The sequence below is a fragment of the Lepidochelys olivacea genome, assembly GCF_965140295.1.
Source record: "Lepidochelys olivacea isolate rLepOli2 genome assembly, chromosome: 5".
NCBI lineage: Eukaryota > Metazoa > Chordata > Testudines > Cheloniidae > Lepidochelys > Lepidochelys olivacea.
Genome location: NC_140415.1, coordinates 116,054,926 through 116,127,014, shown reverse-complemented (window position 1 = coordinate 116,127,014; position 72,089 = coordinate 116,054,926). Strand labels below are relative to the sequence as shown.

The window sequence follows — 72,089 nt, the reverse complement described above, 5'->3', positions numbered from 1 at the left end:
TTACCTTCACTTCTGAGTGGGTACTGTGGTACAATCTCATGTAGTACCCCATACAGCTAAAAGTCACCATGGCGACAGTGCACCATTGTGGCCCTCTGTTCAGGCAATCTACATAATCCAGAAACTAGGAATCCCTAATAACTGAGATGCAGCTACATCTTGCCTCATAAGGTCTAGCATCTTGTTCCAGCTAATCCCTCTGCCATGCACTGCCCCTACATACCACAAATTCATATGTTTGTTGTATTTTTTGCACTGCTTGCTTTTGCTAGAACAGTCAGTGGAATATTATTTGAGGTTTGCTAGGACTGTTTTTAAAAGGGTCAGGTGACTTAAAGGTTTCTAGTGCCTGATATTTTCTTCTAGCCCCTTTTTCACAGCACTTTCAGGGGTGACAGTGATAAACGTGAATCTCTGGTTTCTGTAGATTTGATGAATTATTGTAGTATGTTGAATTTGGTTTGTCTTTGGTTTTTCCATGGAAAAACCAAAGTTACAATTTTGATTGAGCACAGTATGCTGCCACCTCTTGAGTCAATGAATCTTATGCCAGTCCTTAGAATAGCATTCCTTATTATGGGTGCATTTCCTAGAATCTTGCATGGTATCTGGCCTTTAGCTGCTGTCCGTAATCTGTAGAAAACAAAAACTCTCTGGTGGCAGTTAAAAATACCAACTATGCCCAAGATTATTTCTGTCACTGAGTGCCAGCATTTTTTTGATCAGAACAGTCACCACCATATATGGAGAAAGGAGTCATCCTTCACACACAGCATCTGGATCTTTGTTGTGATTTTTTTTTCCAGGTCCATTTTAAGCATCCTGATCTGAATAATGAAAAACTGAAGGTGTGGGTCAAATATGAGTTGGGTGTAACGTTTGTAAGACACTTTTACATTGAAAAGCATGCTACAAGGGTTAAGTTGGGCCTGTGAGCACCTCTGCGTAGGCACAAATGTATATGCAGCAAACTAACTGTACACTCATACAGCCGAATATGAAGTAACTCCACTTACACTGAGAGCAGAAATCACTTGGAAATAATCCCCTAGACTATAACAGATCCAGGCAGACATCTAGGTAAGTACCATATATTCTTGTATTCTAAAATCTTTGTTATAAATTCAAGCTATATTATCTAAGGGTCATTCCCATTAAATTCAGTTTAAAAATAAAATCAAACAACCTATTTGAAATCAAATTAAACCCAGAGAAAACAATAGAAAACCACAGAGGAGACTAGGGAGGTTAAGATAAAGGAATATATACTTTCTCAGGATGGGCTAATTTGGGGCATGTCAAACTTCACTATGTCCCCATAATTGTTTTTGAAAGTGTATTTGTGCAGAATGCAAATAAGGTGCCTAAGATGAAACATCTAATATAATTTAAAAGATGCAAGCTGGTGTTTCAAAATTAAAATCTCTTTAAACTGCATTGAAGATGAATATGAAATGCCATCCGATTAAGTTCCAGTGAGTGTGCGCACGCAAGTGCGCATATGTATTTGGCAACTAGTTTCGTGACTATTTAAATGGCCAGGCACATGATGTGATGGGGAAGTTCATTACTGTCAAGCTTCGATGCAGTGGAAGGTCTTTCAGCCTCAGTGAGGGTGCACCCACAGCCGTGACACTCCTTTCCAAACCAGGCAGTCGTGAATTCGGAGAACTGGCTAAGGTACCGAAGAAGCCCCTTCTTTACTTCAAAGGTGCTAAGAGAAGGCAGCTGACTTTCTAACGAGGACTGATTAGGCAATGAGGGCAGCTGAGCTGGGCCTCATTCTGAGTTCAAGGGGGGGGTTAAAAAAAAAGACAGGCTTGTGCTTAGAAAAAGGTTACAGAGAAGTTTCTGCAGGCAGTGAGAGGCTTGGCAGAATTGTGGGTTTAGCATCCCAGATAACAAGCTTTGCGTAATCTTCTTTGCCCTGTTCAAATTGTTTGGCCTCCCCAAAATATTACGGTAGTTTAAATGGCTTACGATTAGTATCTTTTTATGTATTTAGTTTTTGTTGAACAGCACCAATAAATGCATGGTTCTCTTAAGGAGTTCTTGTCTCCCCTTGTCTTCCCCCCCCCCCCCAAAAAAAAAAAGATTCTTTGCGTGGTTGTTGGGGCTTAAATCCTGGCTGTGCTGTACAAGCTAATCCATGGGTATAGCTTGCAAGCTAGCACAGATGCTTTCCAGACAGTGCAAGCCTAAGAAGAGAAGGCACTTTTGGGGGGGGAAATTTAAAATGGAAGGAACAAGTGGGGAGAGGAGTAGCAGATAAATGGGGCAGCACAAGTCTGAATAGGGTAACCCCAAAATTAGAGGGAAGGCAGAGAGAGGAAGGAATAAAGTGAGTGGGTTGGAGAGTTTTGTCTCCCAATTTGGAGCATCCCAATTTGTTCCAAATCAGCTGGGCTCAATTGACTATTGCCATTTAAAAGAAATTTTTCCTAATTTTCCTTCCTCCTTCTGCCAAGATTTTGTCCCCAATCATGCAAAAAGCAACCTGTGGCCAGACCCCTCAGTTTGAAAAAAGCCCCATTGACTTGAATTGGGCTTCACATGGTTGTGGTGTTCTGCCGGCATGACTGAGCTTGGTCTTTATTACTCCACTATACTCAAGTTACCACCTGTTTTTATATGTGCAGAAATATAAATAAACCTTTATTTTCTATACTGTATTTAATCTGTGTGAAAGTCCAATTTGAAAGATGTCTCAAGGATTTTGTATTCCTTTTTCTTCCTAGTTGGTAAACCTGCACCCATTTTAAATGGCAGTATCTTGCATAATGGTGTATTTTCAGACAGTAATCCCTGAGCTTTCTAGAGTCTACAGTTTTAACAGCACTTTAAGTAGCTCAGTTATGGACAAATTCAGATTTCTTGGATGAAAATGATCAGCTTGTCTAACAGTAAATGTATATAACATAGTGTGACATCATGACACCCCAATATTCACCACTGTCATGTAATTAGGATATGTTTTATACAAAGTATCATTCTAAAAGTCTTGCTCTGCTAGACATTAATATCTCATTGGATGGTATGTGCTATCATCGTATGTGAAATTATGAAGTTTTGGTTCTGATGTATGTGTTACTGAAACTTGTTGTGAGGTTGAAAACACCCACAAAGCAGCATTTTAGGTACAATGGTACAAAGGCCAAAGGATGTTAATGTCTTATTGAAGAAATGCACACAAGCACAAGAATTACCCTAGGGACTGTGTACAATAGAAACCTCTCAGAGGTAGCACTACACCCTGGGAACTGTTTGACCCAGCTCACAGCAAAAGAGCTTTCCAGCAAGTGGGAGGAAGATATAAAAGGGGAACAATGACATCGTGAGGGTACCTCACTCTCCCTGCAACAACACCTGGAAACACCTGAGGGGAAAGGACTGAACTGTGGGAAGTGATGGTCCCAGACTAGTAGGATCTTTAGCCTGTGTATGAAAACCTGTGAAGTCAAGGCAACTTGTGCCTTAAGAATCTACCAGACTGTTTATCACTCAGGGTGAGAATCTGCTAATTTATATGCTACCTATCTAGTGTGTTAAGCTCAGTTTGCAGTTTTTGTTTATTTACTAAGTTAATTTGCTTTGATTGCCATCACTTATAGATTTTAACTGATTATCTTCTGTAGTTAATAAACTGGTTTTTGTTTTCTCTAAAACCAGTTTGTGGAATTCATAGCTGGGGGGCAAAAAGCTGTGCATATCTTTCACCACGCTGTGGGGGACAGATTTCATGAGCTTACGTTGAATAGTTCTCTGTGCAACACAAGACCATACAATCTGGGGTTTATACTCCAGAGGTAGTGTACACTTGATGCTGGACAACTCTCTAGCTGAAGAAGCCTTCCCATGCAGTGCTGATTTCAGTTTGTCTTTCTGCATCTGGGTGTGTCCCTACCCGTGTGTGATGGAGAAGGCTTGATGGCCTGGCTCAGCAAGACAGTGTAAGGGAGCCTCGGTTGGTGGAACAGGTGGGCCCAGTGGTACCCCAGTACATCAGGTGGCACCCCAGAGTTGGGGGTAACCTGTCTCTCTCTCACACAATTGTTACACTCTAGTAACATTCAAGACTTGTGCACAGCTTGCATATAAATACTACAAGTATGTAGGGACAAAATTAGAAAAGCCAAGGCACAAAATGAGATTAAATTAGCTAAGGACAAAAAAGGAAACAAGAAAACATTCTGCAAATACATTAGAAGCATGAGGAAGACCAAGGATAGAGTAGGCCTGTTACTCAATGGCGGCGGGGGGGGGGGTCAGGGGGGAGAAAATAACAGAAATGGCAGAGGTGCTTAATGACTTTCGTTTCGCTTTTCACCAAGAAGGCTGGTGGTGATTGGACATGTAACATAGTGAATGCCAGTGAAAATGAGGTAGGATCCGAGTCTAAAATAGGGAAAGAACAAGTCAAAAAATTACTTAGACAAGTTAGCTGTCTTCAAATCACCAGGGCCTGATGAAATGCATCCTAGAATACTCAAGAAGTTGACTGAGGAGATATCTGAGCCATTAGCAAGTCTCCTTGAAAAGTCTTGGAAGATGGGAGACTGGAAAAGGGCAAATATAGTGCCCATCTATAAAAAGGGAAATAAGGACAACGCAGGGAATTAGACCAGTCAGCTTAATGTCTATACCTGGAAAAATAATGGAGCAAATAATTAAGGAATCAATTTGCAAAAACCTAGAAGATAATGAGGTGATAAGTAACAGTCAGCATGGATTTGTCAAGATCAAATTGTGTCAAACCAACCTGATAGCTTTCTTTGACAGGGTAACAAGCCTTGTGGATGAGGGGGCGGGTGAAGTGGTAGATGTAGTATATCTTGACTTTAGTAAGGCTTTTGATACTGTCTCACATTACCTTCTCATAAACAAACTAGGGAAACATAACCTAGCTGGAGCTACTATAAGGTGGGTGCATAATTGGTTGGAAAATCATTCACGGAGAGTAGTTATCAGTGGCTCACAGTCATGCTGGAGCAGCATAATGAGGGGTCCCACAGGGATTGGTTCTGAGTCCGGTTCTGTTCAATATCTTAATCAATTAATTAGATAATGGCATAGAGAGTACACTTATAAAGGTTGTGGACAATACCAAGCTGGGAGGGGTTGTAAGTGCTTTGGAGGATAGGATTAAAATTCAGAATGATCTGAAGAAATGCCTGAAGTAAATAGAATGAAATTCAATAAGGACAAATCCAAAGTTCTCCACTTAGGAAGGAATAATCAGTTGCACACATACAAAATGGGAAATGACTGTCTAGGAAGGAGTACTGTGGAAAGGGATTTGGGGGCCATAGTGGATCACAAGCTAAATATGAGTCAACAGTGTAACACTATTGCAAAAAAAGCAAACATCATTCTGGGATGTGTCTTGCTTACAACACTCCTGCTAATACAAGTTGTAATTCTTCCGCTCTACTCTGCACTGATTAGGCCTCAACTGGAGTATTGTGTCCAGTTCTGGACGCAACATTGCAGGAAAGATGTGGAGAAAGTCCAGAGAAGAGCAACAAAAATTATTAAAGGTCTAGAAAACATGACCTATGAGCAAAGGTTGGGGGGAAAATGGGTTTGTTTAGTGTGGAGAAGAGAAGACTGAGAGGGGAACATAACAGTTTTCAAGTACATAAAAGGTTGTTACAAGGAGGAGGGAGAAAAATTGTTAACATCTGAGGATAGGACAAGAAGCAATGGGCTTAAATTGCAGCAAGGGCGGTTTAGGTTAGACATTAGGGAAAAACTTCCTAAACTGTCAGGGTGGTTAAGTACTGGAATAAATTGCCTAGGGAGGTTGTGGAATCTCCATCATTGGAGATTTTTAAGATTAGGTTGGACAAACACCTGTCAGGGATGGTCTAGATAATACTTAGTCCTGCTGTGAGTGCAGGGGACTGGACTAGATGATCTCTCTAGGTCCCTTCCAGTTCTATGATTTTCCCAGTTGCTATGAGATGGAACACTTAGGGCTTGGTCTTGCACATTTGAGGTCAATAGGAGTTTGGCTATTGATTTCAGTAGAAGCAGGAACAGCCCCTTAGTACTGTTCAAAGATAAAATTCCCAGTTTTTCAGTTGAAACTGTACATGGATCCTAGTGATAGCATTTAAGTTGCACAAAAATCTGAGTTCCACTGTACTGAGTTTACAGTTCCTTGATAGTTTCCTGGCCCATGACTTGGTCTTCATTTCAGTATCTTCCAAGAGATTGAGCAAATGAGTCATTATAGTTAATATAGGCATATAAAATTGATCAGAGAGGGGCCAAGGAAGCAGTCATAGGAACTGGATTAGGTTAGAGGCTGGATCAAGGTTAGTTTGGGTTCTGATTCAATGGCACCATAATATTATCGGATATCTTGAGTGAGATTTCATCCAAAAATCATGCATCTTATGAGATCAGCTGACCACATGAATTTTTTTACCTTCTTGAATGTAAAGAATCTGTCTTCTGAGATCAGATGTTCTCATGAGAGTTCAGACCTATCCGAACCAGACCTGAAAAATAGGTCCCTTCTACTTCTTTTTTCTTCCAGTCTATCCCTTTACACTTCCACCCTCCCTATTCTTTCTAGTCATTCTGAAATTGAAAGGAGTTGGAGTCAAGGTTCTGCTTTTGTCTTATCTCCAGGACTGATTTTCACTTCATCTGTAATTGGACCCAATGCTCAACTACTGTAAAGGGCAGTTTGCTTGGTGATTACTTCTACTTCCTTGCAAACTGTTACATGTGCTGTCCTACTGAGGGCTGATTAAGTGGCTTGCTGTGTTTGAAACAGGGTGGGGAAACCTTATTTATTTTAAATGCTGACAATGAGTGGCAATTTATAGAACAATAAGCAAGACAGTCTCAGCACTGGAGAGCTTGCAAGCTAAAGCTATGAAGCAAAACTAAAAAGTTATTTTCACTGAGAAGAAAGGAGAGCCAAACCCTCCTGTGCCAAAGAGCCTGGCATCTTAAAGCTGAAGCCCGCACCACAAATAAGCCTCCTATCCTGATCTGAAGAGGTTCTGAGCATCCACAGGTCCCAATGAAGTCAATAGGTGCAGCAGGAGTACAGCATCTTTTCAAAGCAGGCCACTAGCTTAAATGAGGGTGAAAGCAGCAGAGGCTATAAAGTGCTTTCCAGTTATTTATCTGACAGATGGTGCCATTGAAATGGTAGAATTAGGGTACTACAAAGGAAATACATTTCAACTAAATAATTGCAGCTGTCTTTGACAGCACTGTGTTTTTAATTCCCCTCTCCCCCTAAACTATTCAGGAGCAAGACCTAGAGGACTAATACTGTCCAATATGTTTTTATGGACAAAAGTGATTAATGTCTGTCACTCTCCAACACTGTAACTAGCAGAGGTCTGTAGCCCTATTACCATGGCAATAGGTAATTGCCTAAGACTGAGAGAGTTTCCCATGTAAACAGTTCCCCCTGAATAGCGCAAACATTCTGCTCTCCTTTGTTTTGATGGGTAAACTAATAGGGACAAAATGAACTTTACATCTTCTGCAGGTCTGAGGAAATCCCCAGAATTTGAGTTGTCACTTGCATAAAACTATAATTACTGTAGTTTTATTCTGCAGAGGTATCCGCATACAGAGCTGGATCTTTATTGAGGATGGTTGTTAACATGCTCTGAGTGTAGAATTTATATTGTCTTCAGTAATAGCACCAAGTCATAATATGAACAGTGGATGTAATTTATGTCCCCATTTAGCAGCTAGGTGTATTCTGCTAAAATTATATCAACAGCATTCTACTCTCATTCCTATATGACAGCTATACATTAATAACGCTGTACCAGACACATGATTTTGCCCCTTTCTCTTTGAAATGCTGTAAATAAAGTGAGGTTTGCAGGTTTAGGTGAATAAAGAGTTATAGTATTAAATGACAGGAAAATCAAAAGATATCTACTATAGCAATCAATTCACTTCTACACAAGGCTCTCCCTACATTGCAGGGGGAAAACTGCTGCATGTAAGAGATATATACTAGTAAAAGAAGTTTAAAGCTGCATTCTTAATGCATAAACATGACAGTTAGTACAGTCTTCTCTGAACAATACATTGTTTAGAAAGATGTGAAATACATAAGGTACACAAAGGAGTCCAACTTCCTGAGATGCAGATAAGGGATTGGGAGAACAAACATTTGCAAATTCTGAAATAGTTGATGTCTGTATAGTTCACATCAGTAATATTGTTTAGAACCTAAAAATATTTTTGTGTGTGTGTTGGGACAGATCCATAAAGATCAATACAAATTATAATGTACATAAGGTATAAAATACAAAATAGTATACCTATACACACTGAGTCACATGCAAACATGCATGTATCATCCACCTTTGGTTGCCTCGCTGTGCTCTGCCCACTAATCAATTTCCGCCAATATTTCAAACCTCTGAGCAACGACAAACAGAGTCTATATAAAGCCTTAAACATGTTTCTCACTTTCCTGCAGATGTAAAATATTTCCCCTTAACTTACACTACCCCAAGGCTCCTGACCGGTGCTATTCCATCTCCAACTAAACAGGTTTAAGTTCTAATATCTTGCAACACAAATAGGCTGAAAATGGCAGGGCTGCACTCCAGAGGCTCCAAGCCAAGGCGTGAAGTACAGAAGAGAGGAGGTGAGTAACCAAAGATTGAGCGCTACCTCGCCTATGTGCTGGGCTGTTGGAGCTGGCTGGTTGGACAGGGGAAAGTAAGATGAATGCTTTAAATGGCCTCAATAAATTATTTCTTCCCAGAACAGGATGGGAGCACAGGTATCTCCCAGACTAGTGTAGATTGGCTGGATATCTCCCAACCTTCACAGCAGGTAAGTGTGATAATCCTGACATCCCATGGCTATGTCACTTCACATACACTCACTCTAACATACACAAGTAGTAGAAATGGGCGGGGGGGGGGAGGACTATCTGAAACAGCTGAGGGCCTAGAGGCTACATGCTGACGTTTGACTACTCCCACCCCCATGTTCCTGTGTTTGCTCCTTCCACCTGGGGATGAGAAAGCAGAAGCATTGTTGATCGGTCTCCACTCTCCCTCTCCCTCTCCCCACACCTTTCCCAGTCTGTCTTACTGGGACCAGGAAAATTTCCTCAGCAGTCCTCTTACCCTCTGGAGCTGTCTGTCCTCTTCCCTTTAGCTTTTTTTCCCCTCCCCCCGCAGTGACCTATGTTTTAGCAAGGCTCCTTTGTCTGCTGGCTTGAGCATGACCAGGGAGAGGGAAGAGGCCTCTGAAGGAAAGCTCGTCTCCGTGTTCTACTCACACAATGGCTGCTTCACTGAGAGAGCGTGGAGGAAGGAAGGGAGCCTAGCTGCAGGGAGGTGAGGAGAAAGGGGCAAGAGGCAGCCTGCAATTAAAAACTGACTATCATAGGTCAGAACAAGACCAAGAAGCAGGGACTCTTCCTGCTAGCACATCCCACTGGAGTTCGATCCTCACTGTGGGACGAAACACCCTTCTTCCTCTCTTAAAAAATTTCAGACTGAGTTTCACTAGTATTTACTCACAGACCCTTTTAACCTTGGACCAGGATCTGGTCCAAGAGGTGAATATAGCTGGACCCCTTGGTAATAATGACTATAATATAATTAAATTTAACATTCCTGTGGCAGGGAAAACACTACAGCAGCCAAACACTGCAGCATTTAATTTCAGAATGGGGGACCACACATAAATGAGGAAGTTAGTTAAACAGAAATTAAAAGGTACAGCACCAAAAGTGAAATCCCTGCAAGCTGCATGGAAACTTTTAAGACACCAAAATAGAGGCTCAACTTAAATGTATACCCCAAACTAAAAAAAAAAAACAAAAACATAGAGAACAAAAAACGTGCCACCATGTTTTAGCTAAACAAAAAGGTAAAAGAAGCAGTGAGAGACAAAAAAGCATCCTTTAAAAAAGTGGAAGTTAAATCCTAGTGAAGAAAATAGAAAGGAGCATAAACACTGCCAAATTAAATGTAAAAATGTAATAAGAAAAGCCAAAAAGGAGTTTGAGGAACAGCTAGCCAAAGACTCAAAAAGTAATAGCAAATTGTTTTTTAAGTACATCAGAAGCAGGAAGCCTGCTAAACAACCAGTGGGACCCCTGGAAAATTGAGATAGAAAAGGAGTACTTAAAGACAACAAAGTCATTTCAGAGAAACTAAATGAATTCTTTGCTTCAGTCTTCATGTCTGAGGATGTTAGGGAGATTCCCAAACCTGAGCCATCTTTTGTAGGTGACAAATCTGAGGAATTGTCACAGATTGAAGTGACAGTAGAGGAGGTTTTGGAATTAATTGAGAAACTTAACAGTAACAAGTCACCAGGATCAGATGGTATTCACCCAAGAGTTCTGAAAGAACTCAAATGTGAAATTGCGGAACTATTAACTATGGTTTGTAACCTGTCCTTTAAATCAGCTACTGTACCCAATGACTGGAAGATAGCTAATGTAACGCCAATATTTAAGAAGGACTCTAGAGGTGTTCCTGGCAGTTACAGACTGGTAAGTCTAAAGTTAGTACCGGGCAAATTAGTTGAAACAGTAGTAAAGAATAGAATTGTCAGGCATATAGAAGAACATAAATTGTTGGCCAAAAGTCAACATGGCTTCTGTAAAGGGAGAGCATGTCTTACTAATCTATTAGAGTTCTTTGCGGGGGTCAACAAACATGTGGACAAGGGGGATCCAGTGGACATAGTGTACTTAGATTTCCAGAAAGCCATTGACAAAGTCCCTCACCAAAGGCTCTTACGTAAATTAAGTTGTCATGGGATAAGAGGGAAGATCCTTTCATGGACTGAGAACTGGTTAAAAGACAAGGAACAAAGGGTAGGAATAAATGGTAAATTTTCAGAATGGAGAGGGGTAACTAGTGGTGTTCCCCAAGGGTCAGGCCTAGGACCAATCCTGTTCAACTCATTCCTAAATGATCTGGAGAAAGGGGTAAACGGCAAGGTGGCAAAAGTTTGCAGACAATACTAAACTGCTCAAGATAGTTAAGACCAAAGTAGACTGTGAAGAACTTCAAAAAGATCTCACAAAACTAAGTGATTGGGCAACAAAATGGCAAATGAAATTTAATGTGGATAAATGTAAAGTAATGCACACTGGGAAAAAATAACCCCAACTACACATACAATAAGATGGGGGCTAATTTAGCTGCAACTAATCAGGAGAAAAATCTTGGAGTCATCATGGATAGTTCTCTGAAGACGTCCATGCAGTGTGCAGCAGCAGTCAAAAAAGCAAATGGGATGTTAGGAATCATTTTAAAAAGGGATAGAGAATAAGACAGAGAATATCTGATTGCCCTTATATAAATCCATGGTACGCCCACATCTTGAATACTGCATACAGCTGTGGTCCCCTCATCTCAAAAAAGATATACTGGCATTGGAAAAGGTTCAGAAAAGGGCAACTAAAATGATTAGGGGTTTGGAATAAGTCCTGTTTGAGGACAGATTAAAGAGGCTAGGACTTTTCAGCTTGGAAAAGAGAAGACTAAGGGGGGATATGATAGAGGTCTATAAAATCATGAGTGGTGTGGAGAAAGTGAATAAGGAAAAGTTATTTACTTGTTCCCATAATATAAGAATTAGGGGCCACCAAATGAAATTAATGAGTAGCAGGTTTAAAACAAATAAAAGGAAATTCTTCTTCACTCAGCACACAGTCAACCTGTGGAACTCCTTGCCTGAGGAGGTTGTGAAGGCTAGGACTATAACAGGGTTTAAAAGAGAACTGGATTAATTCATGGAGGTTAAGTCCATTAATAGCCAGGATGGGTAAGGAATGGTGTCCCTAGCCACTATTTGTCAGAGGGTGGAGATGGATGGCAGGAGAGAGAGATCACTAGATCATTACCTGTTAGGTTCACTCTCTCTGGGGCACCTGGCATTGGCCACTGTCGGTAGACAGAATACTTTGATGGACCTTTGATCTGACCCAGTATCGCCATTCTTGTGTTGTAAAGGGAAATCATGCCTCACTAATCTACTAGAATGCTTTGAGAGGGTCAGCAAACACGTGGAAAAGGGTGACCCAGTGGATTTAGTGTACTTGGATTTTCAGAAAGCCTTTGAAAAGGTACCTCACCAATGGCTCTTAAGCAAAGTAAGCTGTCATGGGATAAGTGGGCAGGTCCTCTAATGGATCATGTACTGGTTAAATGACGGGAAACAAAGGGTAGGAATAAATGGTCAGTTTTCAGAATGGGTGAGAGGTAAATAGTGGTGTCCCCCAGGGGTCTGTAGTGGGAACAGTCCTAGTCAACATAGAATTATAGAACTGGAAGGGACCGCGAGAAATCATGTAGTCCAGTCCCTTGCACTCGTGGCAGGACATATTCATAAATGATCTGGAAAAAGGGCTAAACAGTGAGATGGCAAAATTTGCAGAAGAGAAAAAACTACTCAAGATTGCTAAGTGTCAGGCATGCTGCAAAGAGCTAGATCTCTCAAAACTGGGTAACTGGACAACAAAATTGCATTTATCAACATTGAATTTCCTCTGCCAAGTAATGCAGTTGGAAAACATAATCCCAACTATACATGTAAAATAATGGGATCTAAATTAGCTGTTACAACTCAAGGAAGAGATCTTGGAATCATTGTGGATAGTTCCTTGAAAACATCCATTCAATGTGCAGCAACAATTCAAAAAGTGAACAGAATATTGGGAATCATTAAGAAAGAGATAGATAATAAGACAGAAAATATCATATTGCCTCTATATAAACCCACGGTATGCCTGCATCTTGAATACTGCATGCAGATGTAGTTGCCCCATCTCAAAAAAGATATGCTGGAGTTGGAAAAGGTTCAGAAAAGGGCAACAAAAATTATTAAGGGTATGGAACCATTTCCATATGAGGAGAGAGTAATAAAACTGGGACTCTTCATCTTGGAAAAGAGATGACTAAGTGGGGATATGATAGAGGCAGTAGGTTAAAAACAAAGAAAAGGAAGTATTTTTTCACACAACTCACAGTCGACTTGTGGAACTCTTTGCCAGAGGATGTTGTGAAGGCCAAAATTATAACAGGGTTCAAAAAAGAACTAAATAAGTTCCTGAAGGATAGGTCCATCAATGGCTATTAGCCAGGATGGGCAGGAATGGTGCCCCTAGCCTCTGTTTGCCAGAAGCTGGGAATGGGTGACAGGGGATGGATCACTTGGTGAATACCTGTTCTGTTCATTCCCTCTGGGGCACCTGGCATTGGCCACCGTCGGAAGACAGGACACTGGCCTAGATGGGCCTTCGGTCTGACCCAGTCTGGCCATTCTTATATTCTTTACTACTCACAAAAAAAAACGCACGTCCGGGAGCTGCCCCTGTCCCTTCGCCCCTCCCCCCCCCCCAAAAAAAAGAAAAGAAAACCCAAACAAACAAAAAACCTCCTGAGATGTGGAGTCTGCACAAAGTTTGAATTACAAAGGAAAATGTGGGCTGCAGCACTGGAAATCAGAACATTTCTCTTGATTGTACTGTCATGGCTTCAGTGTCTAATTGTTGTTTATCATGTATGTTCGCCATGAAAATTTGTATATTATTGCCCCTTTTTGACCCGTGCAGCTACTCAGTGTTTTGGGGCTCTGAGGATGTTCCTGTGAGAAGAAGAAATTGACAGTCTGGTATTTTTTTGTGTGTGCAGTTTTGTTTATCTACCAAGAATGTACAAAGGTCTGTGCTTCTGAACAGAGAAGGAATCAACTAATGGGAAACAGCACCAAGAACACTCTTTTTCAGTCTGCATCCTGATCCAAAGTCCTCTCCTCATCTGTCTTCCAGGGACACAGCTACCTTCAGCTGCTTCCTCTCTCTGTCTCTCCCTTTTCCACTTTTCTTATGTCCTGCTTTCCCATACGCACATACACCTGCCCAAAACAATGCTCAGCCAAAACCACCCGGGCAGATTCACATGCTTCATTTGGACTAGGTTTTTTTTTTTTTTAATTCAACCATTTAAAAAAAAAAAAGAAAAGAAAAAAGTTCTGCCCAGCTCATACTGACTGACGCATGTTCCCGACATAGAAGAACAAATAATAATATCTAATACGTAGGTCTGACATAGTGCTTTTCATCTGAAGAGCTCAAAGCACTTTCCAAATGATGATGGTATTATTATTCCATTTTTACAGATGGGTAAACTGAGGCACAGTGCAGTGACTTGCCCAAGGTCACACTGCAGGCCAGTGGTGGAGGTGGGAATAGAACCCACTATTTCCAATTTTTGTTACTTTAAACTCCCTTTTTAAACTTAGATCTTTTCCACTTGAAGTTAACACATCAGGCATAGAAAAAGAAGTAAAGAACAATGTAATATTCTTCTTATTTATTTTTTTATACAGCACCACATAGATGAATGGCATTTTATAGATAAGTGAAAGTACAGATTCCTTCTTCAGGAAGCTTACAGTCTAGACACAACGCCAAATCCTGCTTGCCTTACTCATGCCATTAGTTGTAATGACCTTAGTGCATCTAAAGCCCTCAAGATTTGCCTCTTAATGTTTTACAATCAGAAATGAGAGACGGCAATCTTCACTTACAACCAGCCCACCCTATCTACCTGGGTCTGACACACATTTTTACTCAATCACTTATGCAGAGCAAAACTGACTAGATTATCACAATGCTCTCTTCTGATTTTAGAATCTATGAAAAGATAAATGTTTCCCTTTGTTAGAACTATAATATAATATTGTATTAATGTAGTATTATACACGTCCTTTCGCTGGCTTTAGTTTAACCATCCAGGCATGCAAATCCTCTGGAAGTTAACTATCTTTTTTTTTTTCTTATTTATTGTGTGGGTGTCTATGGTTTCTAAATCACGTTTCTTGAAAATCAAACATCATTTATTATTAGCCCCAAAAGTTTTGATTTCATGTTTAATAAAGGCTGTATTGTAATAGACCAATGGACCCTATTTCTACAGTTTTAATTGGGGATCAAGAACAGCTAGACTTCTGTATCCCCTTATGGTTAGTTATTTTTCTCACACCCATGTCCTCATAACAGGAACATTGAAAGTCTTTCCTTATTAAAGCAGGACTTTTCAGACTTGCTGCTTTAAATTCTGTCTGATCCTGAATCAAATAGTCACAGCTCAAACTTCTGTAGCGCTCTTTATTATCAACGGTGAATTGTGTGTTCTAAATTGAAACACTGTTATCTGTGGCAGATGATTTGGGGGGCGGGGGGAACAAACGGCAAGTCCCTAGCAACTTCTTCCCTTTCTATGCTTTACTTTAAGTACCATAAAGGCTACTTTCCGTTTTCAAAAGTAAACTGGTGATTCATTATAAGCACATTAGGAAGCCAGGGTACCAGAGATTTTATTATTTGATAACCTAACCTTGCATCCTACCTATCAGCATGAGTCACCATTTTCTTTTGCTCCTCTCCTACTTTTTCGTAACTCCAGTGCAGGTATCTGGATATTATTATTGTATAAGCAGTCCTCTTCTGTGGGCTGCTATTTTTCTTTGTTGTTCTTTTTTCTTGAAGACAATTCTTTTGAGTTTCTAGTTCTAAGTCCAAGAATTAATGAAGGGACGAATTCACAAGTACACATAAAGTAAGCACAATCTGTCCTAAGTGGTCCTCTTCTCTAGGTCAGCCTTTTCCTCTCTTTTAGGCTCTGATTCTGGAAAGCATCCCTATTCGGGAAAGTATGTAGGCATACATTTAAGTGTTTTTCTGCACAGGGCTGGATTTTAGCATGTGCTTAAGTGCTTTTGTGAATCAGGACATTTGTGAGATCAACTTTACTCAGTTGTTTGAGGTTTTTTCTCCAGTCCTTCTATTTGTTTTGCTCTGACACGTTCCTTTCTTTGCAGTTATTTGCTTGAAGACATAATCAAAATATTAATAAATTAATCTCCTCCGCCCTCCCCATCTCTGGTTTACATTTGTTTCTTTTGTTCTTGCTCTTTCTACATATCTCACACAGCCATGTTGGTTTTGCTACCTTTTTTCTAGAGCAGTGCCTGATATAAAATTTCAGTGTGATATTTGCAATGTCTAGTGTGTTTGCAAATTCAATAAAATCCTAAAACTAAAACATGATCCAGAATTCATCATGTTCAGGTTTTATCATTGTTTTTTCTTCGGAACAGGGTACTTGTATATAGTATTAGAATATTCTCTGACATAGTGCTAACAAATTGAATATTGACAGAGCATGACAATATTCCACACAGGCCTTTCCTTTCTTTTCTTTTTCCTCCCTCCTTCTTTCAAGTGGCTCTTCTACAATGGCTTAGAAATCTCACAGAAATTAATGCTTATTACATGAAATCAAAAGAGACAGGCCAATATACAAAAGCCCTCCCTGGGTAGTGTAAATCGAACAAGCTCATCTCAGTAATAGGAGATAAGGAGAGAGTGAGGCAAAGGTGTGATTGTTTGTTTATATTCTTGTTCCCCCCAAAAGAGGCAGACACAAGTTGTCGTGATATTGACACATTTTATTTTCAGAAAAGACAAGAGTCATGCATGCATACCAGATTTGGAATCCAGTGAGTAACTTCCAAAACTGGCTTATAGAACCCACACTGACCCTACCAATCAAATTAAGACCAGCCTTCCTGTGATTCTGCTCTCACTCGCATACAGTACCTTTCATTACTGACTCTTTGTGGTCACATCAAAAGCAGAAGGAACAAGAAAAAAAGTTTAAAATCTAGAAGTCATGAAAATATAATTGTGGTTGATCTAATGTTCTAAAACTTGTCTTGTGGTTAGAGAAGAGGACTGACAGGAAGGCAGACTGGTTTATATTCTCAGCTTTGCCACAAACTCATTGAGTGAACGTGGGGAACTCACTTAAATTCACAGCCTTAAGATTTGGTATAGCAACACACATCTACCTCACCAGGCTGCTATGGTACTTCATTAGTTAATGTTTGTAAAATTCTTTTGATCCTAACATAAGGCTAGTCCTTTTCCCCCAGTTGCTGTTGCCTGCATTCCCCTTGCTCTCATGGCCTAACATCAGGTATCCTGGCCACAGCAGCCACTCCTCTGAAGTTTCTCTGGGACTCTCATATGCCCATACTAGGGCTTTGGCTGGTTAATGTATGCAAGAAGAGCAAGGAAAATACATTTTTATAAGTCTCTGAGAGTTCACATAGATCTACCTTAAATTAATTAAAAGACCTGAAAGGTAGCATTGGTCACCAATAATAAGGGGCTGGACCCTGTGTGAGACCATTGTGAAATAACCTATTGACCCAAAGTAAACCAGATTAAATATTAATATTTTACTATTCATAAAAATTGAATTGGAAACAAAATGGACTGGCTGCTAGAGCTCAGAAATGCTTTCTCCTTAAAGCGAGATCAAAGGGAACTATTTTTATGCTACCAATCCCTTGGTTAATATAAAAATATGTAACCTTTAAGAATTACAGTTCATATCTGTACTTAAGGTCTTTGAGCTAAGAATTCAGGTCTAAAGGTTATACTGTGGTGTCTCTGCGTCTCCATAAAGCCTGAGAAATAATTGAAGAGTCTGTGAATATTTGTTGTATTTTTGCTTGCTGTTATACATATGTTGGATATTTTGAAAGAACTCACTGAAATGTTTAGGCTGAAACTTTAGAATATGGTTTTCAAGCCTGAAAGGTGTTTCCTGCATACAGATGATACAATTTGATGGATGTAAGGAGTATTTCAAACAGCATCCATCGTAACTGCATGTATATCAGCTATCCCACAAAGGATTCAGCTACTGCCAAACTGAAAGTTACCCTCTGGCCCATGGAAAGATCCAGAATATGTTTTTTGTATATGTATCATTATTTATATTTGGGGCTGAGACTCAGTTTCATGATAGCATTCCTGAGAACACTATAGAAATTTGTACAAAAAACTGGGTAGTTCTGATAAGCATACAGAATTTCAGATGCTGAAATTCCAAATACCTGAAACAAACCTGCTCCATCCATTCCCAGTTATTTCTTTTCATTCCTCCCAGTTACCTATTCTAGCTTGACTCCTTCCTGGTGCTGCCCTAGAACACCCGAAGTGTCACCCTACTAGTTATCTAGTATCCTCTTTTTCACTGGCAAGCTTCTCTGCCTTTAACAAATATTGTGAAATTCCTTTTTCTCTACTGGACCCCAGGTGTCCACTCTCAGGTCTGGCATGCAGTAGTGTGGTGTGAGGTGGTAAGTCAGGCTCCACAGTTTGCCAGCTCTCATCAGAATTTAAGATGGTGTGCTTGGGGCCAGTAGAAGTGTAGCCAAGCTAAACAATAGATCTGTAAAGATGGGGGAGTCATCTGAAGCCTGGTGAAGTGGCAGAAGGTTAGAGCAGAAGAGAGAGAGATGGAACAGGGCGGGTAAGTACAAGAAAGTGAGCTAGGTGACTGTTAGGAGAACATGCAGGTGGAGGGAAGCTAAGAGGGGGTCATATAGGGAAACTTTGGTTTTGGGAAATCCAGCTGCAGGAAATAATTTGATTGAAAGCCAGAGGCAGGTGTAAGCAGAATAGAGGATCATGGGAACTCAGGAAGCTAGTGGAAGCTCTTGGGAGGCTTCAGAGAAGGAACCAGATGCCCTGGGTCCGATTTTAAAAAAGGTCTATTCACTTTATTTATTGGCAGTCAAGGAATCCAGTTCCTAAAATCATTCTTTCATTTAAGGGAGCTCCTCCGCTCTTCACATCCTTCAGCATCCCAACAATCAGACAGCTCAGTTGAGACCTACTGCTTGAAATTCTGTTTGTTTATAGCCCAATTCCGGCTGCATATACAGTGACTGACATTAAGAAATCAACATATACTATCAGTTGCCACAGTTTTCCCTATACTGTACTTAAAATAGGAAGTATGTACACCAACTGTGCTAGGAACGTAGGAATTGCTGCACCGGATCAGATGTGAGGTCCATCTAGTCCAGTATTTGGTCCCTGACACCGGCCAGTTCTACGTGCTTCAGAGGAAGGAAGAACATAGCACTAGACAGATATGGGGTAATTTCCCCCCTACATTTGGTCTTGCGTAGTCTCTTATAGTTAGAGATTGGTATAAACCCTGAAGCATGAGGTTTAACATCACATTTTTTATCACACAATTTTTTATCATTGATTATGACAACTCTTGATATTCTTGTTATCCATAGAACTGTCCAGTCCCTTTTTGAATCATGCTAAGTTTGTGGCCTCAACAACTTCCTGTGGCAATGAGTTCCACAATTCAATCACATGGTGTGTGGAAAAAGTATTTCCTGTTGTCAATTCTGAATGTCCCACCTTTTAATACTATTGAATGTCCCTTTGTTCTTTGAGCCAGGAAGAACAGAAGTTTCTGATTTACCTTCTTTACATCATTCATTATTTTATGCACTTGACCTCTTGTTAGACTCCCTTCTGACATACACAATTCCAGTCTTTTCAGTCTCTCTTCATATGATTTTCCAGGCCATTCTTCCTGCCCTTCTTTGAACTCTCTCTAGTACTGCAGTATCCTTTTTGAGATGGAGTGACCAGTACTGCACACGGTATTCATGCCACACCATGATTTTATAATATTTCCATACTATTCATCATCCCTTTCCTTATGCAATCTAACATCTCTGAATTTTTGATTGCAGCTCCACATTGAACAGAGGTCGTCACTGATCTGTCTCTAGGTCTCCTTCTTGAGTTGATAGTTAATTGAGTTGATAGTTAACTATGTTAGGTGTAAAAATAGCTTATTTTTTTCTTTCAATGTGCATTACTTTGCATGTATCACAATAAATTTCATTTGTCCACATTTTCCCCATTCATCTATCTTATTTACATCTCTCTGAAGTTCCTGGTAAGGGTCTCTGGTCTTGACTAGCCTGAATAACTGTCTCATCTGCAAATTTTTCTGTCTCATTGTTTACCCTCCAGACCAGTAATAAATATATTAAACACAGGACCTATTATAGCATCTTGAGACACCCCTCCGTTAATCTTTAGATATTATGAAAATTGACCTTTTAATTCTACTTTTTGCTTTCTGTCTCTTAGACAGTTTTTGACCCATGATAATTCTTGGACTCTCACCCTGTAACTATTTAATTTCTTTAGAAGCCTTTTGAAAGACTAAATAAATTATGTCAACTGGCTCTCCTGTACCCACTACTTTATCGACATGTTGAAAGAATTGTAAGAGATTAGTGACACACAAGTTTCCTTTGCAGAATCTGTGCTGGTTAGTCTCTATCACATCATGATCTTCCAGGTGTATTTTTATTCTGTTTTTAATGACCATTTCAATCAATTTGCCAGATACAGTGCCCACTGGAGAATTCTTCTAGTTAGAATTCTTCCGTAGACCTAGCTATTGCCTCTTGGAGAGGTGAATTACATACATAGATGGAAACCCCTCTTCTGTCAGTGTAGGAAGCATCTACACTAGAGCAACAGAACTTTAGAGTAGATCTACCCTTAGTGGCTCAGCTACTGACACTTCTTGAACTAGCTCCTATGTGTTACTTTAGACTATGTTGAGAATAGTCCCTCTTCTTGTGTGCTCTAGAATTAGCTGCTTCAAGAAGCAATACTTAAATTATCAAGAAACTGTTTCCCTAATCTCTGTCCCTTTGTGCCATTTGACCAGTTTATATACAAATAGCTGAAGTCCACCATTATCACCATTTTGTTAGATTTTTTTTGCCTCTTCACTTGTTCTCTTTCTGTCTCTCTTGACTCTCTTGGTTTCCTTTTCTTGACCTTGAGACATGTAGTACAGCCCTACTAATATAGTTACATTCTTACAGTTTGGGATTTGTATTCATATAGATTCAGCTGTGTGGTCCTCTTCAATCAGAATTTTTATCTCACTAGAGTCTACAGAATCTTGCTACTCTCCGACCTCTTTGGCCTATTCTGTCTTTCCTGTATAATTTGTAACCATGTATTACAGTATCCCATTGTTTTATGTCATTACACCAAGTTTCTGTAATGTTTATTATTTCAAGGTCTTTGGGTATTATGTAAGGGGAAAATAGATCCCCCCCCCCAATTTCAGAACAAATATTTTGGAAATTGTTAATATCTGCCCAGCTGTTCGTGACTGAGACCTACTACATTGTACAATGGATATTTCAGGTGAATGAGACTACTGAACCACTTGAATTAAATCAGCCATTCAGATAGGTGGATGTTTCGATAGTCACTCTCTCTAATTTGAACACTTTATGAAACTCATCAAGATGTTTATGGAGTTTTTTTTCATAGGCGGACCTTTTTTTTTTGGCATCCGTATATAGCTTGGGCAATATTCAGCCTTGGACATCCATTTGAGGGATAGTGTTGATAAAGTTTTCAGTGAATATTTGTGATAAAACAAGTCATTTTATTATCCACAGGCAGTTTGGTTTTTTACTACTTTCTCATCTTTAGCAGAAATCAATTTGGCTCTATTTCACATCAATAGACCATCTAGTCGAACCCCTGAGGTGGGTATATAAAGGGTATCTGATTTTTTCATTAATGCAAAGCTATTAAAGTCATAAATAGGGTTTAACAGCATTTAAAATCCTTTGCAGAAGAAATTCTCTGTGAGCTGCTACAGCAGTACGCACAATAAAAGGGCAATTTCCCATTAAATTTGGCATTTAAAGATGAGAGGTTATCAGAGGACTGTAGCATTGAAAAAATTATGGTCAAAAGATATGACAATCCCACAATAATTATCAGATCTAATGAAGTACTCCTAATGAAGGGTGCAGGTCCAGGCTTATAATACTAATTTCAGTTCTACTGGTAGATGTAAGGTATGTATTTCTAGTCTTTGTAAATAGATGTCTGATAATTCACAACAGATTAGAATTATTTAAATTGCTGGAGGGAAATCCTAGAATGTACCAGCTGCAGAAATCGAACATATTTGAAAAGAAATTTGTTAAATTAAAAGCACTCCAAACCCAGACATTTTAGGCTTTTCCCACAATAATTGCTCAGGCAAAACTTTCATTGACTTTGCAGGGTGTTTTGATATGAGCAAAGAATGCAGAGTCGGAGCTTTTAAAATTATCCTGTGATTTGAAATATTTTTAGATTATACGACTTCCTGTCCTTCCACAATGTTAAAGATGTCTAAGCATCATGCATATGTAATAAAGATACATAGGAGCAGATCAAGTGAGCTATGCTGATTTACATCAGCTGAGGATCTGGTCCATAGTGGATAGACAGAATATAGAAAATAGATCATTACTGCTGGATTTAAATGCCATTCATGAATCTTAGTACTAATTTTGAATACTTGAATTTAAGCCAATATTTATTATTATAGTCTTTAAATTCCTGATTTTACAAAATTAATTAATTTGGACTGTATACTTTTATTTCAGGGCTTTAAGGTTATTGGATACAGGCACAAGTGTTAACTTAATTGTACATAACCATATTATAAACCAGGAACAAAAATATCCATGGAAAAAATCTAAGTAGTAATCTGAGAGTTACACATTCTGATGAAATGGAAAGAGCCCCAAATCTATACGTTCAAACAATATAGCACTGCTTTAGCTCCAGAATTCAGAATCTTATGACATTTGAGACTAAAGTTCTTTTTAGAAATGGATGCGACAAGGAAAAAGGACAGAAATTCCACATGAAAAACTTTTATTTTAATTTCATCTTATATCAAGGGCTAGACCCAATACCCATTGCAGTTAATAGAAAGCTTTCTATTTGGATCAGGCTCCTAAAGCTTTTAAAAAGTCTTAAAGGTTTAGAAGGTCTCCTCCAGCCCCATCCCAACGTTTCTTGGTTTTCAGAGCATTAGATTCTTTTGTTATTCATCTAGGGTTTTTTCCCCCCTGTACAATAGAATATGCATTTCTATGGCATGACATCACAAAACACTTTGGATTTGAAGATGTCTATGAAGTAGACCATGTAATGTCCTAGACTTCAATAAAATAATTAACTTCATTGAACATATGATGTACAGACTTAAAGTCTATTACACTATCATGATGGATGTGGGGTTGATTAGTTCCATTTATACAAATTGACAAGTCAGGAGAAGAATAATTGGTGTTAATCCTAAATACCTAAATTACTTGCACCAGCCTGCTGATATATTAGAAACTGACCACATCTTCTTAATTGTTTTCATTCTGAGTTATGGGGTGGGAGAGGGGAGTGAGAGTGTAGGGAATGGAAGATGGCTAAAGGAAGCTGGCTCAGAATTTGCATTTTCACAGTTCTTACTCTTGAGTATACAGCTTTCTCCTGTAGAGGTTTTCAAATTGTAATCTGTAGACCAATTGTGCTCCGTGGAATATTGCTGATGGTCCACAGAGAATTGGCTTGCCACATGTTCTCCTCTTTTTCCAGCTCCCTTATCACAATCAAAGAAACTAAAACCTTATATCCTTTCCTAATATTAATTTTCCATGTATACAATTAGTTCTCATTTCCATAGGGATGTTATATAATCACAAATGAGAGAGAGAGAGAGAGAGGAGGTGGTGGTCTCCTCAATCGCGAATGAAAGGGGAGGTGGTGTGGACAACTGTAAATGGTGGGGAAATGACCTTGAAAATATGTTTCTGTTAAGATGTGGTGTATGCCATGAAAAATGTTGACAATGCTTTTTCTCTGTAGGTGAAAAAATAACACAGCAAACAAGAAAGCTCCAGTTACAGGCACCAAAGGCACAATCCTGTGAGTTTTGCCATTAACTTTGGTGGGTAGCCCAGAAATAGGTCTAAGTTTTGTAGGCACATTTATGCTCCATAACTTACCTAACATTGTTCAATTTATTCTTTTGATGTTCTGATATAAAAATACATCTACCTGCTACATTCTGTCTTTAACACTGTAAGCTTTTCTGGGCTGGGACTGCCTTTTATCTTAGTACAGCTCCCAGCAGAGCGGGGCCCTGATCCACTTTGGGTTCTCCAGAAATTGCTATAATAGTTGTGATAAAATGAAGGAAAACTTAATGAGGTGAGAAATGAGGGGACTGAGTTTTATAAAGAGAAAGTTGCTTGTCCTACATTGTTGCCCTTCATGTAACCCTACAAAGGAGAGAGAGCTACTCTACTCTGTTGTCACCCATGTAGCACTCATGCATGTTATTGAATTAGGGGTAGATTTGCAAATGCGCAAAGGGTAGTCACTACTCAGGCACTCAACTCCCGCTGGGAGTCAATGGGAGTTAAATGCTTAACTCCAACATGCATATCCAACATAGAACAGCTGTTCAGCAAAGGAGCCCCTTGAGTTTCTGCTGCCCCAGAAATCTAATCTCTTCTCAGCCTCCATGTGTTGTATGTAGATATTGTTGCAAAATTAGTGTAGACTCAGAACAATGCAACTTTGAATGAACACGCATTTTGGGTGCAATCGACAATTCATGTCAGCTTGTTGGAATTAGAAATGTATCTATCTGAAATACTGATTATGGCCACTCTGCATGAGAACGGGCAAATCTGTCCACTTTCCTTCTGTTTGCTACTCTGCCCCATTGTTGCTATTTGATGAAATGGTTAATGTGCAGTAGGAGAACATTTTAAATTGACTGTAATGCAACTCCTTCCAATCATCTTTAGAAACTCTCCTTTTTTAGAAAATTATCTACCCCACAGCTGGCCCTTCCCCTCTGTCACCCCAGTATTTTCTGCTCTAAAGCTAGTTTCTCCATTCTGATCTATGGTATTCTGAGGCAGAATATCACTGCAACAGGAATCCTAATTAAAGCTGGGAAGTCATGCTTTCTTTATTTATATCTTAATTCTTCTTATGGCAACACATTGCTAGAATTAAATGGTGCTGTCAAATAGTGAAGCTAGTGTTTGATGGCTTTTAATATTGTTGCCCATATCAAAGGAATAAATACACACAATCAATATTACCGAATCTTAACTCTGTAGTAATTATTTCAATAAAGTGGTATTCATTCTGTCAAGTATCAATAAGGCCTCTTGATAGCAACTAAGAAGTCTGTTTGCTGGTAATAAACCACCTTCAGTGCAGGCTTTGGAAGGAATATTAGCAGCAGCAGCAGCAACTCCGTGTGTAGTTTATAAAACTTTTCAGTGTGTAATGATAATAAAATCACAGATTAAAGAAAACAAGAAGAAGGTGATGCACTTCAGACCAAGAGGCTAAATACAATAAAAATCAGCAAACCAGCCAACAGAAAATACCTGTGGTAACCTCCCAAATCACCCACCCTATCCTCTCAGTACTTCAAACAAGGTGGTTTGATGTAATGCCCAAAACTACAGCTCTTCCAGGGATGACAAGGCAACGTCTAATATTCCCCATTTCTTAACACTCCTGACACTCAAGGAATGATGACAACTCAAACATAATGCTTAAGGCTGGTTGACAAGGAGGATACAAGTAAAGATGTTACCAAGCCTTCTTCCCCATCCCAACACTGTATTGTAAATCTTTAGTTTCAGAGTTGGCTTCTGCTCCCACTTACACCAGGTCAACACCAGTATAATTCCACTGACGTTGACAGAGTTATTCCAGATTTACACTGGTGAAGAGGGAGCAGAATCAGGCTCTCATTATTCACAGCTGACTTGTTCATTGTGCAGAACTGTTGAGAATAGGTATGCTGTGCTTCCTCACACTCAAGCTAATGTACAATAATAATACAGGTGACATAAGCTTTATCAACACGTCTCTCTTTTATATAGGAATCATCAGTTTAAAATGCTTGAATTTCCTCCTGATTTCAAAAAACACTTATGAAGACCAATTAAAAGGGTCAGCAGTGTGATGCTATCAGAATATCTATCATCTTGTCACAGACCTCTCCGCAGAGTGCCAGCAGTGTTCCTTCTTGTATCAAAGAAGCTGTGATTAGTATTTTCTTATGAAGCGCAATCTTGTTTTGCAAAAGTCAATTGATTAATTTGGTTACGCTCAGAAATGGCTCTGATAGGTGAGATCAGCTGCAGGGATACACAATTCCAAATTACATATAAGTGGCAAGGAAACTTTCGTCTCATCCTGGATTGTTAGTTGTAAGTGTATGTTGTTCCCCATCTACCCACCTACCCTCACCCCCAGAAAAAGAGAGCTTGATCTGGATTTTTCTACATTACCTCTAGGTCTGCTAGGATCACTGCTGTTACTATCCATCTCTCTCTCTCTCTCTCCACCTATGAGAGGAGTGTCAAACTTAATTTTGGCCAAATTCTATTTTTCATTGTGGTACATGGCCAAAGTATAAATGTAAGACTGCATACTCTCCTCGATCCACTGAGGAATGCCCTGTGATGCCAATGAGGGATTTGCACAAATATCAAGGACAGAATGTGGCTTGTACATAGTAATTATACTTTTAGTTTATTTATGATTTATTAAGCACCTCATTGTCACATTCAGCTTCATTCAGCTGGAAAACATACTCCTTTATAAGGTCACCACTATTTCCCTTCCTTCCTTCTTTTCTATGTTTCTCTTCAATTTCTCTGACTTCACGTCTTGTTATTTCTTCCCTATGTATCGTCTTTCCTGCAGTAATTTCCAATTGCTTCCATCTCTGACTTTTACTCCTTGCCTACCTGCTAAACTGACAAGCAATGAAATAGTTAATGCTTCCATTTAAAGTGGTGGTGTTTGGCTTCAGAATCACCACTCCAGCTTGATTAATGGAGCTGAGGGTTGTTGGTTCATGTCTCTTAGAGCCATTGTTTCAGACTCTCTGCAGGCTCAAGAAGATAACACTGAATTAGTGAACACTTTCTTCTCACTTGGAAAGTTCGGTTCACAGCCAGAAGATCCAGAAACTTTATTTATGTATTCATTTGAAAGGATGGGATGCATCATTTAGGCTGGGCATATAACACCACTGATCCATGATATTTTGACAGCATCTATTAAGTAGGTATTGAAATTACTGTAAATTCTGTACTGTAAATGCAGTACTCTATTTTTAGACCTTTCACTGTCTTTCACCTAACAGAGCCAGGGTTATGGATTGAGGTCCATATTGAGTGGCTCTGTCCCCAGGTCAGCTCAGCACAGCTACCTTAAAATCCCGAAAAAAATCTCAGAATGATGTCTATGGGTCTGAGTCACAATTGCCCCACAATCACATTACACATTACAAAACCAACGAGGAGTCCAAGTGGGTTCTAGCCCACGAAAGCTTATGCCCAAATAAATGTGCTAGTTCTAAGGTGCCACAAGGACTGCTCGTTGTTTTTAATGATAATACAGGTGGCATCATAAGCTTTATCAACACGTCTCTCTTTTATACAGGAATCATTGGTTTAAAATGCTTGAATTTCCTCCTGATTTCAAAAAATAGTTATGAAGACCAGATTTTCAAAATGGTGTCTATGGGTCTGAGTCACAATTGCCCCACAGTCACATTACACTGACTACCCTGGCACAAAGTTATCATAAAGATACCGAGCGTACCCACGGAATTGTCCTGGCACCTGGGGAGTCCTCTGGTAGGCACAGAGTCACGATGGCTGGCCATCCTCTGCACAGAAGCCTTCAATTCAGGAGACGAAGAGAGACTTGGTGTGGCATAGAATCATAGAATATCAGGGTTGGAAGGGACCTCAGGAGGTCATCTAGTGCAACCCCCTGCTCAAAGCAGGACCAATCCCCAACTAAATCATTCCTACGCCCAGGCTATTTCAAGTTGTTGGAGCAGCCTATAGTGGGTGTTCAATTTTTGGGGGGGAACAAGGGAAAAGATTTTTTTTTGAGGGAAGCAGACACTTGCTGTAAAATTTTTAAATTTGTCAAAAAAAGAAAACTCACAACAAACAATTTTCCATTGAAAAAAAGCTTTTGTGGAAATGCTGAGCCGTCTCCTGTACCACTCTTTTCTCTCCAGAAGCCTATAGTAAGGCCCTGTTCCTGCAAACGTGTGAGAAACTCAGGTCAATGGGATTATATAAACTAGTTAAATTATGCATGTAGCACTTGTTGAACTGGGGCCTAGTTAAGTTTAAATGTAGGATTTTTTATTTAATTTAGCTTCTGTGAGATTTTTTGCAGAGAAATAGGATTAGTTTGTTTTTATATCTGCAGGTTTTAATTCTTGACAGTTAGTGCCGTTGTTTTAAACAATACCTATTATAGGGTGGCGGTGTGACCCTGAGTCACTATTCAGCCCTGTTCCTCATTTGCTCCAGGGGACAAGTAAACTGCACCAGCAATGTACCAAGTGCAGACTCAAAACTGTGCCCATTCCCCTTCCCAGCATGCCCACTCCCTATCCACTTTTGTGGGACAAGGCATAGCAGCTCTGTGGAGGCAACTCTCCTTTCCTCACTGTGACCTGCCCTGCAGGTAGCCTGCACAGTACAGGGTTCCTTATGCTCATGCTTGCCTATGTTGTTGCATATAATCCTGCCCCAAATTGTAACTTTAATACTTTGTACTTATATAGCTATAACACCTTTCATCTAAGATTTCAATGGGTTGTTTTGCAGATAGCTGGGGAATCTGAGGCACAGACAAAGTTAGTTTTGGCATGTGAGAATGATGTTTATGTGAAAATTGGTCCTTTGATTTCTATCTGTATTTTACTAACTCCTTGTATATGTGCCTACAATATGGAGTAGATGCATTTTTAAAAAAGAAATTGACAAATATATGAATAAACAAATAATAAGGGTCAGATTGTGATGCCTTTACCCATACTGAATATTACCTTACCCACAGGTAACCCCATTAAACTCAGTGATGTCAGGTACTATTCAGTGTGAATATTACCCTAAGTGCTTTGATCACACAAAGCCCAAGATCTACACTGCACCCCATTCCACAATAATTTCTTGGGCCTAATCCACTGTGGGGTTAAGTGCTTTCTACTCTGACTAATTTCAACAGAGGTCCATGGGGCTCTTTTTGAGATCAAGCCCTTATTTTGATATAAAGTGCCATCTACCAATTTTCTAAACAGAAACAGTAAAACTGTTAAATTTTAGTGCCTATTTATTGCAATGCAAAATCAGACTGGTAACCTATTTGCATTAAATTATTTTCATGTTCTCAGTCAGCCTCTTCTTTGGAGTTTATTACTGGAAATATTTGCTGTAAATTCATTTTTGCTGACCAGGAGATCTGGCAAAATTACTTTACAGCAATACTGAGATACTTCCAGGCTACAGTGATTTTCAATTTTTAAAAAAATGTAAATAAGCACCTGCCTGTTATGAAAGAAACAGTTCTAAAAAATTATTTACGGTTTTGTTGAGCACCAACCACTTGATCCAAAAATCAGTTAAAATCAATGGGATTCTTTCCATTGACCTTGATGGGGCTTTGGCTCAGGCCCAGACAGTGGCTCAGTGCCATGCAGAGCATACCATAACACCTGGTTTCCATCACAAAGGGTTTACAATCTGATACTTCAATCCTGAACATATATATGCACATGTAATACTATATACATATGAGTAGTCCCAATGAACCCAGTAGGACTACTCAGTCATGGAAAGTTACTTACGTGGATAAATGTTAGAAGGATTGAGGCCTAAGGCCCAGATCCTACTTGTATTTACATCTGCACTCAGTGGAATTACATTGATTTGGACCCTTCACAATATGGACTTTTATTTCTTCTAGTGGGATTACTGATGTAAATTACAACGAGGAGTCCTTGTGGCACCTTATAGACTAACAAATTTATTTGGGCATAAGCTTTCATGGGCTGAAACCCACTTCATCTGATGCATGGAGTGGAAAATACAGTAGGAAGACATATATAGCAGTACATGAAAAGATGGGAGTTGCCTTACCGAGTGAGGGCGGGGGTCGAGACAAATCAATTAAAGTGGGCTATTATCAACAGGATGAAAAATCACCAACTCCCATCTTTTCATGTACTGCTATATGTATCTTCTTACTGTATTTTCCACTCCATGCATCCGATGAAGTGGGTTTCAGCCCACGGAAGGTTATGCCCAAATAAATTTGTTAGTCTATAAGGTGCCACAAGGACTCTGCACTGTTTTTGCTGATACAGGCTAACACAGCTCCCACTCTGAAACCTGTCATCATGTAAATTAGTTTTTTTTTTTTCACATGGCAGTCTTCTGTTAGAAAATTCCACTTATTTCAGTGGAACTATCCCTACCAGTAAGCAGTACAAACATATTTAGTTGTCAGTTTAGATCTTCAAGTCTAGAGCCTGCACTGGATTTTCTTAATGCAGACCCCAGTATGGTCGCTATGCTCAGTATCGTTTGTAGGACCAGGCCTTTATACTGTAAGCCCTTTGGCACGGGGACTTCATGTATACTGTATAAGGTGGGGGCATACTGTCACCACTAAATAAATAATGATGAAATAGTAATCAGCCGGTTGAATCCTTCTGTAATAATTGTGGAAAGCGTGGCTTGCTGGAACGCTTTGTATTTTCAGAGCAGGTGCCCTGACCTTCCCCACATGATTTAGTGGGCGAGTTCTGCTATTTAAAAAATATTTTAAAAAGGGAGAGGAGGCGCCCCTGCAGCCCCCACCCTGCACCTCCGGCCCTGCAAGGGCCACAAAGACAGCGGGCAGCACGCGCTGCTCCGTCCCGCTCCAGCAGGCTGTAGCCCCGCCCCCTCGTTTGCATAACGCTGCGTCAGCATTAAGCGTCTCGCTTCCGCGGCTGCGCCGAGGAGGCGGGCGGAGCCAGAGCCGCGAAGGCACTGCACGGATGAGGCGCATGCGCGGTGCTGGACGGCGCTGGAGCTGCGGGCCCGGCGCGGGCTCGCGGAGGGGCCGGGGGCCGGCCGTTGGCGGAGGCGAGGCGGCGTGCGGCTGGCGGGGCCTGGCGGGCGGCTCGCCGCAGCAGCTGGCGGAGCGATACGCGGACTTGGCCGCCAGCCACAGCGAGGCGGTGCGGGCCCGCGAGGAGCGCGAGCGCCAGAACGCGCGGCTGCGGGACGAGAACGCGCGGCTGCGGCTGGAGAACCGCCGCCTGCGCCGGGAGAACCGCAGCCTCTTCCGCCAGGCGCTGCTGGGGCCCGGCCCGGAGCCCGACGCGCCGCCCCGGCCCGGCCCCGGCCCCGGCCCCGCCCCCGAGCCGCCGCCGGAGGAGAAGGAGGAAGCGGCGCTCGCGGCCCAGCTGCGGCGGCTGCAGGAGCGGCACCGGCGGGCCCTGCAGCAGCTGCGGCGCCGCCGGGCCCAGGACGGGCTGGAGGAGGACGGGGAGCTAGACGAGCTGCTGCAGGAGGAGGACGGGGAGCAGCCACCGCCCCTGGGGCGGCAGCAGCCGCCGGAGAAGAGGAGCCTGGTGCCGCCCCTGTAACCGGGGGGAGGCTGACTGGGCTCCGCAGTGGTTTGGGGACCTCCCCCCCCAACACACAGCCAGATCACTGGGGTGAGGGGCCCCCCGTCACTCTCTCCAACCCCCCCTTTGGTGCCTGAGGCGGTCCCAGCCGGCTGCACCCTGGGGCCGCCTCACAGCGGGGCTCCTCCGCCCCGCAGGTTTTTTGGGTCCCGGAAGTAGGCACGGACGGGAACTTCCTGCAGGAGAAGCCGCGGCATCTGAAGGAGGCCCCAAGGAGCCCCACGCAGCAGGAGGGAAAGGGCCTCACAGCAACAGGTGCCTCCTGCCCCTGGATGTTGGGGTGAGGCTCCTCCCAGAGGGAGAAATGGATTCTGGACGTTGTCACCTCCTGGCATTGCCCTGTCTGCCTTCTCAGTTTTGATTTTTGGACCTGTATGTCTAGTTATCTTTGTGCAGGAGTGAACAAATCTCATAGAGGCCGTAATAGCCCTGTAGATGACCCAACAATGGCACATTTGTTAGCCTGCTACTAGGTTTTGGTACCCATGTATATCAGTTTAAAAAATGAAAAGTTTGTGTGCCAGATTTATTTTTGACAGCACTTTAAATGAAAGCTGATAATTCTTGGAATCCTCCTGAATTGATTGGATATCATCTGCAACTCCATTCTCTGTACATCTTTGACTATTGATTTGTTCATTGTTCTCTGTTGCATAATTTATCTGGACATGGCACTTCCAATTCATAAAAACACAGGTCATGCTAAATAAATCCTTGACATACCAAAACGCTTCTCCTAGATGTGATTTGTAATATGCAGTTAAATATAATATATCCATTGTTTGTACTGTAAATAGTTACTCTTCAAAGTTCTTAAATTTTGGTACTGAGGTTTTTTTCAAAATTCTAAGAAACAAGCTACTCAATTATTTATCAGACTTTGTTTTAAGAAAAAACTATTTTTCGCTTACATAAATAACGGACGCTATTTTAATTTTTAGTTTCTATTTGCTATCTGAAAGACCAACCTCGTATACATATAAGAGTAACATTATTTGCATCAGTAGTCCCATTACCTTTAGTAGGACTAATCAAATGAGCAAAGTTAGGGTTGGATGCCACTATTTGTGGGATGGGTCCCCTAAAAATTAATTACTAAACTTTTGACTGAGAGAAGGTGGTACTTATGTAACCTTTTAAAAAACAAAAAAACCCACACACCTCAAACTTTGTTTGGAGTTAGATATATTTATGGGAAAAGATGAATACTTGTACCAACTTCACTATTGTTTTATATAATTGAGGTTTAAAAGAGTGTGTAGCATCCAGTGTACAAATTTAATTGTGATCTAAAATGTACAGTATCATTTATTAAACCAATATCAATACATAAAAGCATCTTAATTATGTTTTAGGGGAATATACCCCTTTAATGTGATAGGTGTAAAGAGGACCTTTGCTTTGCAGTTCATCTTGCTGAGTCTTTAATGGGAATTCTAGAATGTCAGTTTCTAAATGTCTTGTTTGCTCATTAGATTGAAACTACCCTTACTAACCACTTTAAATTGGCTAATAAAAGTATATTAGTGATGTACAATGGGTACAAAAAATCAGTGACCTGCCCAAATGTGTTTTCTATTAAATAAAAGTTACTGTGTTCTGTGAACCATTCCCAATAAAGTAGATGTATAAAGTGCAAATGAAAAGAGGAATTTAGAAAGAAAAATGCCCAAGCAACTTGTATGGTTTAGTAGAAGAATAGTATAATACAGGCTTATAGTACTTGAGTAGATGACCTATTAAGGTCCCTTCTAGGCCTACATTTCTATGATTCTATGATAGTGTGTGGTTACAATATAATGGTGGAAAACATCTGAACACAGGAAATTCATTTTTAAATCATTCACTAAGAGCTGCAAGAGCAGGCCCTTAACAACCTTCAATATTAAAATGATCTTTTAATACCATAGCAACAGTAACTCATTTCTGGCTCTAGTGCAATATAATTTACCTTAAAATCCTTGTGGTCATCACTTGTACAAGAATAATTTTGATAATATTTTTCAAGTTAGAACTCACAGCATCAAGACTTTAAGGTGATGGGAAGGAATGTTACAATTTTATAGGATACGTAACCTTCCCTCTTTTTAAACTTGCTTGGTCTTTCTGTTTTGATCCTCTTAGTCTTAGATCTCTGGTTCTACTCTCACTCTCAGTAATTTAGACTTTAGATGTCTACTCAGGACCAGAAATCATAGTTGTCCTAGACCTTACATCTTTTACTTCCTTCAACTCCCATGTTTAAATCTGTCTATCACTGTCTTCAGCGCATTCCCAGTGTTCGTTCTTCTCTTGATCTACTTGCTGTGGAATCCTCAGTTGTCTTTTATTGTGCCTGGCGGTGGCTATTGCACTTCCACATTTATGTTCTTATTGAATGCCTGCTCTTGACTACGTTTTTTTGGGGGTTGCAGAATGTCATCTCCAGACTATTTTCTGTAAATGGAGCTGTGCCACCCCTATTTTCTCCTCATGTTCTCTAATTTTATTTGTTTTTTCATACAATTAAAAATTGCCCACCTGGTTTTCAAAACTTGATTATATATCCTTCTAGTTTCCTTTCCTCCATGCCTCCCTCAAATATTTGGTGGGGAAAGTTGCTTTCTCATTTTGGTTGCTATAATAATCTGTAACTCCCTGAACCAGTGAATCACTTCCCTCTTTTTAAATCTCTTTAGAACAAAACACACACTTTTTTTGGCTGCCTTATGATTCACACACGGTATTTTGTAGTACCATGTATGAAGAATTTAGAGGAAAATCGGCCTTCTATAATCGTAGGGTTTTTTCATACATACTTAGGCTTCTGTTTCTCTGTGTAAATATTGATCAGAATAAATAATGAAACTTGATTATTCTAGCTAAATGATAATTTTATTAAAATGTGTTTTACAAAACGTGAAAAACAAATTAGGTTATTTTAACTCATTTGCTGAAATATCCTACTCCATTTGGAAAAATGGAAACCTTTTGATCTGGGTGTAGATTTGCCGTCTCCCATCATAACTAACGAAAAAACGTCTCTTGTTTCTTACATGAACATTTAGCCTTCTTACCTGTGGACTGTTCATTATCTATCTCTTTTGTGGCCTCTCTTCATTTCTCTAGCCTCACCCCCCATACCTATATTAAAATCATTTTTGGGATTTGTGTGTATGTGTGTGATGGCAATTACTTTAAAACACGTGCATGTGAACAGCGTATCTCAAGTGTTGGTGCCATAGTTAATACACATTCTACGACTCTTCTGAGACCTACTTTAAGTTTTATTAAATATTGCTCTCTGAAGGAGCCTTTGTCCGCTATACTCATCTCCTTGAATATGTTAAGGCCTTGGCGTGCTTTAACTTGCCCGCAGAGTATAATGAAATAAATTAAATGTCTTTGTGATAAACTAAAGCAGTTCAGATTAGTTTAGTTCACCTACCCTCCTATGAAATAAGTCGTCTGTTACGCTTCCCTTTTCACAGTCTCCTCTCTGTCCTGTATCAATTTACTTGTACGTACTTCCTAGTTACACCATTAATTTGTAAGCTATATGGAAAGTCCCTGTTCAAACCAGACTGCTGAAAGTGATGGTTTAAAATTAAAATATTGGCTTGGAGCTTTGTGAGTTGTGATAAAGTAATTGTGTGTCTATACAATTCCTATAATATACTGCTGCTCCATATGAAACTCCTTTCCCCCAAAAAATCAGACCTTGTTACAATTAAAATAGTAATATGCCAGAATTTTATTGTATAAAATATACAAAAGGTTTATTTTGTTTAAATTTTTGCTACTAATGTTTCTCCTTGACCACTTCTACTGAATCCCTCACTCATTGTTCTGCCTACCAGCTTCATGCGTACCAGAGCAGGACTGAGCTAGAATAGCAAAAGATAGAAGGCTGGAAGAGTGATAAGAGAGGCTGTAGAGAGGTTGTTGGAGGAGTGACTATGCAGGAAGAGGAAGGGGTCCCTGTCACAGCACAAAATGGGCAGTGTGGCAGTAAGGAAGAGAGCATAGTTTAGTTGCATACCTCAGAAAAAGAACATATGTCATTCTTGTATGCTTTCCTTTCATTATGTATCACTGAAGTAAAGCTATTGAATTATGTTTAAAGTAGTTTTTTAATTGAATGAAAAGATTTAAATTGGATGTAAGGTGTAAACTTAAATGGGAAAAAGTGTCGGACTAGCATCACTGGGGAAAAAGTACTTTGTGGTGCGCAACACAGGCGTGGCATGCAGTGACTGCAAGCTCCTGAAGGAAAATCCATTCCAATGAGAAACTAGTTGAGTCTTCATACCTATGTAGGGTGGGATCCACAAAAGTTCTGAAGTGTCTAAACCCCAGATGTAGGCACCTAAATCCTAGTTTTGGCTCCACTGTGCTCCATAAAACTCTTGCCAGTCCTTTAAGCACTAACTGAGTTTAGGTGCCTAACGTTTTTCAGGGTAAAAATGTCATATACGCCTATGTTTCAGTCTCGGTGTGCACACTGCTGTCTTCCTCTAGTCATCTGGGTACCTATCTGCAACAAATGAGGGAAAGGTAGGCATTTGGTGTGTTTTCAGGGTGCCTACTAGATTGGGTCTCATTCAAAATACAGCTGGAGAAGGAATGGCCCACCTTATAACTTATAGCCAAGTGGTGAGAGCACTCACCTGGGATGTGGGAGGCCCAGTCAATTCCCCCTATTTCTGCCAGTGGACAAAAGAGAGGATTTAAACGGGGGTCATATCTCTCAGGAGAGTTCTCTAACTACTGAGCTATGGCATGTTTTGCTGTGGTGCTCTGTCAGTGTCTCCTGTTGAAGCTCTTCTACGGTGGAAAATTATGAAAGAGTAGGGGGACTGGACCCAAGGTCTCCCACCTACCAGGTGCATGCCCTAATCATGGGGCAACAGAGTAATTCCCATTCTCTCTCTCTGGTCCAACAACTAAATATTTATCCACAGGGGAAGTCATTGGGCTTGATGCTCGACATTACAATGCCTAAGTCCTTTTGTGGATCCCATCCCTAGTCCCTAGCATTGGCTGAGACTATTAGCAATAGCGTTCATTAGGGCCAATTACTTCAGATGAAATTTGTGTGGATAGCAGCGCTCCTACAAGTACTGTAGACTGTGAGTGGGTAGGATCTTTTTTTAATGACCACACGTGAGCAGGACCTCTGTTTTACATCCTTTCTGAAACTTGGCACCTGTTTTACCACAGTGCTCCCTGACCCCATGCTCTGTAGCATTATCTCAGTATTAACCTGAAAAGGAAGAGTACTGCAATCAATGTCACTTTTACAGCTCCTAGGTGTTCTTTGAAGATCTTGCATCCAAGTACTTGACCCAGCTTGCCATTGATCAGGGTGTAAGCACTGAGTAGATCATAGGCCAGGTGATATAGCTGCAAAGCATATTATATATCATGCCTGATATATTAGTGGTCATGATTGTTACTAATAATGGTTACTTATGAAAATTATAGAGATAATAATCCACTGAGGTGTAACAGCTGGTGTGCCTGTATATTAATTGCAAAAATTTAGCTACACCTCTGTTCCTATTCCTTCATTAACTCTAGACTCTTCCCTCAGCTTCAGTCACAACCATGCCTGTATGTGTTCAGTAACACTTTATCCCTGTGTGAGGCAGTCAGAATAATCTCTTATTAATAAGAAACTGAAGTGGGAACGGTGACTGGGAACAGTTTTGGTTGGGTAAAGGCTCAGGGCCAGATCCACAAAGGGACTTGGGCATTGCAATGCTGAATGTAGCACTGCCTAACTTTTAGGCACCCAGCGGAATCCATAAACCCTGCATTAGTTGTCTAGGCTCCTTGTAAAATGTGTGGAGAGAGAGAGAGGCACTTGAGAATGGGAGCCACAAATCCAGCATGTTAGGCATGGAGCTACCTAAGCTGGTCAATAGCAGATGCTGAAGAGAGGGGTGTGCCCCAAGTCATGCCTCTCTCAGGGAGTTTGGTGCCTAACTCTAGGCAGGAGGGACCCATGGCTGGAAACACTTCTGGAGTCAGGCACTGTAGACACCTAAGCGGTTTCTTGCAAGAACAGAGAGGACACGTGCCTACCTACACACAAAATGGGAGTGTGTTTGTAGAGGAGGAGGCCTCCTGAACACCTTTAGCCTAGGGTATTCACCTGGGATATGGGAGACCCTGGCTGAGTTCTCCCTCTTCCTGATGAGAGAATAGATTTGAACAGGGATCCTTTACCCCCAGACTATATAGAGTCATTCTCACTCTCTGTCTGGTCCAATGTATATTTAATTATTTTTACAAAGTGGAATGGCTTCAACAGGAGAGATGGAGGAAGACCCACATAGAATATCCCATAGTCCAGTGGTTGGGCACCCCGTGACAGGTGGGAAACCCCTGTTGAATTCTGTCTGTCATCAGGCAGAGAAAGTAATTGAAGCAAGGTTTTTCACATCCCAGCAGAGTCCTCTAACCATTGGGTTAAACAGGATAATTAAGCTTTTTTTCTGGCCATTTTGTGTGGATTTAGTTGTGCTCAGAACACACCTGCCCAATTAGCCCCACAGACAAAATAGCCTGTCTTTACCGGATTTGAGGATCCTGCTAGAGCTTAGGTGTGACATAAATGTCTAGCTATCTTCCTGAGCAATGTGCATGCCCACAGGCAGAAACTTAGGCAGTTAGGGAACTCTAATGAAAATTTTGGTGATGAGTGAGTTTAGGCACCGACAAGGTTAGGCAGCAGCTAAATGAGGGTTCTTGTGGCTTGCAGTGGTATTTAGACACCCAAGTCCCTTTGTGGATCTGAGCCTTGTTGACTTTTAATGAAATGTAGGCTCCTAAGTGCCTAAATCACTTCTGAACATGAGACTTGGACACCTACGTTATTTAGGCGCAAATCCTCAAAAGTATTTATGCATCTAACTCCCGTTGAAATCAGTGGGAGTTAGACTTCTAAATTAAATATCTCTGAGGATCTGGGCATTTGGCCTTGCAACCCTGAGCAGAGCAACACATAAATATCTTTAAAATCTGGGTCTAACTCACCAAGCTTGGAACATCTGGGCTTTAGACAGTTTATCACCGGGATGGTTGTAGGTGCAAAATGTCAGCATTTGTGTACCTAAACTTACTTTGCTGAAGTTGTGAACATTCATCCTATTCCAGATTTGTTAATTTTCACAAAGATTTTTCTTTTTTTTTCTTTTTGCCTTGTCATCCCACTAATTCTCTCCTGATGACTATAGAATCTTCCAGGAAAGCTCCCGGTAGACAAGAGCTATAGTTCCCTCTCCTCCTCCTTATTCATTTAAATTGCAATAAGGGAAAAGGGAGAAAAAGAAAAGCATACATAAAATGTCAATAATAGTTGAATCACACACAGTACCAATCATTATTAGCATCATCCTCTCTATTTTTGGTGTTGCCTCCTTGCTGTTTTGAAGTAGCAGCATGGATGTAGAGGTGAAGAAATAGTTGCAGAAATTGACTTCCTAACCCGTGCAGGTGAAATCTGGATGGGGGGGCTGGACTAGGCAAGAGGAGGAGTTACTAGGCCAGCACCCTGACTGACATGCTTGGAAAACCAACCACATCCTGTAGGCACTGGGACAGTTCAGGTACTCACAGCAAATCTACCCTGGCCCATTATTTGGAGAGATGGTAGGGGAGTTGGCTTCTAGCAGCAGAAAGAGTTGTAACCCTCAGTTGTTTTCTCCAGGGTAGGAGAGAGAGTTCCATTTTAATTCTCAGAAGAGTCCAGTTACCCTCACCTTGACAAGAAGTGTCTCTCTTCTCTTTAACCACCCTCATCTGCCTCCAAAATGGCTGCTGGAGTCAAGTAGTAAAGAGAAGCCAGCCTGTCAGGTCCCCCTTCTCCCCAAGCAATCAAAGGGCCAAAAACAGTAGGGAGAAAGGTAAGCAAGCAAATCTGGATTGGGAAGTATTCCTTGAATGCCACTATCCAAGGAGAGAGGTCTGACTGCTAGTTTCATCTGTTAGGCTTCCCTTAGGCTGGAAGCCAAGGGCTTGAGCAACCCAGAGACCTGCTTCATCCAGAGAAATCTTCCTGCCTTGGAGGGGGACAACACAACAGTGAGTACTGCTTAACTCCTGTTCAGATAGACAGGAAGGGTTCTGGGACAAATGAAGACCTAGTCTGTGGGTGCACATTCATGTGAAAGCTCACATGGTGCCAGGCAGGTGCTACCCCACCAGACACCTAAGCAACAGTCAGGCTTGTAACATTTATTCCATTGTGTATTGTAAATTTAATCTTTCTTGGTCAGTCCTAGAGAGCTTCAGCACAAGAGTAAGGTTGGTCTAGTGATTAGAGCTCTAGCTGAGGACTTGAGAGTCCTGGGTTCAAGTCCCTGCTTTGCCACAGACTTCCTGTGTGATTCTGGGTGCATCATGTACCCTCTCAGTTCCCCATCTGTAATATGAGGATAACAGTATCTCCCTATTTCACAAGGCTGGGTCGGTAAATACCTTCATGATTGTGAGATATTATGGTAATGGGGGTTCACATAATAGTACCCAACTCTTATATAGTGCTTTTCATCACTAGATCTCAAAGTACTTTATAAAGGAGTTCAATATCCGTTATCCCCATTTTACAGACGGGTGAACAGTGGTACAGGGAGGTGCAGGGATTTGCCTAAACTCATCCAGCAGTCCAGCAGAACTGGGAACAGAACCCAGGTCTCCTGAGTTCTAGTCCAGTGCTCAATCACTAGGTCATACTGCACACAAGAGAGAACAGTCCACACAGATGATCCAAAACCTGTATATAGGCCTTGGGATTGCTCTGATTTTACTTTTATGCTGTTTGTGTGATTGAGAGTCTATTTAGTTGTAAAAGGAGAAATAGGATTATCTGAGTATCTGATTATTGTTGTGGGGTTAATTTATTCATTGGTGCATCTGTTCTCCAGCTGTTTCCTTTAATCCTTATTCTTAGACTGAAGGGTCTCCACTTTGAGTGCCTGTGTTGATTTCACCTGTGGACATATTGAATAGAGAGGGAGAGAAGGTTTCTCAGGTGACCAAAATAGAGAGATGGTTAAAACCAACACCTTGATCTCCTTCGTATGATTAGTAATTAATATCCTTAATATCACTACTACTGCATCACCAAGCACATCCCCTTTAAGCAAGCACTTGCCAGGTGAAGAGGAAAGACAACCTACATCATGTGAGTCTCTCTAGCAGAAAGCAAATGTGAAAATCATCCAACTGCTGTCCGTAAATTGAAAATTAGAACAAAGGATGACCATTGAGATCTGGGCTCAACCCTCCCCACATTCATCTAATGCACCCACAACCATTCTTCTTTGTAACAAGATGAGGCACAGTCTCACAGCTACTGTCTCAATACTGTATTTTCAGTGTGAACATTTAAGTCACTAATATTTCTGAAATTATCAACTGCTAAGCAGTGCATTTTGCAGTTCGTTAATGCACACTCTGTTCAAGCAAGTTGCGAAAAAGTTTGCTAGCTCCTCTTCTGAAATAAACATACATAAATAATATAGTTCCACCTGTTTTTCACTGCTCCAGCAGAGACTCTCTCATTCATTAACTGTCAACGGATGGTACACCCATTGACTTCCCAACTTTACACTAGTACTGCAGCCGACAGGATGTGACGTTAATCCAACAATTTTCTTCAGAAAAATAAAATCAAAAACTACATGGCAGCTGCTCTTAGACCCTCCCTTCTGAGTCAGACATCTTCCAGCTGAAACAATGGAAAAATATTTTGTTTCTGCACCCACTATAGTCACCATGAAAACATCTGAGATTCTGGGTCATTTTGGACAAGTAAAGATTTTTTCTACATGCAATCTTGACTGTGCTTCTTTGTGTATATGCAGTACAAAAGTCTTTAATTTCATGACCATATACTACTACGCAAATAAAACACTATAAGGCCATGATCTTGCAACTGATTGCACATAAGGGTGCACCTGTGCAGTCAGCTGCAGAATTGGAGTTTAACATCAGACTCTTTTTTTCCCCCTACAACCTTAGATATCCGTGTGTAGCATCTTGTAACATCTTTGAAATTCTTGCTTGTGTGTGCTATGGTCAATGACATAACTGTCTAGTATCTCTTGACTTAGACCTTTTATATGGTGAGATCCCTTACTTCTAAGATATGTATTTTAATAGTTTAGTCAGGAATTGTGCACTATGAAAGTTCTTTTTAACCAGCAACTCAGCTTTCTTTAGGTGTAATTCAGGAGATGAGGTAGTTAATTACAAAGCTAACTTAGCTACATACATATGGACAGCAAAGCCTTAGGTGCAGTTCCAGGTCTGAGACAGTTAGCTTCATAGTTAACTGCTTGTAAACTTAGGTGATGCTCATATGATGGAAATTTTTTACTGTTATTCTGTGTATTTATAATTAAGAATCTTCCATACATTGTATATGTCTGATTTGCTGAGTGCTTGTGCCTTAAATGCCATTGAACCCAATAGGACTACTCACATGAGAAAGATGAGCAGAATTTGGTCCTTCTGGAGTAACAGAATCTAATACTGATATTGTGTGTCTGCTGGACAATGGTTGTTACTAAAATTAATTCTGTCTGCCCAAGAACTGGTGACAAAGTGAGTAAGAAAATTGTGTGTGCAGCACTCAACTTAAAAGTCTCATAAAGAGAGGAATTATAAGCAAGTGCAGTTTCTTAGTGTCTGGGGAAGTCTTGTTGTGCTGGAGCAGTAAATGGAGATGAGGGGATCCAGATAATTATAGTGTAAGAAACCTAGCATAAAAATTTGTTACAGTTTTCTATTAACCATTAAAATGGTTAAATGAAATAAAATACTCAAAGCACTCTACAAATATTGCATCAGGCTATTTTTATTTCTCAGATTGTCTGCATTTCATTTCCTGAACTCATAACCTGTAACCAGCTGTAAAATTGTTATGCATAGCTACAGAGCTTCTCCAGAAGGACATTTCTCAGTCTGTTGCTGACTGTGTATATTTTTTAAAATGTTGATTGCTGAAAAGAAACTTTCCTAACCTCTCTTGACCCAAATATATTGAAGGTTTATTGCCTTTATAGGTACAGTAAGATGCTTCTACAATATCCCCTGGACAGCTCTGGTGAGCCCTGTCTTATTTTAGAGCTTCAAACTTATAGATGTCTTTTATATTCACTGTCTGTAGTTATCCCACTTGCTAGAGAACTTAGTCCTGTTCACCAGGTACAAGATTGGTTTGAGTAATATCTATGCAATACCAGCCAGGAATCAATGAATCTACTTTGTCAGCATGGGAATATTTTTTAAGCAAAGCTCTGATATTTGTTTGTTTAAAACACAGTTGCATTTAGTGTTCAGAGATGTGTAGGACTAATTGTTGGACGTAGGCCTGATATTTGGATACAAATGCTGAATATGAGCACTGCACAACAGAATTTTTGGGTCAGCTTGTGTAACTCCATTCACTTGCATGGAATTTCACTGCTGTAAATTAGGAATAAGTGAGAGAATGAGACCCATATTTCAAAATGCTCCCTATACTCCCCTTGATCTTGGTCAGTGTCCTTGAAGCACCCAGGGGCACCCATTAGAGAGGAAACTGTACAGCTCTTTTGCTCTGCCTGAATGCCCAGCTGACAATTTTCTTGCCAGTTTTGGCCTCCCTTGAGTTCTAAAATATAAGCATATTCCTTCTTCTTGGAGACAGCCAGGAACTACGCTCTCTAACTGGAGTTGTGCTCTGCTTCCTTCAGTTCCAAAGGGCCATTCTAGCAGCTGTAGATCACAGGCGTACCCCATGGTTCCTGAATGTTGGATCAAGGAGAGGGATGATGTAGAGCCACTGTAGACTCAATCCTTCAAGGTGCTGTGCATGTGCAGATTCCTGAGTATGTTTGAAGCCCTCCTAGAGTCACTGGGACCCTAAGCAGGCACAGGGATCTGGCAGCATAAAGTTAATTGCAGGGTCTGGGCATAAACCAGCTCTGTGTGACACAAGTGATATTTTCCTGCAGCAGTGTAAGGTGGCTTTCCATTGCTGGAGCAGCACAAATCAGCTAGAGGATTTGGCTCTGTATCTCCATTCGCGTAAAGCGTTTCACATTTCAAAGTGTTCAGATTTGGGAAACAAAAGGGAATAGATGTGTATTTTTTCTAATGTGCTAATAAACTTGAGGACTTCAAAGGTAAAGTCATGTGGGCACATGTGGCTATTCACGATCTGACACTGCTACATTCTAACTGAACCTGATTTGTCTCTTTTCAAGGTGATAAGGAAAGCATTTGGTGGCTTTATTTGACAGCCTTCATTGTTCAAACCTGTCCAAAAAAAATTCTGCCCATGACTGATTTGATAATTAGAAATGATGATGGTTATTACTTTTTGTGTTAAATAATGGCCACTCTCCTCCCCCTTTTATTTTTCTTCAGATTTTAAATTTTCTGACATGTTAGGTCTGGGATTTTAAATTGAACACCACAGAACAATTAAAATTAGATGCACACAGTGATGGCAAATTACCATTTTCATTGATGCTAAGGTGAGATAGTTTGCAGAGCTATTTCATAAAAGGTCTTGGGAGTACCATCATGTTGTTTATCCTCCACAAGTCCTCATGTATTTTTGCTAACTCATTAGTTTGAAAAAAGTATGAGTCCCAAGTGTTCAAAGGAAAGTACCAGTAGATAATGACTGAAGAAGGAATCTTTGATTCATACAATAAACTAGAAGTGGGAGCTATTGTAGGGCTTAGAGGTAAGAGGTTGTTCTTTAATAGTGATTGGGAAGATTTTTGGGAAATTTTCAAGTTTTTTTTTTTTAAATTAAGTTTAAACACCACAAACTCTTTTTAATTTTGTTTTGAGGAGGGTTTGTAATAAGTAGCATTTACTTATATTCCCAAACTCTAGAATTTCAGAGTTGGTGGTGTGACAGGGTCAGGCCAGATGGCTATAGGAGAGTGATAGAAGGCAGATATATTAGCCCCAGGTTAAGTAGGTCCCTTTTCCCTGGGTAAGGTAACAGGGAAGGTTTTTTTTTTTTTTTTTTTTCACAGTGAGGTAATATCTTTTATTGGATCAACTTCTATTGGTGAAAGAGTTAAGCTTTCAAGCTTATACAGAGCTCTTCTTCAGATCTGGGAAAGATAAAGTGTCACAGCTAAATACAAGGGGGAACAGATTGTTTAACATAAGTAGTTAACACACATTTCCAGGGATCATTCAAGGTGAATGATCAGGTTAAAACCCTCACAGTCACAAGACAAAAAAGGGGGGTTAGTGGGTTACAGATTGTTGTTATAAGCCATAAATCCAATGTCTTTATTAAGACCATGATTTTTAGTGTGTAGTAAAAGTTATGATTTAGCTCCCAGGCTCATCTTTTGAAGGTGTTGTGCAGGTTTCCTTTGAGGATGTGGACTCAGAGGTCAGATACGGAATTATCATTTTGTAAAATGTGTTCACCCACAATGATATGGTGTTTCTGTCTTTTATCATTTTCCTGTGTGAGTTCATTCTAGAGCACAGTGACTGTCTGGTTTCACCCACATAGTTGTCACTGGGGCATTTACAGTACTAGATGAGGTACACCACATGTGAAAGGCAGGTGTAGGACCAATGGGTCTTGAAAGTTGTGTTGTGGGCGGTACTAATCATTGTACCAGTGAAGATGTATCTGCAAGTTTTGCATGTGTTGTTCTGGCGAGGGTCTGGTGCCTCTTTGAGTTGGTGGGTCCTGATCTGTGAGGAAATTGCTTCTGATGATGAGCTTGGCGAGGTTTTGGGGGATTGTTTGAAGGCCCAAAGAGGGAGTTCAGGAAAGATTTCTTTCAGGGTGTGGTCCTCAATGAGTATGGCTTGTAATTGTTTGATGATACCCCATATCGGTTTCAGTGTAGGGTTGTAGGTGACACCTAGGCATTGTGACAGGGTCAGGCCAGATGGCTACAGGAGAGTGATAGAAGGCAGATATATTAGCCCCAGGTTAAGTAGGTCCCTTTTCCCTGGGTAAGGTAACAGGGAAGGTTCCAGAACAATCAGGAACTTTCTGGAAACAATTAAGGCAGACAGGCTGATTAGAACACCTGCAACCAAACAAGAAGCTGCTAGAATCAATTAAGTCAGGCTAATCAGGGCACCTGGATTTTAAAAAGGAGCTCACTTCAGTTTGTGGTGTGCGTGCATGTGAGGAGCTGGGAGCAAAAGGCGCAAGAAGCTGAGAGGCGTACTGCTGGAAGACTGAGAAGTACAAGCATTATTGGACATCAGGAGGAAGGTCCTGTGGTGAGAATAAAGAAGGTGTTGGGAGGATGCCATGGGGAAGTAGCCCAGGGAGTTGTAGCTATCACTCAGCTGTTACAGGAGCCCCTGTAGACAGCTGCAGTCCACAGTCTGGGCTGGAACCCGGAGCAGAGGTTGAGCCCAGGTTCCTCCTATCCCTCCATTCCCCCAGCTCCCTACTTGATACCAGAGGAGTTAACCTGGACTGTGGGTTCCACCAGAGGGGAAGGTCTCTGGCCTGTTCCCCGAGCCACTAGGTGGATCAGCAGAGTCTGCGGGGATTGTTCTTCTTCCTTTTCCCCATGCTGGCCAGTGATGAGGCTAACTGAGTGAACGGCAGATTTGAAGTTTTTTTCTGATCTCCACGACTCCTGTGTAGTGCATTGAAGATATAACAGAGCTTTGCACTAGGTCATAACAAATGTACGTATCTCTAGGCTGTCAGAATTCCATGCTCTCCAACTGCAGTATTTGCAAAAGAGTTCATGTAACATACACAGCATGTTTGAGGTCCTGATCCAAAATTTGTCTGAAGTCAGTGCGAGTCATTCCATTTACTTTAATGAGCTTGGATCAAGCTGAGAATTGTACTTTGTAGACCCACCAGGTAGAAAAAAACGTTAAGTGGAGTGAAACTGTTGAGGTACACTGAGCCAAAGTAATACTTTCCTTTCACTTCATTGTAAACTGAGTTTCATAATCACATGGTTCCACTGAATATTGTTTTTAACAGCTGTACCCTTGGAAACTCAGTACTCAAAAACGGTACTCAAATTTTGACTATCAGAGAACAGACATGACAGCTTGGAAATAGAGGGAGGAAAATGAAAACAAATGACTAGGCCAAATCCTGAAGTTGTTATTCAGGCAAAACACTCATTGTCTTCGGTGGGAGTTTCACTTGACTAAAGACTTGCCATTATGTGCTTGCACTTGGTGGCCCAACTTCTGTCTAAAGTATGAGCTTTAAACCAAAATCAGCTGGGAAGAGAAGGCAATACTGATTCCATGCAGGAGGGCCAAGAAAAAACTAAATAACAAAATTGTTTCCTGATAGTGACAAGTGTTTTATTTATATATGTATTTGATAGTAACACATTTGTGTAAAGGTCACTTTCATTAACCTTAGACGTGCACTATCCAGTCTCAAAAGGCGTGCTGTTTACAATTTTCCTTCATCTTATGCAAAGCTAAACAACCATGAGTGTAAGGCTAATATATGTTAAGTGCCTAAGGCATATTCCAATTAAGTATTAAAGTAGGTTAGGTTGGAAAATTTCCAAAACATTTAGTGAATATCACTTTCAGTCATGTTCATTTAAAATTAATAGCAAGTATTTAAAAAGTAATAGACCTGGGGACTGGGGGAATAGATCACTTCAAGATGGTCACTTGCTTTTGAAGAGCAAGGATTCTAGTGAAAGACAACTATGGGGTATGTTCTGCTCTCAAACACTGTAGTGTGTGTGTGTGTAGGGCAAGGATATGGGGAGGGAGATTAAGAGTGATCCTAATAGGGTCATGGTGACGGATCTTGATGTGTATTTACTGCATAGAGCCTGAGCCTGTGAGATACGGAGCACTGTGAAATCCCACAGAGTAAATGAGATCTGAAGTCCCTCAGCACTTTCCAATTCCACTTAGCTCAATTGGCATTGAGGATGCTCAGCAGCATGTCGGATCAGGCTCAGAGAGCAATAATCAAGATGTTTTAAAGGGGGTAGGGAAAAGAGGGAAGAAGATGTACAACAAAGTAACCATTCTCATTTTTGAGAGACTTTAACCATGGTAGGTATATGTGTGTTCAGTGATGTGCAGCTACACAGAAATGAGTGATATCAGAACCAGATAGACTAGATAGTGAGGAAGGTAACCGAAAGCACAAGAGTTAATGGGATCCTGGCTCTGCTTTATATTCTTACCATTTTCTTACTTACGTCTTCTGCCCATATTCATGCTTTATGTTTGTCATTTTCCCAAAATACATGCATGCAGGCTGGATCTTTGCCCTGTGCAGAAGATCCATATGAGACTTAAGAGCCATCTAAATCTCATGTCCTATTTCGAGGTGTTTAGTGATGTGTATATCTAGTGTGGCTCCTCTTCACAGAAATGAAGATCATCCATACAGTATATAAAGGGTAGGATCATCAAAAAATTCCTACAGGAGGTAGTCAACAACTACTCTCAATGGCAGTTGGGCACCCAACTGTCTGAGGTGCCTGATTTCCCCCCTTCCTTCCCCCCCCCCCCTTTTTTTTTTTTTTGTAAAATCTCATCCACAGAATTTATTGCTTGGAATAGAAAGATTTTCTTTTACAAAGGTAAAAATAGTAACCATTCCTGTGTAGAAAAGGTATTGGTGAAAGTCTGGAGAACAAAATAGTGACTGTATTGACAATCAGTTCTAACACAGAAAAAAGACTAAACACAACCACTGAATTCCAATACATTAGGTATGCTATGTAGAAATTCAAAGGTAGAGATAATCATTGGTACATCTTATCCAGGGCCCTGGCATTTGAAAAAAGGGATTCAATATCCTGGTATTGCTAACAGATGACCATTCCTCCTTGGAAAAGCTGATTATCTTGTCCTTAATTATATCCACATATGTATGGATAGTTTTTACCCACATAAGCCCATGGCTGTGTGCTTAGGGCCTGATCCTGCAAAGATACTTTACTCATGTGAGTAACTGTTTGCAAGATCAGCATCTTAATATGTAAGGGCTTTGTCCAATGCTTATTGAAGTTAGTGGTAGTCTTTATATTGTCTTCGCTGGGAGTTGGATTGGGCCCTAAAATCTTTGTTCTTTATTATATTTGTAGGAAGGTTTGCATGTTACAAAAATCTGTAGCTTAACTGTCAAATGCTTATGGAGTTAATAATCCTTACTATGCATGTTTGAAAATGTCTTCTGTGGCTGTTCTAAACCTTTGTAAGATTTCTTTGTTAATGGACTGTATGCCACTAAAGCAATCTCCATCATTATTAAGGGTTCATATTAAGTCTCATTGCCTTCATAAATGCATATTGCTGAGAATGTTGACTTTAATGATAATGAAATGACAGTTGAACACTTAGTCTGTAACTTAATTGATTTGAACAAACGTTATACATGTGGTAAAATTAAAATAAACTCTAATACATATTAAACTTCTGGGAGAAACAACTCAGTCATTCCATACATTGCTAAAAGTTCACAAAGTAAAAATGACAATATTATGGCATTTAGAGGTGGGCTTTTTCTTTTGCCATTACATACTGAGTATTTGAGATGAGCATTGCCATTGAGATCATATAACTGGATGCTGAATATCCAGTGGAAGGACAGTCAGAAAAAAGAGGAGGAATAGCAAATGACTTCAAAGCAGCAACTAGCCTTTGTATTGTTACTATGCCAAAAATGAATTGAATTAAACTTCTTATAAATTAGATATTAAGAACCTATAATATCGCTGGCACATTTCGTTACAAGAATATCGTGCTCATTAAAGGTGCCAGGTTGACAGCACAGAAGACTTAAATCTTTTCTCCAAGACAGGTACTGCAGCATGGGTCCACAGCAGTGCAAGCTTCCCCCGTCCTTTTCTCATTCTGATTCAGAGGCATTTTCTCTTGGGACAGGAGTGGGTGAGAGAATTTAGTCTCTGTCCCCCTTAGGAGGGAGCCAGCAAGGGGTGCCAAATGTAGTAGAGTTTCATGATGTGGCATCTTGTTCGCTATGAGCTGGGTTGAGACCACTAACTCATTCTACACAGATTATGGAACAGCCTTCAGCGGGCAATAACTCTTGACCATTAATGACCATGGCTGAACTGTAGTCAATGATTTGGGCTGACCAGAAAACAAGAACTCCATTTTGAGGGGGGCAAAAACATTCAAGGTTTCAGAATTTTGTTTTTATTCCATATTGGAATGAAAACAAGATCTTAGGAATTTTTTTACCCCCCCCACCCCCAAAAAAAGGAAAACACAAGAAGAAGACCCACCCTTGAATAGGCAATAGCCCAGTAGTTAAGCATATGGGAGATCCTGGTTCAAGTCCCTGTATTTTCTGATTTGGAGCCCTAATAGCTCTGATTGGTTATTCTGGGATCTCTGTGTTTTGGTTCACTTAATTTTTACATGCTAAGTGAGTGTGTTTACAAATTGTACATCTGCATGTGCAAATGGGGATAAGGGTCTGCAAATAAGCATTTGAATAGTCCACTGAAATATCATACATAAAAGTTTGCAAGGTCAGACAGCCCAAGGTTTGCAACTGGCTGTGTACATTTATAAATTCCTGAACTCCATGCGCATAAATAACATTTGCACGCATAAAACACCCATACATATTTGTATGCTTACAGTGCCATGTACTTAAGTGTGAAAATCTGGTTAACGTCATTTGGGGGGCAAGTGGGGGCTCCAGTATATGCTCCTGTCCATTACACTGAATACATTTTCCAGGGGAAAAAGTGGTGCCAGAAAAAGTTCTTAGTACACTCTATGTTATGTTGCTGGAATGCTTAAGCTACAATTTATTAGTTTTCATGCTACAAGCAACGTGCTGCGGATTTGGAGGCTCTTTAATTTAAGATGCATCAGGCTCAAACATGTCCAACTTGTTCGCGTTAGTCTTTCCGATTACTGATGAAGACAATGAGAAGCTTGCAGGCATTCTGTTGTCCGGCAAGACTTGAATGCGTGCCTGGGTGATGACTGTTTAGATCATAATGGTCCATGTACTAAGTCAGGATTTTTTACAATACTTCCCATTATCTTTTCAAAAGCCTACACTACAACATCACCAGCTCAATAAAATTCTGGGCACTTTACTGAGCTAAATAGTTTGCAAAACTGTATTTGCATAGCAGTTTCCTTTCTTTACATTGTAAGGATCAGCAGGTGAAGTGCCATTCAGCTCTGTTTTTTTTCCTGTTTAGTTGGCCCATCATTTTTGCCACAGGCACCCCTTTTACTCTTCAATGTCAGTCTGCAAATTCAGGGCATTTAAAGCTAGTGAGGAGCAAGCAAAGACTCAAGCTTGATCTACTCTCTAGTTTTTATTAGATGAGGAGCAACATTGCTGGCTGATGGATACATTGCCACAATGTGCAGTGACTGGTTATAAAGATGAACTTTTCAATGGCAGCCATTGGAAAATCAATCCAAAATACAAATTGATTCAATGTGAATCAACAACATAGTTTAAAAAAAAACAGACCTTACCTGTCCTGTGAACCTCCAGATTCCATCCGAGAAGCTTGTGAATTAAAACATCCTGTTCGGTACAGTGGAGGAAACACAGTAGATTATCAGATATGGATCACTTCAAACAACAAACCAATTTTTTCATAGCCCCCTGCGCTGCAGTGTAGGAGAGCCAGGATTGGGTCATAATGTGCCTCTAATACTGTCTCAGGTTAGGAGGCACTGGAGTATAAAGTAGAAAATTGGGGGACAGAGAGATTCAGAAGTCCAGATGGTGTCAATGGAGCTATGTTGAACTGGCTGCTAGAGCTCTAATAGAGATATGTATTACATATGATGGCTGCAGTTCTTCCAACTTAACCTGTCAAGGTTACCAAATTTTGCCACTACTTTAGTTACTTGCGTCACCTGCTATTGGTAGCAGGCCAGAACCTAAGCTGGTGTAAGTTAGCATAGCTCTGAGGTGACTGGAGCTCCACTGGCAGCATGGTAGATTCTCAGCTCGTGTATGTAGAGCATTTCTTTGAAAGTGACTCTTGCTGGAATCAACTCCCATGTATTTCAGACCAAGAAATCCTCATTTCTGGGCCATCTAGTGAGTTCCCATTCTCAAAGGAAAGCATTTAGGAAGAAAAATGCCCAACATCTACTGTTTTCCTCCCTTCTATTTACTCTCCTTCAAACACAACTCATTCTTTATCCCCATCTCGTCATCTCCCTTGCCTCACTTGGCCCATCAGCAGTCGCAAGGCTGCATGCCCTGCAAGCATCCAATCCGCAGTGCAGCAAAAGTTGGAAGCTTGACCTCGCAGTATGATTCATTAGCACTGCTACAGGAAGCGTTCCATGGTTCTCTCACTTAGTGCTAAATTCATCATACACCTTTGTCCCACAACTGAGAGCAAGTTGGTGCAGTGGGTTTTCTTGAGCTCCGCCAGTGTAAAGAAGTCTTCCTTCCCTGCTCCATGGATTCTACTGCAGTTGGCCCTGGCAATCTCCCACTCACCAGTTCTGTCTTCTCCTCTCCCTACCCTGCTCCCAAGCCTGACTGTTAAGAGAAATGTTAAGAGTAATTTCAATACAAGGGTATTAGCCTGCAGTCTTTACTCCTGAGTTGTCTCACTGAATTCGATAGAATTATTCACATAAGGGCAACAGAATCAGGCCTTGTTTCTTTAATATTATTTTCTGGTATTGTTTTTACTTCAGCCTTTTGTCAGTAAAAATTTGATATTGCTCCTGCAAGGTGGCATTTGACACACAGTGAATTGATGCAAAATATGCATCTTTGAGAGGAGGTGGAAAAGGGGCTCTTCATCAACAGTTATCAGCGACAGCATTCCAGGTGCAGCAAAGCCAGTGCAAACATCTGATTAATAAAAATGGGTCACTTGTAAATCAGTGGTGAAGTGTCAGCTCTTTGAATAGGCCAGAGGATTTATTCTGATGAAAGAATGGCAATAAAGATGCATTTACAACTGAAATGGGACTGGAAGTAATTAAGAGCTCCTTTTAAAACATAAGGATAAATGAACAAGTTGAGTAAGGCAAGGGTGTTAATAGGAAAAAAAATAGACTGCATACTATTTGTCTTGTTGATTGGCTAACTTTATGGATTTTTTTTTAATGAAAGCATTAGGTAGAGACCATTACAGTACCTGGAATTCCAAACATTAATATCAGAGATGACATGATAATGACTCTTGCAATCAACAGACATCACACAGTAGAAAAGTAAGGTCGTACTTAAGGAATGGAAAGGTTGGCCAAGAAGTTTTTCTGCAGCAAAAAGTTTTGTTTGTTTGTTTGTTTGTTTTAAGTCTTCAAATATTATTTTGGACTGTTCTTTAAATTCCTGTCCAGGTAGGGGTTCCCGCCACTAAAAGCAAAAAATAAATAATAATAATTTTTTAAAAATGCACTAATGGAAATGGAAAAAACCTTGGCAAAAGTCATTCAGGGTGGGATTTCAAAAGTGCTCAGCACTGACTTTGGCTTAACTCTGTTCCCATTAATGGTAAGTGCTTTAGAAAATCCCATGCTCAAAGCACTTTTATGACAAATAAAAGGCCCAATCCAGATGCTTATTTCATAGAATCATAGAATATCAGGGTTGGAAGGGACCTCAGGAGATCATCTAGTCCAACCCCCTGCTCAAAGCAGGACCAAGCCCCAATTTTTGCCCCAGATCCCTAAATGGCCCCCTCAAGGATTGAACTCACAACCCTGGGTTTAGCAGGCCAATGCTCAAACCACTGAGCTATCCCTCCCCCCACGTTATTTCTGGGCATTTAACGTGTTGCAGGGGGGCACACCTGATAGTTAGCAGTGTGCAGTGCTAGGAGGATCAGGCACAATGATATAGAAGTGGCAGTCATGTAAGCAAAATAAAAACATGAGAAATATTAGGTAAGATTTAGCCTCTTCATCAGACTGTCAGAAAGAGACCATGAGCCAGATTCTGGCTCCAGATTAGTATGTTGGGCTTCATTCACTGCAGTAAGAACTTGGCACATGTAGGCATTGCCTTCAGCGTCTTGAGGTAAAGTCTGGCTCAATGCACAAATGGGTTACAAAGTGCCCTAAGTCGACTCACATGATGCTTCAAAAGCAGCATTCACATGCATGTCTTGTCTGTCTGTCAGACAGCGTCCCCAGGACGATGCCCCATGCAGATAATTTTTGCCCCTGACCAGAAAAGTCTGCCGAGATATGTGAGTGTAGAGGCATTTGCCTGCTCACGACCCACTTTGAATAAACAAAACAACCACCTCTGTGGAGCTCTCTATCCATACGTTGTGGTAAGAAAATTTCCAGCCCTGTACTTAGGGTTGGTAACCCTCCAGGATCGTCCTGGAGTCTCTAGGAGGTAAAGATGTATCTTTAATTAAAGACTGTCATGTGACGAAGCCTCCAGGAATACGTCCAACCAAAATTGGCAACCCTACCTGTACTATATGTGTTTGGCACACGCTTTGAGGAAAGTGCCACAACCTGACTCTTTTGGGTATATGTGGTGTGTGTTTGTTTTATTTTTATTCTTTTTCAAAAAATATAAGGTCTGTGGGTGTATGAGGGTTTTTTTTTTTTTTGTGAATAGGAAAAACAAGCCGGTATGAAAATAAATTGTTGAGTGTTTTACCTGGGGGAATTGGGTAACAGGCTTCTTTTCAGTCTTGTCCTGAATTTTCTATTTGAATTGAGCTACACATTACAACAGTGGGACCCCCCCACCAGCTGGTGCCCTTGCTGAACCTGTGCTACCAAGCCAAGAAAGAGAAAGAGCTGACTCTTTGCCTGCCTAATGCTGCTGCTGGAGAACACACTTTGTTGTCTGGGCAGTTCCAAGAACCATGATTCATGCATGAGCAATTCTTGGAGTTACATTGAGCAAGTGATCTTTCCAGAAAAACAAGCAGGGAGCCCTTAAAAATGTATTGCATAATAATATCGAACGCAAGTGAATTTCGTGAACCAAACAAGAAGACAAAAATCAGTTTCCTATACTTTCCTCGCCCAGTCACTCTTGCAGTTAATGATGTAATGGGACATTCCAGTTACACTCTGGTTTTGTGTGCTTCTTTTGCACAGGCAGTCCTAAATATATTCGTATCAGTGACAAGTGCAGTGGTGACCTTTAACATTGTGTATGGATCTGTCACTGGCGTGGTGTTCTTCTCCATTCCATGGTACAGAGTATTTCACCCAAGGGGGCCATCTGGGTAGCAGAACCTATCCACCTAGGGAAAGACAGAGGAGGCACTTTCTAAAACTCGCTTAAGATCTTCCACTGGAAGTTAAGAGCCTACGTGCATTTGATGATCTGGGCCTAAAAGCTTACACATGACGGGTATTAAGAAACCATGTTCAAGTGAGTAGGCTTAATGACTCTAGCCTGCTCTTCTTGGAGAGCACACAAACCATTTTGAACAGGTGGATTGGAGAGAACCAACTGGAGAACGTAAATTGGTCGTGCTCTGTTCCTGTAACTTGAGGAAAGCCCGTCTAACTCAGCTTGTAAGGAAACATAAGATTAGGTGATACTACAGATGTATGTAGGCTGTTCTGTTTTAAAATCTGTGGCAGGGTGGCCTGCCCTTTTATGGACTAGGACGTTTGAGGCTGGTCAGCCCTGGTCAGCTAGTTGAGCTCTGTTACGCTTGCACTGATTGTTGGACTTCAGAGGAGGAAAACCCAGCAGTTGAGGGATGGCTGGGAAGGAGAGCAGACAGGCTGCTCTGATGTGGGGTAAGAAGCTGTCCTCGAGCTAGAACTGGCTGTCAGAGGCCCTTGGTAGATGGATGAAGCTGACCTGGATGGTTGGGTGGATTGGAGCCAGTGGTTAGACAGTGAAACAGGTAGGGAGGCCACTGCCGAGATGAAGGAAAAAGAGCAACTGGCCCACCAGATCCCATGCCAACAAAAGGAATACTAGGGTCAGCTATAGCTAATTTATTACAAAAAATGTTTTAGAGAATTGTTTTACATCTTCCCCTCCCCTCCAATCAAACCAACCCACAATGTTACACTGGAAATGGCCATTGCCACTGGGAGTCCACCTGTAAGGAAGGCACTGAAGGCTTAGCGCAGGGGGCTGAAGACCTTTCTTTGGGTGTTTTTTATTGGACTTGAACTAAAGGGCTCTGTCGCCACAGAAGGGGTGGAATGCTTTAAAGTGGCTTGGCTGGAGGGCCACGTCACATCTATGGCAAGAGTAGCCTGAAGAGCCTAGTGGGGAAGCTATGGTTCCACACTCTGCTGTGAGTGGGCGCTCGGGGTCTTGTTACAAAATCCTTTTTTCTCTAATGCTTTGTTCCAACTGCGAAATAAAAATACTTGATTTTAAGAAGCTTGTTGGGCACAACCACTGCTCACAGGTTCCCAAAGGGAGGAAATGTAGGTGCCCGAAACCCAGTTGGTCCTGCAGAGCATTAAGCAGTTGATGCATACGGGGTGATATATCAGAACCCTGCTCTAAGAGGCTAAGAATCAGAAGACACATAAGGGCAAGAGGCTGAACACCTGAGGGGTTGCGCTCACAGAAACCAGGAAGGGGGCAAAGGTGCAACTAGCTCTGCAACTGTGACAGTACAGTAGAGAAATAACTATAGCATGCACTTTCCATAGCGTTGAGGAGTCCACAATCCATGTTCTCATTCCAAATCTTGGAATTCACTGAAGAAACGGATAGCCTGTCCAAAGAGTTTGGAATTTCTCTGTCTAGAAGATGGTGAATGTTTTACCAACCCCTATTGTGTCTTTGTCTTCAGAAAACTGATTAGGAAAACAGAGGGAATTGCCATGTGTATAGCAAATGAGGCATCTAGGTGACCAATGAGGTCAGAGAAAGTAGTTTTCTTTCAGGAGACATTAGAAATTCACTTTTTCTCTCTAAATAAGTTGAGCATGCCTTATATAATTTAGCTTATGGGACTAATCACTCTGGACATGTTAAGCAAAAAGGTTTTGTTTTAAATTCAGTTCTCTGTTTTTAATAAATCTTGCTTTAATTAAGATGACTGTTTGTATGAGTAACTTCATGTAAACACCCCCAAAGGGAGAAGCTTCTGAGATGTCCAGAAGTAAAGAGTTTCTGCCTACATGCCCCTCACAGTGTCAGTCAAGGGGCATGGACAGAGGTGTCCTTTCCCAGTGAGTTGTGTTGCCATCAGGCTGCAGCAGGCAAACATGACTGGAGAAGTCAAAGGACCAACCCCAAGGCAAGAGTAAAATTTAAAGCCCGCTAAAATAACATTAAATCATAATGAAGGGACATGTTCTACAGCCTAGAGTATTAGTAGCCTTGTGACCCAAAACAAGATGACTGTCATTACACTGATATTGTCCATTTTGCAATGAAAGGCAGCCTGCAATTAGGGCCTGAAAATGGAAAATCAGACACACTTCAGCCTTTGAACATCTGAATGAATGAGATATGAAAAGAAATGAAAAACTACAGCATAAAGCTACAATGAGATGCAATTAGAAAGCAGAACGTTTTAGTTCCAGATGTTTCCCATGTTAAAGTAAAGAGTTATTACTGAGTGTAGGGATCAGTTGGACAGGGTGGGGCAGACCTGCTGGGGTTTGGGGGATTTTTTCAATGCCAACATTTATCATCTCATACCAAGTTCAGTAATTTTGCCATCATGTTGCCAGTTGAGAATCCTTAAATTGGTTAATTTAATAGGTAACTTTGCTGAACACATTATATTATGGAGGTGCTGCTGCTAACTTGATAGTTAAGGTTGTGTTCCATTTTGCACTTATGGCAGGGATTCACCCTCTTTGTTTTGTATGAAACATACAACTTGTCCTCCCCAAACTTACACAGCGATTTGTGAAAAGGATGGGTAACATTTTCTCCTATGTCCCATTGACTTTCGGTGACTCTTAGCCCTGCTCTGCACTAGGAGTTGAGGTCGAATTTAGCAGCATTAAATCGATTTAACCCTGCACCTGTCCACATGACAAAGCCCTTTTTTTTACTTAAAGGGCTCTTAAAATCGATTTCCTTACTCCACCACGATAAGCGGATTAGTGCTGAAATCGGCCTTGCCGGGTTGAATTTGGGGTACTGTGGATGCAATTAGATGGTATTGACCTCCGGGAGCTATCCCAGAGTGCTCCATTGTGACCGCTCTGGACAGCACTCTCAACTCAGATGCACTGGCCAGGTAAACAGGGAAAGGCCCGAGAACTTTTGAATCTCATTTCCTGTTTGGCCAGCGTGGCAAGCTGCAGGTGAGTGCAGAGCTCATCAGCAGAGGTGACCATGATGGAGTCCCAGAATTGCAAAAGAGCTCCAGCATGGACCAAATGGGACCTACAGGATCTGATTGGCCGCTTCGGGTCAGAGCCCTAAACATGCTGCTTCTATGATGAGCTGCATGTCATTTTAGGGGGTTCAGCCACCACTACCCCAACCTTGTGCTTTGACTCCATCAGTGAAGAGGGAGGCAACACAGAAGCAGGTTTTGGGGACGAAGAAGATAGCTCACAGCAAGCAAGCTGAGAAACCAGTTTTCCCAAAAGCCAGGAACTGTTTCTCACCCTGGACCTGGAGACAGTACCCCCCGAACCCACCCAAGCCTGCCTCCCGGACCCACCAGGCGGAGAAGGGACCTCTGGTGAGTGTACCTTTTTAAATAGTATACATGGTTTAAAAGCAAGCGTGTTTAATGATTAATTTGCCCTCGGCATTTGCAGCCAGTACAGCTACTGGAAAATTCTGTTAATGTGTCTGGGGATGGAGTGGAAATCCTCCAGGGACATCTCCATAAAGCTCTCCTGGATGTACTCCCAAAGCCTTTGCAAAAGGTTTCTGGGGAGGGCAGCCTTATTCCGTCCACCATGGTAGGACACTTTACCACGCCAGGCCAGTAGCACGTATTTGGGAATCATTGCAGAACAAAGCATTGCAGCGTATGTTTGCTGGCATTAAAACAACATCCTTTCTTTATCTCTCTGTGTTATCCTCAGGAGAGTGATATCATTCAGGGTCACCTGGTTGAAATATGGTGCTTTTCTTAAGGGGACATTCAAAGGTGCCTGTTCCTGCTGGGATGTTTGCCTGTGGCTGAACAGAAATGTTCCCCGCTGTTAGCCATGGGGAGGGGAGAGGGAGAAGGGGTTAGCCACCCGGTGGGGCGAGGCAAAATGCGACCTTGTAACGAAAGCACATGTGCTATGTATGTAATGTTAACAGCAAGGTTTACCATGAAAGAGTGTACCCATTATTCTATAAAATGTGTCTTTTTAAATACCACTGTCCCTTTTTTTTTCTCCACCAGCTGCATGTGTTTCAAGGATCACAGGATCTTCTCCTTCCCAGAGGCTAGCGAAAATTAGAAGGCAAAAAAACTACACTCGCAATGAAATGTTCTCTGAGCTCATGCTGTCCTCCCACACTGACAGAGCACAGATGCATGCATGGAGGCAGACAATGTCAGAGTGCAGGAAAGCACAAAATGAACACAAGGAGAGGTGGTGGGCTGAAGAGAGTAAGTGGCGGGCTGAAGATGATAGGTGGCAGCAGCGTGATGAGAGGAGGCAGGATTCAATGCTGAGGCTGCTGGAGGATCAAACTAATATGCTCCAGCATATGGTTGAGCTGCAGGAAAGGCAGCTGGAGCACAGGCCGCCGCTACAGCCCCTGTGTAACCAGCTGCCCTCCTCCCCAAGTTCCATAGCCTCCTCACCCAGATGCCCAAGAACACGGTGGAGGTGGGGGGCCTCCGGCCACCCAGGCACTCCACCCCAGAGGATTGCCCAAGCAACAGAAGGCTGGCATTCAATAAGTTTTGAAGTGCTATGTGGCCTTGTCGTTCCCTCCTCCTCCACCCCACCCAGTGCTTCCCTCCTCCACCACCCATCCCGGGCTACCTTGGCAGTTATCCCCCTATTTGTGTGATGAATTAATAAAGACTGCATCAGTGTGAAGAAACAATGACTTTATTGCCTCTGCAAGCGGTGATCGGGGGGGGGGGGGAGGGTGGTTAGCTTACAGGGAAGTAGAGTGAACCAAGGAGTGGGGGTTTCATCAAGGAGAAACAAACAGAACTTTCAAACCGTAGCCTGGCCAGTCATGAAACTGGTTTTCAAAGCTTCTCTGATGCGCACCGCACCCTCCTGTGCTCTTCCAACGGCCCTGGTGTCTGGCTGCATGTAACCAGCGGCCAGGCGATTTGCCTCAACCTCCCACCCCACCATAAACGTCTCCCCCTTACTCTCACAGTTATTGTGGAGCGCACAGCAAGCAGTAATAACAGTGGGAATATTGGTTTCACTGAGGTCTAAGCAAGTCAGTAAACTGCGCCAGCGCACTTTTAAATGTCCAAATGCACATTCTACCACCATTCTGCACTTGCTCAGCCTGTAGTTGAACAGCTCCTGACTACTGTCCAGGCTGCCTGTATATGGCTTCATGAAGTATGGCATTAAGGGGTAGGTTGGGTCCCCAAGGATAACTATAGGCGTTTCAACATCCCCAACGGTTATTTTCTGGTCTGGGAAGAAAGTCCGTTTCTGCAGCTTTTGAAACAGACCAGAGTTCCTGAAGATGCGAGTGTCATGTACCTTTCCTGGCCATCCCACGTTGAAACGTCCCTTGTGATCCACCAGAGCTTGCAGCACTACTGAAAAGTACCCCTTGCAGGTTATGTACTCGCCAGCTTGGTGCTCCGGTGCCAAGATAGGGATATGGGTTCCGTCTATGGCCCCACCACAGTTAGGGATTCAGCAAGGCCAGCCACTATGACCTGCACATTTCCCAGACTGACTACCCTTGATATCAGCAGATCTTTGATTGTGTTGGCTACTTGCATCACAGCAACCCCCACAGTAGATTTGCCCACTCCAAACTGATTCCTGACTGACCGGTAGCTGTCTAGCATTGCCAGCTTCCACAGGGCTATGGTCACTCGCTTCTCAACTGTGAGGGCTGCTCTCATCTTGGTATTCTGGCGCTTAAGGGCAGGGGAAAGCAAGTCACAAAGTTCCATGAAAGTGCCCTTACACGTACGAAAGGTACGCAGCCACTGGGAATCGTCCCAGACCTGCAACACTGTGTGGTCCCACCAGTCAATGTTTGTTTCCCGGGCCCAGAATCGGCGTTCCACGGCATGAACCTGCCCCATTAGCACCATGATACCCACATTGCAAGGGCCCGTGGTTTGAGAGAAGTCTGTGTCCATCACTCTCGTCACCGTGCTGACGTCGCCTACTCGCCCGGTTTCACTTTGGCAGGTTCTGGTGCTGCATATACTGCTGGATAATGCATGTTGTGTTTAATGTGCTCCTAATTGCCAAAGTGATCTGAGTGGGCTCCATGCTTGCTGTGGTATGGTGTCTGCATGGAAAAAAGGCCCGGAACGATTGTCTGCCATTGCTCTGATGGAGGGAGGGGCGACTGATGACATGGCTTACAGGGAATTACAGTTAACAAAGGGTGTGGCTTTACGTCAAGGAGAAAGAAAAACAACTGTCACACAGAATGGCCCCCTCAAGGATTGAACTCAAAACTCTAGGTTTAGCAGGCCAATGCTCAACCCACTGAGATATCCTTCCCCCTGGTATTCCAGGCAGGACTGAATCTCCATTAAACTTTTCAAGGTGCCCCTGACAGACCTCACCAAAACAATTGTCTGCCGTTGCTTTCACAGAGGGAGGGAGGGCCTGATGACATGTACCCAGAATCACCCGCGACAATGTTTTTGCCCCCTTAGGCATTGGGATCTCAACCCAGAATTCCAATGGGCGGCAGAGAGTGCGGGAACTGTGGGATAGCTACCCACAGTGCAATGCTCCGGAAGTTGACGCTAGCCTCAGTACTGTGGAAAACTCCGCCAAGTTCATGCACTTAGAGCATTTTGTGTGGGAGGACACACAATCGACTATATAAAAACGATTTCTAAAAAAATGACTTCTATAAATTCAACCTAATTTCATAGTGTAGCTGCTAAATGCCAAAGTCACTTTAAAATAGGACTTAGGATCTTAAGACCGTAGGCCTTTTAAAATTTTACCCAAACTCTTAGAAATATATCTGGATTAGCTATTGTACCATGCACTTATTTTCCTTTTCCATGATTACTCACAATCAATATTTAGGGCCAGATTCTCCTGTTTTTCACTGATGTAATACAGGGAATCTCTATGGACTTACTCTGGGTTTGCACTGGCATAATTAACCACTCAAATTACTAGAGATTTACAAACTGAGAAGAGATTTTGGCCACTGTGTCTCTATTTAAGGGAAAGTTTTCTCCTATATAATAAAACCTCATTCTGTTTCCCCCAGTGCAACCCCAATCCAGTGTTAATGACAGATACAAAATTATCAACACAGGGGTGATTAATGTTGTAAACCCTGAACAGAATCTAACTGAATGGATGAGGCAAGAAGAGCTGGTCAGTAGCAAAGATGTGAGGAGAAAAAACAACCCTTTTATTCTGACAAATATCTGTGTCTCAGATATGGCAAAAGGGAAAGCAGCAAAGTACATGGGAGTTTAGCAGAATTGTGTGGCCTGCGTCTTCTCTCATTTGTACCTGTTTGACACTGATGTAACTGAAGAGAGTTATAGGAGTTAGTCCTATATTACACTCGTTTAAGGCTATATTTACACTAGGAATTGTCTCTTGGTATAGGCTGGTTTACTCTAATGGCAAAGAAATTCTTCTGTGGCTGCTGCTCTCCTGGCAAAGCTGTGCTCTCTACCAGTAGAGGCAAACTACACCCCTCAAATGAAATAAGCTATGCTAGTGAAAGTGCAGTTTTTGTGGTATAACAGCATCTGCACTAGGGCCATCTGCTGGCACAACTTTGTTGGTCAGAGATCACATCTCTTCATACACATGACCAACCTAGTAGCTATGCCAGCAGAAGTCTGTAGTATAGACAGCTTAAGTGTGAGGGGATTCAAGCCCTATATACATATAATGTGTGTGTATGATGGAATATCATGCAGGGTCCTCCTTCTGGCCACACACAAACCACTTCTCCCCAAAGCTAGGCCTCTGAATAAACCAATGCTTGTGCAACTGTCAATGTACACAAAGGCAGCAGACTAAGTGATTTTGTATTTGTGATGAACTAAGGCTAAAATGCCAGATTAATCCGAGAGCATGAAAAATGATCAATTAAGATTTCTCATTAGCTATATTTGGTGGCTTAATTGGCCTTTTTGACTGTGTAATCTCAAGTGATAATTATGTGTGGCACTGGCCCATTCCTCTGTGAATGTTATCTTTTAATTAATTCAAGAAACTGATTTCGCTCCCCTCATTTCTCCTTCCTACACAGCAGTCCTTAGTTATTGTTAGCATAAACAACATACTCTGGGATTATTTAAAAATTGCCAGTGAATAAAGATCGATCTAGTAAGTTTGGAAAGACAACAGTAGAACCATTATGGTTCTGCTTTTCCCACTCAGTTCCTGTCTTTTATGTGTCTGTGCTTTAGATTGCAAGTGCCTTGGGATGGAGACTATAGTGAAATCCTGACTTGTGCCATTGACTTCCATGTGGCTTCCAAGATTTCACCCTCTATGTTAGTCTTAATTGTATAATGTTGAGTAATAACAGGAAGCAATAATAATAATTATAGAAGTGACCCAAGAATCTTGCAGTGCCATAGGAAAGCATAATGCCATGGCTGAGATTTTCAGATCAGTACTTGGGATTTAAACATACATCTTCTATTAAAATTAATGGGAGAATATAAATCCTCTAGCCTGCTTTGAAAACGTTAACCCATATGATTAGATAGTATGGTGTTAGGTGCCTTAGAAAATCCTTGAGTACAATACAGCTGTTGCAGTGAAATTAAATGGGATGTGTGTGTATGTTGCTTTGATAATCTCCATGTAATAGCAATATTACCATAAGAGTATATTGTTAATATGTTTGGAAGGGATAGATGAACCAATTTACAGAAAAATAACACTCAGCCAAACCTCCACTGCACACTTGAGTCCAACAGTTCTTCTGTTTTGAAAAAGTTTGCTTTCACTTTTTGTTTTTAAATGGATTTTTCATTTTTATCTCCCTTTGAACCTCTTGTCCTAGTGGGAAGCGGAGGGTCTAATCTACCATAAAAAGTCCGTTCTCATTTTTATTGGTGTGACTAAGCTCTAATTCAGAGAAATGTGCATGACTCAGTACAGCCCCTGGTTATTGTTGGCTTATGTCAGTGTGACTCAGGGCTTATGGACCCCAATGGCCAATGTGCAGTGCAGCCCCAAAAGTGGGCAGCATTGACAGGGGAATGAAAATCGGCTATGCAGTTGGAGCAGGTCTGTGAATTCTACCTTGCAGTGCTTGTATGGCGTCTGCCACAAGATAAAGCTAACACTGCCCTAGATAAAGCAAACACTGCCTGCCCTGCTCCTGGAGTGAATCAGGGTCACAACTGTGCCTATTTTTAAGTCTGTATAATTATTACAGCATTACCTAGCACCTCCAACTGAGATTGGGATTCAACCCAAACACAGCAAGAGCCAGTCCCAAAGAACTTGCTAGCTACATAGACCAGACAGACAAAGAGGTGGAGGGGCAACAGAACCACAGAGATGTGAATTGACTTGAGCTGCTGTCACTTGTAGAGGTGGAAATGGAACCCACGTCTCCTGAGTTCCCGTCCGCTGCCCTATCAACTAGACTATGCTAGTTGCCCCTGTGGAGAGAACCTTTTATGTGTTTATCTGAAACTTTTAAAGTTCTCCCATCATTGATTTTGCTCTGTCTTGACCCTTTTGCTTCCTTTGTTTCTTCTGCCAGGTCTATAAACTTGATTTAAACCTATTTTCAGGTTCTTCCACAGAGAACATTACATAATTTCCTTCTTTTTCTCGTAATGACCCAAGCCCTTCCTACCATTTTTAGCAAAAGGTTGAGTCCTCCACTACAAGTTGGCTCTGTAGAAAAGTATTTTGAAATTAGCGGTCAGAGGGCCTGTAAGATTAGCCTGCTTGCATTGTTCACATAATTAGAAATAATTGAATCAACTGTGCTCTGACAAAGAAGTAAAATCAATATTATAATTAAATTTATAATTGGATCTTAAAATGAAACCTCAAAAAGGGGAAAAATTCTTTCTTCTGAGAAGTAATTAATGCTTGTATTAATTTTATATCTTAAACAATGATTATGAAGAAATTTACTGCTGTATCTCTCTCATGTTAATTTCATTGCCTGGTTTTCTGAAGTTGCTCAAAGTTACTTCTTGATCTAGTCTTCAACGCTAAGTATCAGGGGATAGCCGTGTTAGTCTGTATCCACAAAAACAACAAGGAGTCCTGTGGAACCTTAAAGACTAACACATTTATTTGGGCATAAGCTTTCATGGGTAAAAAGCCACTTCTTCAGATGCATCTGAAGAAGCTTATGCCCAAATAAATCTGATAGTCATCGGACTCCTTGTTCTTCAATGCTACACACTTTTCATGATTTCATGCTGTACCTACTGAAGATAATGATCCTCAGCTGGTGTAAATCAGGGTAGCACCATTGCAGTTATCAGAGTTACATTGGTTTACACCAGAGGAGGATCTAACCCTAGACATTTTGCCATTGATTTTGAAGAGAGCAGGCTAAGACCCTAAGTGCTTATCTTTTGATCTGACTGAGTGAGCCTGAAGTACTAACAGACACAATGGGCTAATTTTATTTAGAATTTATTCTCTCCTTGTGTAGATAATGAAGTTTCCCCTCTTCTCCACACATAGCTTATCCAGCTACCAAAGTACATATCTAGAATGTTGGGGTACATATTCTCTGCTGGCACAGAACTTCCCTAAAAACACTGACTTAGCTTGCCAACAGGAGGATCCCAACAGCACAGGAGATCCTGGTGTAGAACTAACGTGATGGCCACTTCCCACTCCCCTCCATTGGGAAAAGGGTTTTCCTGTGGCCTAATAATGCCTGGCTGTTGTGATGGCCCCTTTAGACTGCTGTAGCTTAAACCAGAGTACCAGTCCTGTGTGCAGTGATCCTGTAATTGATGGAGAACCAAAGTAACTTAAAGCCATTTTTGCACACACCCTGTAGTTGCATGATCTTTGGGTAGACCTGAGGATTTGGGCCACCATTTTTTGATCAGGGTTGGGGACTGAATCTCAAGGATGGATTCAAACTTTTTCAAAGTTTGGGAAGAGCAGTGGCCATGGCTTTGATCTGGGCCCATCTCGAGTGTCAAGTGGGATGTTTTTGCTGTTTAAAGTACATGCACCTCTGTGAAATGAGTTTGATGGTCTCCGCCCATTTCCCATTGGACATATGTCCACATCACCAAAAAAGCATCACCGTCAATTTAACATGAATTGGCAAGCCTGTTGGCAGCTCCGGTAGAGTGACCAAGGTCTGAAGGAGGTTGTGCTGTGGAGGTTGAATTATCCTTTTGCCCATGCAGTGATCCTTTCAAGTTCAGGATTGAGGTACACTGGTACGGCAGTGTGTGGAAGCTGGCCTTGCTGCTGCCTGTTCCATGGATAAATGCAGACCTTCAGTTTCCAAGGCTGTCAGTCCCACATGGTACATGAGGACTAAATTCACACACCACACACAGACAAAAGTGTGTGCTCAGCTCTATCTGCATGCAGTTGCTGAATGAGTGTTGTTGATATTTTGCTCAGAATTATTTATATTGGTCACTATGATGGGACCGTATGCTACGTAACAACCATTTGAGCTTTTATGTTTATGGCCTCTGCTATAGATCTCTGCCATACTTTTTCTCTGGAACTTTTGCTGCAGTTGAATAAGGATTTCAGGATTTGGCTCACTTGGCATCAATGAGAATCCTGCCTGTTATGGATTTCAGAGTTAGTCCAACTGGAGTGACTGGAGAGCTGAATCAGTCACTTTTGGTCATGGGAAGCTGACTTGGTAGTGATGGGTTGGAGGCAATATTCAGAGACAAATTCTTGGATGAGGATGGTGTCTTCCTGACTGAAAAGAGTTTTCTTGGGTAACAAGATGCTACTTGATGATAGAGAAATTAAACAGAGTAGCATGGAGGCAAAGCTAAATTTTAGTACATGTACTAGTGCCTCTCAGAAGTCTATAATTTCTTCTCACTGTGAAGAATAATGGTTTTCACTTCTTTGAAGATCTGCTAAATAATTATGAAAAATACTCAATTTTAAAATTGATTTTGAATGTTCTATGTTGGTTAGAAGTGTCTGTCTACATATCTGCCTATTCTACACTCAGCAGCATGGCAAATGAAGATTTAAAATTACAGTTTGTTAGCAAAGATAATGCTTTGAGTTGGGCATTCTGCAGTAAACTTTGTGTGCATTCACTTCTCATAATACAACTTAGCCCTAACTGCAACACTCAGGAGCCTATCTTGAGATGATGCTACTATCTATGCCACATTGGGGACCCATCTGGGGAGAAGGACAAGAACAACAAACTTAACTTCACTTGTGATTAGAACTTGGTGAGAACCAGAGTTTCCATCCTGTGGAAAATTTTGCATTTGCCATTAATTTTTTTTTTTTTTAGATTGAGAATGAAAAGTCAGATATGTGAAATTTCCCATGGCAGGGACATTTGAAAAAATGGCTTTGGAAGAACAAACAGGATATTTTTGAAAATTCCTATCTCCCTGGCTGGCTGTCCACCTCCTGTGCACCCTGCCTGGCTAGCCACTAGGGTACCAGTGCTACTCAGGGATTGTCTTCACTACCTGGGTAACTCAACCTAAGTTATGCTACTTCAGCTACGAGAATAACGTAACAGGAGTTGATGTAGCTTAGGCTGACTTACTGCAGCATCTTCACTGTGCTGCGTCAATGGGAGATGCTCTCCTGTTGACTTACCTTACTTTTCTCAGGGATCTGGAGTACCGGGGTCGACTGGAGAGTACTCTGCCATTGATTTAGTGGGTCTTCACTAGACCCGCTAAATCGACCCCGCTGCATAAATTGCAGCAGCCTTGATCTTCCCGTAGTGAAGACCAGCCCTTAGGCTCACAAGCTCACTTGTACCAGGAGGTGGGCAGACTGAGAACCCAGTGAGCACCGGTTCACAGCAGCTGGACTGTGGAGGAAGCAGGAAGATTGGAAGCCCAGGGGCTGAGAAATAGGGGAGTTGGAGAGGTGGAAATGAGTTTCTGATGGAAAATTATATATATATATATATATATATATATATATATATATGGCAAAATTAAAATTTTCCCACAGAAAATTTTGATTTTGCGAAAAATTAAATCTGATGGGAAGTTCCAGACCAGCTCTACTTGTGACCTCTAACAGTATTTGAATTCCACTGACCAGGCACAGAGATCTGATTATTTGCAACTACAGCTGTGTAAAGAATGGAAATTCTGTTTCTTGAAGGATTTCGAGATTTGGCTTTATTCTGAATTGGAGCAAAAACCACAAAATTCCCCATAAAGGAAAATTCTGAAAAGTTTTTAAAAAACAAAAACAAAATCAAAATATTTCATTTTGTTGCTGACTTTCTTTACTTTGTATTGTGTATTACCGTACATAATATAATACAAAATAAAAAAAAATCAAAACCAAAGGTAATTTCAAAATGAAAAATTGAAATGTTTCATATAAAAAATATCAAAATGGGATGTTTCATACTCTTGTTGGACTCTTCCCCCTGCCCCCCTCAACTTTTTTTTTCTAAAACAAAATTCTGGTGAAATGGGCCCTGTTTCACAGAGCGTTCTGATTTCAACCGAACGGTATATTTCAATGGAATTTGGTTCTGTCAATGTTTCTATTACCAACTCTGTTTGAGACTCTGAACTGTGTTCTTGGGATTACTTTTGAGTTGTATCAAGCAACATTCCACAAGTGGCTTTGCAGTGCCAGAAACAGCAGCTCTCTAGAGACACAGGGCCCGATAACTGCAGCCTGTTCAATTCCAACTCAGTTCTGCCTAAATAGAGACTTTTAGCACTGATGGAGGGTCCAGTTCTGAAATCCTACTTGGCCATAGGGAAATTGCTTCCAGTATACAGCTTTGTGTTGTTGTTTTTTTTATCTGGTTTTTATGCTGGCCCACTTGTCACATGGACACCATGCTCTTTTGAATAATACTTTATTGATGTGCCCAGCTTTGTGATTTATTACACCAATACATCATTAGAGTGACAATTGGTTCTGATGATGCATGGTTTAATATATCATCAGAACAACATCTGATTTGGATTATATATTACACAAGAGTAATATATATTCTACTCTTCAACCCCTCCCTTCCCTCCCAATTGTAGACGTGACTGTTATTGAGGATGGTGATGGTGATATAATTAAAGTTGAGATAGCACTTTCCTTCTAAAATTCCATCTTCAGTCCTGGGTATAGAGTTTAGAAAACTGCCTCTAAATAATATTAAGGGTCTGATTGCCATCCATAGATAGTAAAGTGAAGGAAGTCTACTATTGTGTTCTTAACTCACCCTGTGGTTCACAAATGTTGCAGTTCAAATGGTCCTCTCTAAGAAGGCGATAAGAGAAAATAAAATCATACTTGCCAATATAATTTCATTTTTCAAAATAACCATGTCCACCATGGAAGAGAGTGGAACTATCCAGTCTTGGAGTCCGATCCAAAGCCAATAGAAGGTTCCATTGACTTCAGTGGACTTTGGATCAGTCCTTTAAATAGTCTGAGAGCCAATCCAGATTTGTGAGTCACATTCCAGGGGCTTAATTCCATCCCAGGGACGTGACTCCCAGAAACTCCTGTCAAAGCTGAATGATGCTCTAAGCTTGGTTAGAATAAACTAATGTGGCTGCTTACTGCCTATTAGCATATTAATATTCACAATAATAAATAGAGCTGCTTGAATAATGAAGAAACAAGTTGCAAATAAATGACTAAATAATTATTTATAATCTTTAGAAGTGAAAAGGGCCTGCCTGGGTGATGGTTAACTGTGTAGCCTGACCAATATGAGGACCTTAAGAGCAGTTAAGGATGGAGAGAATAAAAATGTTGCATTTTGGCTAAGATTTTCAAAAATATTCTCAGGCTCTGAAATTGAGTGGGCTCCAATGAGAGCTTCATTGCCTCAGCACCTTTGAAAACCAGGCCACTATATATGTGTCCACTTGTGGATTTAGGAGACTAATGTCAGAGTCCTATTTTTAAAAAAACTCTTGGTCCTCATCTTTTCCCTCCAGAGATAACAGAACTAGTGGGGTTATTAGAGCGTGACTCATACCCTGAAAAAAGAACAGGAGTCCTTGTGGCACCTTAGAGACTATAACAAATATATTTGAGCATAAGCTTTCGTGGGCTACAGCTCAAATAAATTTGGTCTTTTTGCGGATACAGACTAACACGGCTGCTACTCTGAAACCTGCTCTTACCCTGGTGTCTGAAAGTAGTGATACCCCTGGTTGGACTGTTTGTGGGGACTGAAGTTGAGGGCTCTCTAGCTAGAATCTGAGTTTCTGTGATGAGAGATTGTACTAACTAGGATTAGTTCACCTTGAATGGAGAGAAGTTAGAGGGGATATGATTGAGGTGTTTAAACTTTATTACAAACGTAGCTACTTTTTCTTGTTTGTCTTCCATGATGTTATTGTTTTGAAGAGGAAGCAATTGCAAGGCCGTTCTTCCTGCTTCATTAAAATGAGTGTTGTCTTTTTTTTAAGTCTGAAACTCACAAACATATCCCTGCTCTCTTCAGTGGCAGTAGAAGCGCTTTTGACAAATGGAACATCTGAATGATTGCAGTCTTATGTGATCTGAGCACAAATGTTTCACACCTCTCATCAGCTGCAGATAGCTCTGGTGACAGTCTAACTTAGAGCATTTTTCATTATCGCAATTTGATATCAATCAGTCAGTGTCCAGACCAGAATGAGTGTGTGCTAGAATCCAGAAAGTAGGTTGCCTCCGCTCTGCAAAGGTGTTTGTGGTGCTAAATACAGCAAATAATTCTCTTGATACCCAGCCTGCCGAAACCCAAGTTTCAATTTAGTTGACCTCTGCTGAGGTTGAGGGAACTCTTTGCCCTACTTCTTCACCAAGTGACTGCCTGTACTCCAGGACAAAAGATCAGCAATTAGGACTGAGAGTAGCAAACAACTGAAATCACTCCACTTCATTCTTCTTGACCTTCCACACTGACTGATTATGCACAGGCTCTTAGTTTCTCTTGCGTCAGTTCTCCTCCAGTCTCCATAACTAAGATACAGATCTCTGCTTTGCACAACTACTCCTTAATCTCAGAGAGAGGCTCATTCTAAATATCCCAGGAAATAATGGGGTAACAGTTATTCATGGATTTAGGCCCTGAATCAGGAAAACGCTAAAGCATATGCTTAACTGTCAGTGGGACTTCAGTGCTCTTCCTGAATCGAGATGTTTTCCTGAATCAGGCCCTCATAGATTTTAAGGGCTAGAAGGGTCCATTCTCACTTCCGGTCTGACCTCTTGCATTACACAAGCCATAGAATATCACCCACTAATTCTTGCAGTGGAGAGAATTGTGCTTTCCTGTTGCCTGAGTGATACTACAAGCCAAGTGGCTAAACAAGATCTCGCAGCCCACTCATACAATGAACCAGCCCACTCAGTGACTGGAATTTAGCTTTTAGACCTACGATCCACAGATTTTTTGAGACTTACTTTTTGTCACGGGCGGTATCTAGGCTTCTACTGCTGCAACACCGGTTGGCCCAGGCATAATGCCAACACTTGGGGCAAAATTCCCCACATACTTGTCTCTTGTTTCCTGTGCAAAAATCTTATGGAAATTACATGCACAGAATGAATACAAATACAACAAATCTGCACTGATCAGAGGAGAATTTTGTCTTTAGCTTTTCAAATGACTTGGAAGAATTCACTGAACTAATCTTTTCACCGGCCTCAGGCACATAAGTCCGTATGCTTTCAGTCTCTATAGCATCTATTACCATCATGCAGGGGCGTGCACAAAGGGGGACAAGCAGGGGCCTGGCCCCCCCAATAATCAGCAGGGGCAAAGAACTCCTCTGGCCCCAGGGCCAAGGTGGGGAGAGCAAACTCCTTCGGACCCAGGGCCATGGCAGGGCCACCGAATGTGCCCCTCCAAAAGTGGTAGAATTTAAATTCCCCTGCACACCCCTGCCATCATGCTTAGGTGCCCTAACTCCAAGACTGGGGCTTTGGGCTCCTTTGAAATAGACTTTAGTAATACTTCCAGAGCTCAGCTGCCTTAGTTAGAGAAGGGATGATCTTTCGGATAATAGATCACTCTTTAGTCTAGCAGAAAAAGTTAAAACAAGCTGAAGTTAGACAAATTCAGACTTGAAATATAGTATAATTTTCAAACAGTGTGTGTAATTAACCACAAGAACAATTTACCTGGGAATGTAGTGGGCTCTCCATCATGTAATGTATTTAAATCAAGATTAAATCAAGTTATGGGCTTGATGCAGGAATTACTGAGTGAAGTTTTATTGTCTGTGTTATGCAGGAAGTCAGATGTGATGATCATAATTTACTCATGGAGATCGCGGAAGTCACGGAATCCATGACTTACAGTGACCTCTGTGACTTCAGCCTGCGGTGGTTGGGAACTACAGGGTCCCCCTCCACCTGTGGGACCGGGAGCTGGCAGTGGGGTATCCTGAATCCCCTGGCCACTGTGGGTGGTGGGAGAACCACTGGACTTCTGCTCAGTGTGGGCAGTGGGGGCACCCAGAGCAGCTAGTGGTGCGAGGAAACCCCCAAACCCTTAAGCTCGCCGCTGGCATGGGCCCCTGGAGCTGCAGTTGGCAGGGGTACCCTGCAGTTCCCAGCCGCTGCGGCTGTGGGGGAACCCCTGAGCTCCTGGCCACCGTGGGCCCCTGCAGCTGTGGGTGGTGGGGGCAT

The 72,089-nt window shown here is 41.4% G+C and overlaps 1 protein-coding gene across 1 annotated transcript; it reads left to right on the top strand.

Annotated features, from left to right (window-relative positions):
* Positions 1 to 30,612: 30,612 nt before the first annotated feature.
* Positions 30,613 to 34,890, top strand: TUSC1 (tumor suppressor candidate 1). The gene has a single exon (XM_084629106.1). It carries the CDS (start codon positions 30,651 to 30,653, stop codon positions 31,242 to 31,244), a length of 594 nt encoding a protein of 197 aa, XP_084485232.1. The 5' UTR covers positions 30,613 to 30,650; the 3' UTR covers positions 31,245 to 34,890.
* The last annotated feature ends 37,199 nt before the right edge of the window (positions 34,891 to 72,089 follow it).

Excerpts from the sequence above, each read along its gene's own strand:
- TUSC1 (XM_084629106.1), top strand. The coding sequence starts at position 30,651 with ATGAGGCGCATGCGCGGTGCTGGACGGCGCTGGAGCTGCGGGCCCGGC.